This window comes from Vigna unguiculata, chromosome 5, assembly GCF_004118075.2.
Source record: "Vigna unguiculata cultivar IT97K-499-35 chromosome 5, ASM411807v1, whole genome shotgun sequence".
Lineage (NCBI taxonomy): Eukaryota > Viridiplantae > Streptophyta > Magnoliopsida > Fabales > Fabaceae > Vigna > Vigna unguiculata.
The window spans coordinates 6,748,586-6,820,674 of NC_040283.1; the positions used below are offsets into that span (position 1 = coordinate 6,748,586).

Consider the following 72,089-nt stretch of genomic DNA (forward strand, 5'->3'; position numbering starts at 1 on the left):
CCTTGAGTGATGTGCTACATGTGCTCTCTATCAGAGTTAATCTAATCTTTGTAGCACTACTGGGAAAAGTTGGGGTTAAAGTGTCATTCGAATCTGACAAGATTGTAATGACAAAAAATAATGTTTTTGTGGGAAAGGGATATTGTGATCAAGGTCTCTTTGTACTCAATATTTCAGAAATTATAAATGAATCATGTTCTTCTGCTTATATCGTTGACTCATATGATATGTGGCATGCTAGATTAGGACATGTGAATTCCTCATATGTTATGAAATTGCAACGACTAAGATTAATTAATATGCATGATAAACAAAGTGGTAAATGTGATGTATGTGTAGAATCCAAAATAACTAAGAAAACATGTTATCTTGTAGAACGTTAAACAGAATTGTTAGGGTTAATTCATACTGATCTAGCTGATTTAAAACAAACCATGTCTAGAGGTGATAAAAATTATTTTGTGATCTTTATAGATGATTATTCTAGATACACCAAAGTGTACTTAATCAAATGTAAGAATTTTAGTTTAAACAAAGTTTTAATGATTTTCATATCCCTTATGGGTAGTGTATGATTTGCAGCATACACTTGATGAAATCACCTATATGAGTGTCAAGTGGGGCCGCTTGAATGAGATCTTGGCATGATCTCTAGAGCACTCATGAATACCGGGCATGCTCATGGCCTAGTAAGCACAACACAGCGTTAACAACAAGGATTGTGGGGGTGTATTGTGATTGATAAACCACTAACCCACATCAAGTGTATTTGGTTTATATAGCTTGCTATATCAACTACATTGTGTGTTAAGTTTATTTGTCTAGGACTGGTTCATATAGCTTGCTATACCAGCTCCGACACATTACATCTTATATGAGACCCAATTTTTTTCCTTCTTACTTTTCCTTATCTTTTGCAATATGTGGGGAATTGTTGTAATACTACCAGTTATTGAAAAAGTTTTGAACGTTGCCTCCAACAATTTTTCCGTTGCTGCATTTTTTGTTTGTGGTGCAAAGATTCTTCAGTTTTGATTCCATAATTATTTCAATGATTATGATTAATATTACCCATGTACGTTGCAAATATGCTTTTGAACATTAGGTGAGCAATATGGAATTTCAGCCCATTCCATTCACTCCTTCACACCTATAAATAGGTGGCTTTGGTGATCTCCAAAACACACCATCTCTCAATCTTCTCCTTCATTCTTCAAGCTCTCTTCTCTCTCATATTTCTCTCTTCTTTTATCTGGGTTAAATACTCTTTCAAGAGTACTTGCTTGCTAGTTCTGAGATCCTCGGAAGATCCGAGAAGTTTCTGTTGTATCCTGGGGGGCTTGCGCAACACACCGCGGATAAGTCCTTAAGGGCAGTGAATTTACACACATCAGGAAGTACCATTTGTTCGTGATTTATCAATAATTTACAACATAAAGTAGACACAAAATTTTGAAGCACAAATAATGTCTCTAGCCCTAATTGAGTATTTTACCTTTGTATGAATAAAACAGAACCCAATTGCATAAAATGACTAAGAGTACCATTCCACAATGTTAACCTCAAAGCCACAACTCAAAGAACAAATTGACAATTTTAAAACCCCAATTTACTCATTTAACAATTTTTTCCCAAATCAACCAATGGAATACACCAATTCAACAATCAATATACAATGTATGAAGCAATCAATTAAGACAATAGAATAAAAAATGCAAAAATTATTATTAGCTCTCTTTTCCTTAATTAAATTGTCCTTTCATTCACTTGCTCTTTAAAACTCTATTTCTCATAAAATGACTTAACTGGACAAAGAAAATTCTGGTTACAAATCTAAACAAATTACCATGATCAAAGAGAAACAAATATTCACTTTGAGCACATTTAATCTAGAGGAATTACACTAGAACACATATACAAGCTCAAATAGCACAACCACCTCCAAAAGGATAAAAAGGAAAATTAATATATGTTTTTTAATCTAATAAGTAAATGTTGTGTAAAGATCTTCGCTAAGATACTATGATTCTTGATCTTCAAAAGGAACAAGATTGGGTCATGAATTTTATAAAGAGGGTAGAGAAAAAATTTAGAAAGTAAGTTTAGAGGCTTGTGATTTTTATAAAATGAATTTCAATTAATAGAAAATCTAATTATAGTTTAAACTTTTATTATTAAAATATTAGACCAATTTTTAAAAATTACCACCAGTTTAAGACCATTTTCTTTTCGTCCTCACATTTTAATATAAGACTTATTTATTTATACAATTTTCTTAAAATATTTTAGTATTGATAATTTTGGTAAAGAAGTTAAAAAAAATTAAACAAATTTTTGGTCCCTTAACTTTTTATGAAAATTGAAATTAATCTATTTTCAAAATTTTGACCAAATTTAGTCTATTAACTTTAAAAATTCGTAAATTTAGTTATAAATAAATATTGTTAAATTTATTTGATTTTAAGATGCGTCTCATAATAGATTTTTAGCTAATATTAAAATGGAGATGTATAATAGTGTCAAGAACTTGAATATTATTATGAAAAATGTTTGAACCTCAAATAGATTTAACAAAATTCGATTAAAAAATTAAAATCTCATAATTTTAGAATTAAAAACATTCTGTTAAAAAGCTAAAATCTCGTAATTTTAGAATTAAAAACTAAGTGAGATTAAAATTTCAAATAAACTAATTCTAATTTTTATTAAAAGTAAAAAATATATATATATTTAATGAAAAATTACCATCGAGAAAAAAGTCGGTCATAAAGTTTCTTCAGATCACGTGCTCAAAATAAATAAAAAGTTAAAGAAAAGCCGACAGCATTTATGTCCTACCTACTATTTTAAAATTTGAACCGGAGGATTAACTTCTGTACTAAAAAGAACATAATTTTGGTATGCAATTAAATTTTCATCTGTCCATATTAATCTATCAAACAGGAAATGTGTTCTGCAAGAACACACTTCACTTTTTATTACTTAGGTACCCAGACTTTTTTTTTTTTTTAAATTAAAACTTAAAAAACATTAAAACTAACATGATAAATTATTTTAATTGTGCTTGATTTTTGTAAAAGTATATTTTAGTGTATGTGTATTTTTTACGGTTTAATAATGACTTAGAAAAATTAAATTATATTTGTTTAATAGATATTTTGGTGTGATGAGTTTTAAAAGTTAAATTAAATTATAAGATGAATATAGGTGAAATTATTTGAAAAGAAATGAAGTTAAAAATTAGAAATATAATTTTATATAGTATTTTTTTTAAATAAAGAATACGAAATTGATTTGGTAGAAAAATTAAGTTTTTTGAGAAATGCTATTTTTTAATAATATTAATTTATCTAAAAATAAGTATTATAATTTAGAAAATATTTTTGTTTGTGGTAGATTGTAATTTTAGAATTTATTCTATTTTAATATTTTAATGTAAAGAGAAGACCAAAAAAAAAATACTAAATCCTTAAAAATTATATCTTTACATTTAAATATTAAAATAAAAAGCAAAATAATCAAATCTGTTTTAAATTTATTATTTATAATAAATAAAACTAATTATCTTATTCCTCATTAAATTATTACAACATAAGATTATTCTTCATAAATTATTTAACTATAAACATATGCATTTGTAAAATTTAATTCAAATCAGATCTCTTAAATAATCTTATTCTTTATTCTTATTTTATCATACATATATTACTAACTTTAAAAAAAAAATTATGGCTAAATAATTTACTTTTTTAATTATTAATTTTAATTTAAATAACGTATAAATTCAAATACTTTTTTATACAATTTTAACTACAAACAAGTATTTATTTATTCCTAAGTTTTGGAATCATACAAAATTTAGAAAATTCATTAATTATATTATTATAAAATGATTTAAAATTAAAAGATAAGTTTATATAAAAGTTGTAAAAAAATATAAAACCTATAAACTTTAGAATAGAGAAAAAGTAAAGAATAGGAAAAGAAAAAGAATTCATGTAAAAGAGTGCGAATTCTAAAAGCTAAAATGAAAAATATATAAAATTATATAGAAAAAAGTAGACAAAAAAAATGAAAAAGTGAAGAAATAGCTGGCACGGAGTATGAGTTCTATGAAAAATAAAGAATTAAAAATAAAACATTAAAGAAAAACCAACAGCATTTATGTGCTACCTACTACCGTAGAATTTGTACAGTAGAATTAACTTCTGTACTAAAAATAACTTAATTTTGGTATGCAAATAAATTTTCATCTGTCCATCAACATTGATTTTGATGTGACTTTAATGTGTTGGCTCTTTAAAGGCTTACATGTTTTAATTTAGATTACGTATTCGTGTTCGACATGTATCTGTATATGATATTTTAAGATATTTTATCAATATTTATTAGTAAAGTATTTAATTTACAAAGTTGTAGTCTAGTACAAATTTTTTTTTGAATAATAATAAATTTTAATAACAAAAATAATTAGTCACTATATAGTGATCAATTTAAGTATTAATTTAAAAACTAAAATTTATTGGCAACTAAAATAGTTTTATTAAATTATAATTAGTCTCTAAATTGATAATTATAATAATTGTTATAATGAATTGATTTTGGTCACTAACATTAGTTACCAAGATCTCGACTGCCAAAATAATTGGTCACTAACATTAGCTACCAAGGTTTGACTACCAAAATAATTAGTCTATAAATTGGTCTCTAATTAGAAAATTGGTCTCTATCATATTTTTGGTTACTAAAATTGATCATTATTTAAGAGTTTTCCTACCGTTGTACTTTTGTGTTGATAACTTTAGTACATAATTTGGATTAACACAATAATAATCATATATTTATTAACTTTTTAAGAATTATTCATATATCGCGTATCTATCACAATCGTGTCATATTATTTTCAAAATAAACATATCGACGTATCAGATACGTGTCGTATCCGATACACGTATCGTATCTGTACATTATAGATTAAGATAGATCTGGATATTAGTAAGGAGAATGCTAACTAGTGCTATCAGAACATTCGTTAAAAATTATTAATGTGCATTGAAATTGTTATTTTTATATTAAAAGTTGAAATAATTAAGTACAGTAATTAAAATAGTATAAATTTGCATAATAAATTTTATAAAGACAAAAATAACTTTTTAAATTTGTAGACAATAACTTTCTAATACAAAAAAAAAGAGTTTAAAATTTTTAAAGTCTCTACTAAAAAAAAATCAATGAAGTCTCAAATTGACACTTTAATTTTATTTTATTGTTTTGTAAAAATTTTAGATGTTTAACACTATTTTTTTTGTTGGTTTTTCTGTTAAATTAAATTTTCTTATGTTTAATTATATTTAACTTTTAGCAATATTAAAATATAGTTATTTTATTATTTAATTTTTTTTAACTTTTATTTGTGAACATTAAATAAAATATTAAGTATACTTGTACAATATTTATGGACATTTTTATCCTTTAAATAAAATAAATTGTATTAATGGTTATCAGACAAATTTTATTTAATATCACATTTATCTATGTAATTTTATAGAATTTAATATATATTAATTATTCTTAATAAGTATCTTTAGGACACTAGTTAGCAAGACTCCATTAATTATCTTATAATATATGAATCTTATAGAATTTTTTTTATCGAAAATAATACATTTTAAGAAAAAAAATCTAAATGAATGAATTTATTTACAAGGACCATACATTTAGGATATAAAGCAATCAGACAATTCAAGATAAGCAACAAATACAAAATGTTATTATAGTGTGCTTCCTACTCCTCCTTCCTCAAAATCAACTTTGGTTTGGAATAACAACAAAATATAAATATGAGCACCGTGGTGAGAAAGAAACGGATACTTTGTTTAGCACAATGGAAGAACAAACTCTGTTAGAAAGTCATGAACTACTACATATATTACTCTGAAAAAAAAAAAACAACAACAAGAGAACAAAGAACACTTCAACCACTTAAAATGACATATCATCATTGCAAAAAAAAGGAAAAAGAAAACACCACTGCTTATGATGCATGAATCAAGAATAAACTCACATTTAAAAGGTTGAGCACCAAACTGTAACCCCACCGCCTCATCCTCTATCGAAAACCTCCTCACCAACATCCATTTTAAGCTTTGACTTCACCTACAAATGCAAAAAAAAAAAAAACAAAATACAATTTGGAATATTTTCTTTAAGGATTTTGTATTACTTCATCACAGTCACCACAAAAATTACATCAGAAATTTTAGAAACATGACATGTGTGCCCTGTTAGGGAATCTTTGAACGTTGAGGACAAAGGGAAAACAAACCTTGCTTTTTAATTTACTTATAAGTTAATTTAAATTTGTGAAGAAATTCATTTAATTTCTTTTTTCATTTTAAAATTCTTGTGAAGAAAATATTTTTGAATTTTCTTTTATAAGTTCTTACGTTACCAAAGAAACTTCTTCAAAACGATGCTAAATGATGCTAAATAGAAATAAATTCTGATGTCCCTTACAGGAAAAAAAACATTTATTATTAGAAAGACTTACTAACATCATATTTATACTTCAAGCCATAAAAGTGGTTTCATATGAAGTGACAACATATATATAGTGAATAATTGTCAAGTAAAAACCATTAATTTATTTGTTTTTACCAAGCAAAATAAATATTTTTTTATATATTTATCCATGAAAAAAACCTACTGCTAAATGATATAGTATTCTAATTGATTTTAGGTCAGAGAAAAGAGTATTTGGTAACACAAAACGAAAAGTAATAATGTAATATATCCCTCCAGAAGAAGATCATGTCTACCTTTTATCTAATATTTTTAATAATATTAAACATTTTTGTAAATAACGAGACCTTTTTAACGTCTGACGTAGAGCGGACAGACATTACTTAACGTCTGTTAAAAGATACCCCGACGTCACTTAATAAAAGACGTCGGCCCCCAGTTCGACAGACGTCCCTTGACGTTGGACCAGCGCGCGCCAGACGTCCCTTGACGTCGGCCCCTCCCACCCCCAATGTCACTTAACGTCGAATATAACACCCCTGACGTTAAGTTTTGATTTATCTCTGCGCGAAACGCAGAAACCCTCGCGTTGTTCATCGTTTCCGCGAGAGTTCCCGCCAGCGACGCCATTTCCGACCCCGTCCAGGTGAGTTTCAAAAGGTTTTCGCCATCAAACTTGTTAGGGTTTGATTATGGGTTGATTTTACGCATTTTGAACCAATTATTTTCCGTTTTCATCCCCATTTGCAGCGTTTTGAGATTCGTCCTACTTACTCTTTGTTCCCATTTGGCCAGCAGTGTGCGGAGACCCTAGACTTCCTCTCAAAGTTCGTCTCTCAATTAGAAGAGGTTAGTTTTTCATTATATGTATATATTTGTTCATTGTATGTATAGAATTAGTTGTATTAATTTATAAATGTCATTATAGTTTTAGTATTAGACTATTTTTTGTTAATTTTTTTGGCGTATTTTTTTTATTTAAAATTTTATAATAATATTTGTAAAATTAGGAAATAAAATTATATTTATTATTAGATATATGCATGTTTAAATAATTCTCATTGCATTTTATTTTTGAATATTATTGTTGCAGTGTTATTTTATATATGTAGATTTATTATACTTATAGTATACAGTGAGCGAAACTTAGTTCCCGTTTGAGATTTAGTACAAATGATTAAATTTTTAATCGTTTGTATTAAATCTTGAATTGTCCGATTGGACAGTTTGAAAAAATTATTTTTCATAATTTGTTACAATGTGTACATTGAGGTTTACGCATAAATTTCATAAAATTTCGATTGAGGCTAATTTGTGTTGTTCTCTGGATGCATACTTGATTGTGATCATGATTAATCACTTTCATTTCGTGTACTTTAGAGTCCAATGCGAAATACTGTCGAAATTTTGTGAAATTTATGATGTTTGACTTATTTGTACATGTGTTAGCAAATTATGAAAAATAATTTTTTCGAATGGGTAGGGCCTCACCTTGTGAGAGTTAAAAGTTTGAGATTGATTGAGTTTTTTACGAACATAGTATGGATCGAAGCTGGATGAATGAGCGTCGCATAAGTGAAAAGTATGATTTGAAAGTGTTTTTGCTAATAATATTTTGTGAAGTATTATTAATTATTTTGGCTAAGTACTTGTGATTGATGGTAGGTATCATTGGCAACTTTGTCTCATCATTCCAAGACAATGCCTAGTTGTATGGTTTTGTTCATGCCATAGGAAGATTCCACCAGCTTTTAAAAACATGTTACAAGAGTAGGTATTTTTTTTTCAATCCTAACTTATGTATCTACTTAGTTATAAAAACTTACATATGTTTTATGTTTCCAAAATTTCATTAGAATTGTGGGTAAGCCTAGAGGCCAACAACTTAAAGTCATATATCCAAAGGTTAGAACTCATTCATTTTAAAGTTATTAATTTCTGTATGTCAACTTATGACTTTGATGTGTTTATTTTATTTGTAATGTTCAGTGTAACAAGCAAGAAGATTCATGGGAATGTGGATATTATGTCATGTCTTGGATAAGAACAATCATTCGAGCTGCAGTTAAAGATGAATGGATAGAGGTAATTATATATATCTTTCACATATTATAAATCATATCAAACTTTAAAGAATGATATTCATACATAATGAAATTGTATTACTTTTTCAGCGATTCAAGAATCCATCACCTCTGCCAGATGACATTATCCACACACTAAGACAGGAATGAGCAGCATATCTATTGGAGAGATGGAGTTGATACCACATGAATTAGAACTCCTTTCAAAAACTTTATTGTACAAGAATTTCATGTTGAAATTTTTAGTTTGTTGTTATTTATATTAGTTTAGAATATATGTTGAAACTTAAGTTCTATTATATATAACTGTAACTCCAGAATTGTGCTGAAAGTATTATGAAATTGTTCTGGGAATTTTCTGATTTTCAGGTGTATGGATGTTGTAAAAACAGTCAAATTTTTTTTTAAAAAATGGAGCAGTTTGACGTCTGGTGTGCCCTGACAGACGTTATTTAACGTCTGACCGTACCAGGGCCGACGTTATTTAACGTCTGACAGGCTCTGACAGACGTTAAACTGCTCAGGTTTTTCTCTCATTTCAGCGCGAAAATTGACGTCTGTTGTTACTGATCTCGACGTTGGATAACGTTGGACTCTTAAAAGACCGACGTCAAGTGACGTCTGCTATTTTTTCGACGATATTTTAACATCACCCGATACGACGTCGATGTTTAGACATACGTCAAAGATCAACAATATCGGACGTTAAAAGAATTTTTTTGTGTTAGTGTAACATCATATTTATACTTGAAGCCAAAAGTGGTTTCATATGAAGTGACAACATATATATAGTGAATAATTGTCAAGTAAAAACCATTAATTCATTTGTTTTTACCAAGCAAAATAAATATTTTTTTATATATTTATCCATGAAACAAAACCTACTGCCAAATGATACAGTATTCTAATTGATTTTAGGTCAGAGAAAAGAGTATTTGGTAACACAAAACGAAAAGTAATAATGTAATATATCCCTCCAGAAGAAGATCATGTCTACCTTTTATCTAATATTTTTAATAATATTAAAAACATTATTAAAAGTATTTGTAATAAAATATGACATCATTTTATAAACCTTCTTATAAAAAAAAAGGGTTAAATATGTTTTTGATCCCCGATCTTTTAGTAAATTTTAAAATTAGTCTATTTCGAAACTTTGAACCAATTTAGTCCTTCATCTTTCGAAATACATGAATTTAGTCTTTTTAATCAAATTTTATTAAGTTTATTTGACATTAAAAGCGTATTTCATAATAATATTTGACTTAACATTAAAGTAAAAATGTGTCAAACCATATAAACAACTCAAATATAATCCTGAAATGCATACGAAACGTCAAATAAACCTAACAAAATTTGATTAAAAGGAATAAATCCACATATTTCGAAAGATGAAGGACTAAATTGGTCCAAAGTTTCAAAATGGACTAATTTCAAAATTCACTAAAAGTTAAGGGACCAAAAACATATTTAACCCAAAAAAAAATATAGTTTTGACATCAACAACTCATAGAGATGGCAAATAAACCCGTCCCCGTGGGTATTGCCCGAACCCGTCCCTGTTTTGACGGGGAATCCCCGCATTGACTGGGTATGGGTATGGGTATGGGGAATCCCCGACTTTTTCAGTTGGGTATGGGGATGGGTATGGGGATGTACATATACCCGCCATAATACCCGTTCCCGCCATATCTCCATTCTCGTTTAAATTATTAAAATATTCACAATTAATCAAGTAACCCCTATATATATATATATATATTTTTTTTTTCTATTTTTTTTTTCTTTTAATTATTTCATTTGTCATGAAACTCATTCTCATCTCCAATATATTTTTTATCTTATCATAACCTTTATGTAATTATGTTAAAATGATGTATGTTAATTAAAAAAAAATTATGCCTCACATTTGAATATTTATATTATTTTTTAATATTTTTATTTATTATAAATTTTTCTTTCACATGAGAATGTTTATACTCTCAATTTAAGATAATATAAAAAAAATTCTTTACTTATTATTATTATTATTAATTTTTGTTTAATTTGAAGAACTCTTTTGTTTCATTAAAATAATTTTCGTTATTTTTCAACCATTAATTATATGTTAATATTTGAAAAGTTTTCTTAATTCTCTAAGATATTTTTCGTCTTATCATACCTTAGTTATACATTTGATTTCCTTTGTGTGATTTTTTTCGATAGTCTCTCAAATTATTTCTAAAACACACATTTGTTAGTTTTTTAATATTTTTATTTATTTTTTTTATTTTCATCATGTAGAATAATATTTCGATATATTCTATCTAATTATTTTTTATTTTATAACTCATTATTAATCATAATGTAATTTTTTCACTTTAAATTCTGTTTGAAGTGGTTAAAATTATATATATATATATATATATATATATATATATATAATGATATTTAGGAATAGTATATGATAATTCACTACAAGAAAAACATGAAATGGTGACTGATTTAGTCAGTAACCCATATCAGTCACTATTTTTCGTCATTGGTGGTAGTAGTTGATTTATTGTCTGAATCAATGACTAAATTAGTGACCGATTCAATGATCGAATCTGTACTTGATTTAGTGACCAATTTAATTACTAATTTATATGTAATTTAATGACAAATTTTTTGGTCACTAATGATATTTCTATTTAATTTTAACCACTTCAAACATAATTTAATAATTAGTTCTGTAAGGTATTTTTCATTTTATCATACCTTAATTATACATTTGATTTCCTTTGTGCGATTTCTTTCGATAGTCTCTCAAATTATTTCTAAAACACACATTTGTTAGTCTTTTAATATTTTTATTTATTGTTTATTTTCATCATGTAGAATAATATTTCGATATATTCTATCTAATTATTTGTTATTTTATAACTCACTATTAATCATACTGTAATTTTTTCCACTTTAATTGTATAAATAACTTTTATTTACTACAATATAAAAATTTAATGTAATTGCTATGAATATTTTTTTGTCACTATCCAACATATATTGAAGTTCAAAAGATACAAAATCTATGTCAAAATTTTATTATTATGTTTATTATTTGTTCTTTGTGTCATTTTGATCAAGTGATGTATTATAACTTTTATTAGTGTATAAAAAAGAGATTCATTATAATTTAAAAAATTGAAGTAAACAAATATTTAAAATATATTTTAATTTGAATATTTGTTTTCCTTTTATTATTATGTTTATTATTTATTCTTTGTGTCATTTTGATCAAGTGATATATTATAACTTTTATTAGTGTATAAAAAAGATATTCATTAGAATTTAAAAAATTGAAGTAAACAAACATTTAAAATATATTTTAATTTAAATATTTGTTTTCCTTTTATATTTTTTTGAAATATTTTTTAATTTTATCAACTAAGTTCATCAATGTTGTAGTTTGCAAATTTAACAAATGTTTTGGTTCACATGAAATTTTATTTGGTATTCTAATATAAAATGTAAACAATTATAATTTATTTTAAGGTATTTGGCATCGAAGAAAATCCTCCTAATATTGAATATTTCATAATATTATGTTTTCTTTACCGTAATTTTTTTTCTTTTATAAAAATTAATATTGAAGTAGTTAGAACACGGGTACGGGTATGGGTACGAGATTATACCCGTTACCCGGTGGGGATGGGGATGGGAAAAAAGTTTGATACCCGTTGGGTTTGGGTATGGGGATGGGGATGAATTTTTTATGCGGGGATGGGTATGGGATAGCGAAACCCGTCCCCGCCCCGCCCCGTTGCCATCCCTAACAACTCACACCAATACGATGTTAAAAAACAGATAAGAACTGAATAATAATAGTAAATTCTTACCTGCTGGTGAAATAATCTCTTGACTGTTGCGTTGAGATTCTCGTAGAAGATTAAATCGAATCTTTCCATGTTTGAATCCCTAAAAACAATGGAACTTTTATCTCTCCTTTGGAGAAAGTTTTCATATTGAGACATTTAACTACCATCACGTTTTTCAAATATGAGCATTGCAAAGTGGCAGTTAGTTCCTGAATAAAAGCTTTCTAGTCTTGGTAAGCAGTTCAACTTAATTGATCTCAGTCGTTCAAATACCATCTCATCACAACCTTCTTCATCTTTTACAATTTCTTTTATTGATTCACAGTTCTTTAATACTAGGATCTCAAGTTTCATCCAACTTTTCACTATTGCAGATGTGAATAAATATTCCATTCTTTCACAGTTCTTCACGTGCAACTCTTTAAGGTCGATGAAAGACATTCCAGAAACCACCTTTTGTAACCGAGTGCAGTTTTCAAGCTTTAACACTTGAAGCTTTTCAAAGTATGGTTGTACCCATGAATGCTCTAAACCTACCCTCTCCAAATGTATTAGATCTGCCAAGACTAATTGTTTCAGCCGCGCAAGTAGTGTTTTGTTAACTTGAAGTTTTTGAGATGGAAATATCTCCTTCAGACCAAGGCAAATTTGTACTTTAAGACATTCTAAATTCGGGGCCTTATGAAATAAATCAAACGGCAAGCTATCTTTGTTATTGTAATCCTCAAAAAACAACCAACGAAAATTGAGGTTGCAAAGAGGCTCTTCTAAATGTGCATCTTTGAATAACATAATGTTTTCCTCATTAAGTATCAAATTCTTCAGTTTGGGACAAGTCTGTCAATTGAGGCCATACAAATTCAAAAGAAAAAGCATAGGTGTTGTTAGTTTATAGAATGAAAAAAATGAAAAGAAAATGAAGTTCAAATTGTCTAAATGTTCATGTTTTGTTACCTTTTCAATTGAGAACAATGAAAAGAAAATGAAGTTCAAACCGATCAGTTTATTTGAAAATGGTTACTGATTTAGTGTTTGATCTTTCAGAATCACAACTCAATCTCCAATTGAATTGTTCTAATAATATTTATCAGAATTCGGGCCTTCTCAAAAGTATACATGTAAATTAATGCACAATAATCCATGCAATGAAGAAATATGAAAAGAGAAGTTTTGGAATGACTTAACCTCTCATTCATAATTGAGGATGTTAGAAATAATTATCTCACATTAATTTTCTGTATAAGATATAAAGCATTAAGATCTTTTTGATTGGTTGAATTGTATGTGAATTTGGTTGGATATGGAAGCTGTCAAATACGTCAAATTTGGTATTACTATACCCTTTGTTATGGAACTATCCTCTATGATATTGGAAGAACTTTTTGGTTTCTCAACTTTATTTAGAGTGATCATGAATTAGATTTTGAAAAATATAATCCAGATTATTTTATTTTAGACCCAAGTAATTGGATCATATTTTGGATTCAAAACCATCTTTATATTATTCTTCATCCATTGTTCATGTGTTTCCATTGCCATCTTTATCAAAAACACAAAAGAAACAAAAATACAAATTTATTATTCTCGAGATTCTCATCGAAATCCAAATAAAAAAAGAATTCGGTAAGTGTGTGAATGAACCTTTCCATCAAGTTAATCCTTTTCATTGACACCGAAGGTTAAAAACACCTTAATTACATTGAAAAACGAGTGTTTGATAATCCAGTAAGAAAGAACTCGTATCGAGTCGTTTTATCAAAAATCATAAATTCAAAACTTTAACTAAAAGACTCTTATTCACAGATCCTAAATTATTAACTCCGTGGTTGAATAATCCTACTTCAAAATACAAAACAGCACAAACTCAGCAAAATAATTGGACAAATACTCTTGTCCATACAAATAAGTATACACCAATCCCAACATCATACAAGAAAACATCGTTCCACAAAGGACACTAAAAAATGAAATGAAATTACTGATATAGGTCCAATGCGAATATATTCCTCTTGTTAAAATACGAGACACCTATCTTTTTCTCGTGAAAATAAAATAGCTTAAAATATTATGGAACTCTAAAAGTCATTTTTTTTTTTTTTATGTTTTTGCTTTCATGTTTCAAAGATATCCATGAACAGGAGATTAAAATACTATCAAGCATTTTTCAGTGAAAGCCTAATAAAGAAACAAAAATATTTAATAACCCATACACAAAGTAATAAAGTAATATACAGAAAGAAAAATAAAAGCCAGCAAACATTCAATCAAATCCAAAATCAAATTTTATTGGATTAGGTTAATCTTTCTTTTCATTTTTTGAACATACGGTTTCTAGCACAAAAGAATCTAAACAAACCACAGAAACCTATGAAATTGTAGTTTTACTAAGAGAAAGTGTGAATGCCACAAACTTTTCCCCCATATTTTGTTATTCGAAACCTGTATGTAGCTGATGTAAATTTGCTCATCCCTTTAGCATTCCTACATGGTTAACAGATAACATGGAGTAATCTGCCCAAAGCTTAGTCTCTTCAGATTTTATTTTTTTTTATTCAGAAAAAATAAATATATTAAATAAGAACAATAGATTTGTCCCAATCAATTTATAAACTAATATGTACAGCTTATCCCTTATCTTGTTTCCTACGATTTCCTTATGCCCTACAAGTCTATTCTAACAAACATTTCTATCTCTGGCTCAATAAACATTCCAAAATTCATAGCAGCTGTAGTTATCGAACAAATTCAATTACTATGCATTACAGGTCTGATTTATACCTCAATGCGTATGATCTTCCTCCCCTTTCCTTTAGATTCTTACTTAGTCTTCTTAACAAGCCACAAGGATATGAGATAAGTACATTAACACCAAATTCTATTCAGAGCCTGAAGTTACTTCAACCTCTGGTGGTTCTCACCACCTTCAATAATTCATGACCTTTCTGCAACTTTATAACTATATAACTATACTACATTCCTCTTCCTAACATTTTACTCGCAGTCACCCTCACCCAGGTCTATTTGAAACCTCATAGAGCCATGTTTCATAAAGCCATGCCCCCAAAATATACCAAGAATATAAAACTTTAAAATAACATGGTGGCAAAACTTAAGAAATTAAAAATAAAGGACTAACTTCTTAAAGTCTGAATTCAAACACATTTTTCTTAAGGGTGGCAGAGATGACAGTGTTACGAAGTTCAGTCTTCAAAGTATTTTAAGTTCAGGACTAACATGCATACAAAATATAACAAACTTAATCCCATACAATAGATGGGCGTGTAGGTCCACGTTATTAGTATTTGAAGCACTCCAAAACAACAAGAAAAGAGACTTAGAATAAAGTTTTGTTGATGATACTTGTACGCAATAGTTATCATCATTGTTCCCTCCGCCTCTCATATTGTAATGCGGAAATCACAGCTAACCTAAAAAAATAAAATAAAAACACAATTATATGTACAGAAGTTTAAGTAATTTGTTTCAAATAAAGTAATGAAATTGATGCAATCAAAAGAAATTAGAATTATATTAAACTATTGTGAAGGGGCATACAGCCTCCACCAAAATTAATGTCCTCTGATAATGCGAGAAGCAGTTCTCTGAATCCCGCACATGTAATCCTAACAAAATTGGTAGGTCTTGTTTGTTGTTGTCAAATTAATTGGGACAAACTTAAAACCTACTATGCTATTATGTCTCCAACAGTACGATTTTTCTTGTCGTTCTTAAGGAATCAACATATAAAACCCTATTCTATCCTCAATTATTACATCACAAAATCCTTCATCCACTTAAGTTTTATCTGATTCCTCTTAGCTCTTGTCTACTGAAATAATGAGCTCCTATACTCATTCTCACCCAAGTCATCATTTTCCTCATTGGGCTCGTCCTCTTCTATCACACTTTCAACGACACAAAACAAGATTAGCTGAAAAAGCTATCATCAAATACCAGGTTTGGATTTTAATGAAACTTCTAGTCCTGTGAAGCATTCTACTATTAGAGTTGTTCTCACTTATATGCTGTTTCAGCCAAATGGTCCATTCATCAACTTGACATGAACAATGCTTTTATTCATGATGTTTCCAAGAAGATCTTTACATGCAACAACTGCCTGGTTTTATTTCTCATGATCCTAAGCTTGTTTATAAACTTCATCAAGCTATCTATGGATTAAAACAGCCCCAAGATCATGGTTTAATAAACTCAGTCAAACTTTAACTGCCTTTGGTTTTCAATCCACTAAAAGTGACTCATTTCTTTTTATCAAATTCTGGGACAATTCTACTCTTTTTATACTTGCTTACGTAGACGATATCTCCTAGTTTCAAATCCAGTGATGCACCCCAAGTCCGAACATCTTGAAATTGACCTTCACTTTGTTTGCGATCACAATTCTTGATAGGTTATATATATATTTTATGTCATATGTGATTTATGGTCATGGTTATGGCATTGAGAGATTGTGGTTCTATATGGTTATATGACATTAGTCTTACACATATAAGACCTTAGACACCACTTTTACACCAAAATCTTAAGCCAATGTTGTTATGGGCTTTTATTCTTATATAGTGTTTAACTTTGTCTTTACTATCCAATGTGAGACTTTGACTCACACTTGGACTATTTCCAACAATTCTCAACATCACATTTAGTTGATTCACATTCCAGCCATGTATCAAGATGTCGATATCTTCACCAAACCAATTTCAGGATCTTCCTTTGCTGCTACATATACTACAAATAAACTTATTGTTGTTCATAATCCCACAATAAGTTTAAGGGGGTGTTACCTAATGTAATCTGTATAATTTAACTGATAATTGTTTTATCAGTTATATTCTTCTTTATATAACTCTTATGCTCTTTGTTTTTAATCAATAGAATAATACTTTTCCTCCTGTTGTACTCTTTTCTTTCTTTCTCCTTGTAAGCATTTCTAATTAAGCTCATCGAACAATGGAATACTTATCATGTTTTTGAGACGCAAATAATTTAACAGTATAATGAATATGACTTTTGAAGATATACATATGCAAAGGTTTCAAAGAGCACGTAGAAACATATAAGTTTTTAATTTTGGGTAAAATATGGTCTTGTAATTAATGAATTTTCACTACAAAATAATTTTAAAAAATTAATATTTTTGATGATGTTGAAATAAAAAGAAAGAGAGAAGTTTTTTTCTTTTTTTATCAAAAAAGAATAAATAAATTATAGGAGAACATTTAAGGATGTTCTAACCCTTTTACAAAAAATACACAACTAGTTGAAAGAGAAGAGAAACGTAACAACATGATCATACAAAATAGGATAGTCACCAAAACAAATATAAGTTATTGCAACAAAGGACAAACCTCTTCTACTAGTAAACCCAATCAATTTTATTGTATTAGTTTTAATATATAACTGCAATTAAATTTTAACGAAAATAAATAAATCTCACACTATCATAATAAAAGAAGAATTAAGAGCATAATTATACTTAAAGAAATCTAACTACTCTTTTAAAATTTATGTACACAACGAAAGAAAGTATATAATTTTGGGTGTGGCATTAATCGGAAAGTGTTATCCAATGTAAAATGCAATAGTATCTTTTCAAGTATCGTGAAAAATATAACATTGTCAAAATTTGTGAATGTTCGATGTGATCGTTTTTATTCTGTTCTATTTAGTCATTAATTTAAATTTCTAGTCTTCTATATAAATATATAAAAAAAGAAGAAGAGAAATTACGCTGAAACAAAATATCAAGCAGTGTTAAGATTTATATGCTAAAAGGGAAATGAATTTGCAGTAAGCATGAGATGCAGGGATATATATCCTGTACTTACCAAATGCCTAGAGGAAGAACTCCATAGTCCCATTTGTGAGTATGAGTGATGTATTACCTGAACGTCGGAAAAAAAAAAAAATGGGTACATAAGAAAAACTATCAATCAAAATTTCAAAATTTATATTCTAAAGGGAAGTGAAATTTGTTGTATGCATGACATGCACGAATACATATCTAGTAGTACTTACCAAATGCTACAGGAAGAAGAACTCCAAATTGAGTGCATAGGAAATATATATATATATATATATATATATATATATATATATATATATATATATATATATATATATATATATATATATATATATATATATATATATATATATATATATATCAAAGATTCAGGTTCTTCTATAAGTTAAAAGATTTTACAAATGTAACTTGTATATAAGAAATGGTGAAGCTTAACCTCAAAATTTTCACTTGGGGGTCACCAAATTCATTGGATCCCACAAGGGTTCTAGAACAACCAAAAGAGGTGAAGGACAGTTTCTGCCGGAACCAAAACGTGCTACTCGAGACTTTATAAAAGGAGTGCAAAAGGGTGCAAATGAGAGTAGAAAAAAAAGCCTGCAGCCGAAAACCACAGAGCAAGGATTGTGCGTTCAAGAGTGTGGGTTTTCAGTAGTGTGTGTTTCTCAGAAGTGTGGTTTTTTGTTGGTGGCTAAGGCCACCTCATTCTCTACTCAGTATATATCTAGAAGTATTATTCTCAATAAAGAGGTTTATTTGTCAACAAAAATATGAATACATGTATATATGCAGTGTAAAATGCTATCTCAATCATGTAATCATGGCCTCAGAATCAGGGTTTGAAGTTGCAAGCCACACCTAAAGTGAGTTTAAACAACATGAATAGCTGCAACGTAACCAATACAAGCCTAACGAAAATGAAACTCACGTCTTCATTTAAAGTTGCTGACGGGGCTTGAACTCGTGCAAATTAGGTACATAGGAATATTTCATGTGGGGGCATTCCGTTAAAGTGACTTCATCCAGGGATGGGAATTTCAACTTCAAAGCCCCTGAGCAGATTCCTACTATGCTTGGCAATGATGCAAGTGACATATCTCTGAGTTGCTCAAATGTTATTATCTCTTCATCACTGGATTCGTTATCTTCCTCATCATTCCACACTATTTTCTGTATTGCTTGGCAATCCCGCACGGACATGTCCCTCAGTTGATTTAGACTTTTGGCTGTTGAGGATGTGAACAAATACAGCAATCCATCACATTCAGCAACGTTCAAAGATGTAAGATTTGAAAAACACACTGTGGCTGGCGCAACACTTTTGAGCATAGGGCAGCAAAACACTTCCAATGTTTCTAGTGTTTTAAGTAAGGGTTCTACCCATGACTGCTCTAATCCTATGGAAATCAACTTTTGGAGACTCTTCAAATGCAATCTTTTCAGCTTTGAAAGTACTTTGGTACAATCAGATCTAGGTCTTTGAGAGGAGAATATTTCAGTGAAGGAACTGCAGACCACTTCAAGATTTTGTATGGTGGGTATCTCTTCAAATAATCCACTGGACAATATATCTGACTCCTCATCCTCGTGATAGCACATCAATTTCAGAACTTCTAAATTATGCAGGAGGTGTGCAGCTTTTGTTCCAAACTCTCCTGGTCCAATTGCTCCATGTTCCTAACAAAATTAGAAGCTTTTGTAAGAGTATAAAAAAATACAAGAAAAAGATCATTGAGAAAGAAATAGAACAAAAGTAAAAGAAAAAAAGAGTTATGAAAGGACTACACTCTGAGAAATTGCCCTTGCCTGAAATTGTCCCTGCGCAATTGCCATGGCCTCTTCCTTTTTGAGTGATAATTGCACCAACTTTGGAAAAACCTACCAATTGTTCAAAACATATGATAAATTTCGCACTAATTTATTCATATTGGAGACATGCATGCACAACTGCAGAGGAAATATTTTGGTACCTTTTCAACTGAGAAAGCCGCTTGCTGATCTATTGAAATACAGAGTTGATCCTCTGTATCTGCAAATTCATCACCACCATGCTCAGTTTTAAACAATTTCAACTGATCACAATGATATATATCTAGATGTGTTAGCATTGGCCATTCCAGAGTGTGTTTTCCAGGGTACAAGTACTTGAGCTCTGGCAATTCCCATAGTGTCAATGAGGTTAGACAATGGAAATTGAACTGCTTAGTTTCTCCATTGATGGCTGCATCCGCCTCTGCAAAGATTTCCATCAATGTTGCACAAGCTCTCACATCAAGCTTTACAAGATGATTTGCCATTGATGCTGGAAACAAACTTTTAAGGCTTTGACAGTTAGAAACTGACACTTCTTGCAAGTATTGAAGGCTCAAAATTTCACGAGGATTCAGATTCCAGATGTGCTCCAGATTTGGCAACTGATTTAGAATGAGTTTCTTCAAAGGAAGAGAAATCGGTTTCATATCTGCTGCTGCACCTTTCACATCAAATATTGCCTTCACAGATTCACAGTTGCTTACCTCAATCTTTTTCAGGTTACGAAGGAAACGTAGTAAATAAAAAGGAATGACATTGGAGAGAGATTCACATTTCACCACAGCTAAAGATTTCAAATTGTTGAAACAATTGTTTGTTGGGATTGGAACTACACCAAGCCAAATCTCTTCTAGCTGTGAATAATGATCACCAAATTTTAAATGCTCTACATCGCAAGCAGATTTTTCCACCTGTACGTGCAAAACAATCATTAATTTAGAGACCTTAACATATAAATGGATCAAGAGCGAGCCTGTAATATTCTTACTGAAAGCAATTTTTCACATATTATAGATAATGCATATGCATAATTTTTCAGCTCATAGTAATAATTTTGCACTGTACGGTTCCTTAAAAGAACCAATCAAGCTTGTTGAAACATTAAGCATTCAATTTAGAATTCAAGTAATACAAAATCGTTCACATAACTTTAGCTAACTGCTTAAATTTTTATGATTATTGGTTCTTATTAGAGTATTTGTTAATAGAGCTATATTTCCACCGGCTTATATATAAATATTTTTGTGAGAGAAAAATGAAAAGAGAAATTAAAATTAATTTTTTTTCATCAACTAAATTTAGTTTATGTTAGAATTAGTGGAGAATCATATTATTTCCACTAGCTTAATATATAGGAAATGAAATGTGAGATTATATATATTTACGTTATATATAAATACTTTGCACAAAAATTTATTAGGCGATTTCAATAACTAGAAAACAAAAAGAGAGATAAAAAAGAAAAAGAAGAAATTTTTTATTTTTATTTTGATAGATTTATTTGGTTTATGATTTGAGTGTTTTATAAACACTTGGTTTATAATTTTGTCTTTCAAATAAAAGGTCTGTAGTAATTTGAAAAATATAATTTATTAACTCTGTAGTCAATTCTGTTTATTCTACATTTATATTATTTCTATAAATCTGATTATAGGAAATATTATGTCCTAATAGTTTATGTATAAGATTTTTCTTATATAACTTTCGTATTTTTTTAATTTATTTATAAGCTAATTTTAATATAGGAAGAAACTAGGAAAATTATTTATCTTTTAGTTTTCATTTAGAAATCCTTAAAAGAAGTTTATTTGAACATAGTTAAATAAATAGAAATTAATTGTTCCTATTTTTATAGAAAAAAGAAGTTACATTTTAGTACAAGCAAGGACAGGACTTAACTACATACTTACACTTTAAGCCAAAACTGTTTTTGTACGAAGGGGCAACATTGTGGACAATTATGAAGTCAAGAACTTAGCTTTATCTAGCAACTTAATGTTTTATGCTCTGTTGTTGTGCTCCTTTATGCTGATACAACTAGTCAAATAAATTTGAAGGCACAAATACTTTTACGAAGTCATGTTTGTTTCAAAAGATCAATGACAAAAAATGTTTGTTTCAAAAGATCAATGACAAAAAATGCAGATGGATTTGCAAAACAATCAGATAATTCAATCTCGCCTCAAATAGAAAGATTTGCGTTTATTCATTCCCTTTTTACCATTTTATCCAAAATTTTGTTGCACATATTAACATAGATTATATATATATATATATATATATATATATATATATATATATATATATTATTATATTATTTATTATATATTATTTATATATAATAATATTAATAATATATAAAAATTAAAATATCTATAACTATTTGTAATAATTAAAATATTATTAAAAATATAATAATTAATATATTAAATTATAATAATTAACGATGCATGTAAAATAAATATTATTAATAATTAATATGTTTATAATAATTAATAATAACTGAAATATTGTTAAAAAATAATATATATATATATATATATATAATAATTAATAATAATAAAAATATATAAATATGTATAATAATTAAAATATTGTTAAATTTTAATGTTTTTATCTCATTTAATAATTATTTAATTTTTTTTATCATCAAGGATATTTTGGTAATTTTCAAATTATATCTACTAAAACATTCTTTTAATATATCACTTCACTCAAATCACTCATTAACTTCCATAAAACTTATCTCCAAATTCATTCACTTTATCCTCTAAATTCATTAATGTTGTGTTCGTTTTAAGGAGAGATGAAATGCGAGGAAAGAAATCAGAATTTCTATGATGTTCGCTTAAGGGTATGTGCGCAGATGGTAGAGCGAGTATGCCATCACATTTTTAATCGCGGGTTATATGTGAAGATTTGGTGGGAATGGGTTGGGGTATTACATATTTACCCTTGTCATCTCTCTCACGTGTCATACATGGTATGGATCGGATACGTGGTCAACTGGATCAGATACGTGATGAGGCTGGATCGAATACAGGCAACCTAGATCGAATACCATTTGCGTGGATTGGATACGAGTGCGTGGTGTGGATTGGATACCTTCTATGGGATCGAATACGGTGTGTTTTGTGTCCTTTTCAGATCCGATCTTCCTCCCTCTCGCCATGGCTGCTTGGTTTCATGATGTTTGATTTTTTTTTTTGTGCAGGAGGTGGTCGAACACAACAATGCAGGGGATTCAAGAGGTGTTCTTGCACGAGTTTAAAGGCTTAGGACGTCTTATAACTGTGGTGGCTGACCTATTGTTGTGTTTAAAAAAATTAAGAAATTAATTTACAATACTAATTTAACTAAGGGCTAAATGGTAATTTGATTATTATTTCTAATAGAACATATTTTTTAATCTATCACAAACTTTCAAATCTTTCTCAAACTTTCACAAAAATTACTTCTAAATTTACTCACCATCACTTCTAAATCCCTTAAAAAAAACAACACAAATTTCACTCTTAAATCAACTCAAACCCATCCACTCACTCTCTCTCAATCACTCTCCTCCAAGTGAACACAGCCTAAAGAAAATACACATATTCATCCACTCAAATCCACACAAATCCATCTTTCCACACTCTCCCAAATTCATCTTATGAAGTGAACACAACCTTAAGGTTTACTTATAACAATAAAAATAATTAACCTTCAATATTTTATTGTCAAAGACGAATTAGCCATATTAACTTATAAATTCTTAAAACTAATTATATGTTATAGTCAATGAATATAACTTTTATAAATTCTTAAAACTAATTATATGTTATAGTCGATGAATATAACTTTAAATTTTTTTGAACAACTACATGAAGTGTTTCTCTAAATAAACCGCAGTAAAGGAGGGATACCCTTTACCTATTTAGACTTACAACTAGGGGGTAATCATAGGAAGAGAGCTTTTGGAAAAGGTATGTTACAAGAGATTAGAAAGAAATTATATATGTGGAGAGGAAAGTTTTGTCATTTAAGAGGCATTTTATATGGGGTTGGGTACATGATCATAGGAAGATAGCATGAGTAAATTGAGATAAATTATGTAAGCCAAATCATGAGGATGATTCAGGAGCTAGAGACTTAGAAACTTTCAAAATGGCCTTATATTTCATAACACATAAATGGGAAAACAATAATAATGCAATATATCCCTAAAAAAAGAAAATATTACCTTTCCTTTATTATTTTTAATGTAATATTGGAAGCATTATTAATAATATTTTTTTACTTAGATATCGTATGATTGTAATGGAAAACTTCGTAAATTGACCAGTTAATGCTACAAAATATGATAAATTTTGGTATCCACAAGCCACACCACTGAAATTAGTTAGATATAAAAGAATAGCAATCGAATTGTCAGAATCCTTAGATGTTTTAATGGAAAACTTTGGAACTTTCATGACTCCTTCAGAAAAAGTTTTCATATTGGGACATTTAACTACCTTGACCATTTTTAAACATGGGCATTGCAGAGTGGCGTTCCCCGAATAAAAGCTTACAAGTCTTGGCAATGATTTCAGCTTGATTGATTTGAGTCGTTCAAATACCATCTCAGCACAACCATCTTCATTTTCATGTTTAATAATTTCTTTCATTGATTCACAACTCTTTATGATTAGGGTCTCAAGTTTCACCAAACTTTTGACGGTTGCAGATGTGAATAAATACTCCATCCTTTCACACTGTTAGGGATATATATGTATGCATGGACTTCTGTTATGCAGTCTGTTACGTCTGCATATTTCTGTTATCCATGTATTACTATATATAAACCTTTGTATCCTTCTCCTATGAAACAACATTCATTCTAACAGTTTCTCTTTCATGCTTTCTTCTTCCATCACTTTGCCTAAACCTTACATGGTATCAAAGCTATTTTTTTTTCTTTCCTCATGTCTTCCGCTACTGTTAATTCTGGTGTTTCCCACTCTTCCCCATCTATGGCTTCTTCCCTCAGCCCACACACGTTCAATTCTCCTATTAGCCTCAAACTTGACGAAGATAATTTCTTGATATGGAAACATCAAGTCTTGGCTACTATTGATGGTCTTCAGCTGATGCGGTTTCTTGACGGATCTCCCTCCCCACCAAAATATGTTGATCCTGAGGCGGAAACAAGTGCTACTGTCAACTCGGTTTACCTTCATCATCATCAACAAGATCGTCTCATTGTGGCATGGCTTCTGGCCTCCATGTCAAACACTATGCTCACAAAAATGGTTGGTTTAAACACCTCTCATCAAATCTGGCAAAAGCTCAATGTGTATTACACTAGTCAGTCACGTGCAAGAATCAAGAAATTGAAAACTCAACTCAAAAGCACCAAGAAGGATAAGTCCATTTCCGTGTACGTTCTTGACATCAAGAAACTCGTCGACGCTCTTGCAGCTATTGGTTCACCTATCACAGAAGATGATCACATTGAATACATTCTTGATGGTCTTCCTGAAGATTATGATGGGTTTGTCACCTCTATTTTATCTCGCCATGAACCCTACACCGTAGAAGAAATTGAAGCTTTGCTTCTCGCTCAAGAAGAGTGGTTCGAAAAACATAGGAGCACTGACATTCTTCCACAAGCAAATGTTTCTACATCATCTTGGACCAGTTCATCGCAAGGAAGGGTGTCCGAACGTGGTGGCCGCTCTCGTTCAAGATCCTCGTCTAACCGTGGCGGGCGTTCTTTCCCTTCAAGACAACAATCTCGCCAGCCATGGCAACCCCAACAATCCTCCTCGCAAACTAACAATAGAGTTCAATGCCAACTTTGCTCCAAGTTTGGTCATCTTGTTGCTGAATGTTGGCACAGATTCAATCGTGATTTTCAACCACAGATACAAATGCATAATTCCCAGGTTTCATCTACCAATTCTGACATTTATGATCAACTTTCTAATGTCTCTTGCTTCTCTGATCCTCTATGGTACCCCGATAGTGGGGCCTCACACCATATTACCAATGATACAAATAATTACAACACTAAAACTTCTTACACTGGTTCTGAACAAATCAAATTAGGCAATGGTGCAGGTTTGCAAATCGCTCACATTGGTTCTACAAATCTTTCTACCACTTCGCGTTCTTCTTGCTTTGTTTTAAACAAACTTTTACATGTTCCCACTGTTACGAAAAACTTGTTAAGCGTATCTCAATTTGCTAGAGACAACAAAGTTTTCTTTGAGTTCTTTCCTGACTATTGTTTTGTCAAAAATCAGGAAACCAAGGAGGTTCTTCTCAAAGGAGTTCTTAAAGAAGGCATCTATGTGTTTCCCACCTTGTAACACGCATCAAAGTCTTCTCCAACGTTGTATCATTCCTCTGTCTCTGCGAAGACTAACTCTGTTAAGCTTTGGCACGCTCGCATGGGTCACGCTTCATTCCAAACCATCAAACGCATACTGCATCACTGTAACATCTTTGCCAATACTACTTCTAGTTTTTGCGATTCTTGTGCTGTTTCTAAAATTCATCAATTACCTTATGTTCCATCTCAAACTCAGTATATGCATCCCCTTGAATCAATGTATATGGATATTTGGGGACCTTCCCATGTTTGTTCTATAAATGGTGATCGATACTATCTTTCGTTTGTTGATGCATATTCTAAATATACTTGGATTTACCTTTTGCATGCTAAATCTCAAGTTTTAGATGTCTTTCGAAAATACAAATTATTTGTAGAAAATCAGTTTGACTGTAAAATCAAAGCCTTATAAAGTGATAATGCTCGTGAGTTCTTGCATTTCGACAACTTTCTTGCTTCCTTTGGCATCCACCATCGTTATATTTGTGCACACACACATCAATAAAATGGTAATGTGGAAAGGAAGCATCGCCATATCGTTGAAACTGGTTTAAGTATTCTTGCTCACGCAGGCTTGCCTTTAAAATACTGGAATTACGCTTTTCAAACTGTTGTCTTCATTATTAATAATCCTCCTACATCCACCTTGAACTATAAAACACCTCATGCTATTCTTTATAAGCGTGATTCAAATTACAATATGTTTCGTATCTTTGGTTGTATATGCTACCCCTTGCTTAGACCATATAATAGGAATAAGTTTGACTTCAAATCGCATGTTTGTCTGTTTCTGGGTTACTCTATAAATAAAAAAGGTTTATTTGTTTGCATCCTAGTGGCAAGATATACATTTCTCGTGATGTTCTATTTGATGAATATAAATTTCCATATAAAAGTACAACTAATATTTTTGAAAATTCCTCATTACCATCTCCTGTTTCACCTCACGCACATTCATCCCTTTTACTGCTTCCTACACCCCCGTCTCACTCTCATGAACCCAATGATCACCACCCATCCATTATATCTCAAACTCCTCACCCACTCATTTCTTCTCCTAATACCATCAATACTCCAAATAGTCACTCCTCCTCCCCTCTTAATGATAACTCAAGTGATAATTCTTCTGTACCCGTTATAACCTCTTCTACAAATCATGCTTCCACTCTCAATGTACATCCCATGACAACAAGAGCAAAGTCTGGCATATCAAAGCCCAAGGTCTGGACTGTAACTACTACAGACACTGTGCCTCGTACTCCTCAGGTTGCCATTGATGATCCAGAATGGAAACATGCTATGGAGCTTGAATACAACGCTCTCATCAAAAACAACACATGGACCCTTGTTGATCCTCCTCTAGGAGTTCACATTATTAGTTGCAAGTGGATTTTTAAAAATAAATATAATTCAGATGGGTCTCTGCAACGACGAAAAGCCCGATTGTTAGCTCGTGGTTTCAATCAGATAGAAGGAATTGATTATTTCGATACGTTTAGTCCCGTGGTTAAACTTGTGACAATCAGGGTCGTTCTCTCGCTTGCCATATCTCATGCTTGGCCTATTCATCAACTGGACGTAAACAACGCCTTCCTCAATGGTGAACTTAATGAAATTGTATATATGGATCAATCCTTTGGTTTTTCCTCCAACTCACATCAAGTTTGTCGCCTACACAAAGCCATCTATGGGTTGAAACAGGCTCCTCAACCCTGGTATCAAAAATTAAGCAACACTCTGGTGCAACTGGGTTTTAAACCCACTATATCTGACCCCTCTCTCTTCACTCTTACTAATTCCAAATTTGTTCTACATATATTAATTTACGTTGATGACATTCTCATTACAGGTTCCTCATCACAAGCTATTAAGAATCTCATCACTACTTTAAACAATTCATTCTCGCTCAAAGATCTGGGACGCCTTCACTACTTTCTTGGTATTGAGGCTCATTGGACACCTGATGGCTCATTACTTCTCAGTCAAACCAAATATATCCACCAACTTCTCCAAAAGCCAACATGGTCAACGCAAATTCCCAACCTTCACCTATGGTCTCATCGCCTAAACTCACCGCAGATGGATCCACAGTTTTTCAAGATCCAACTCTCTTTCGGCAAGTTGTTGGTGCTCTCCAGTACTTGACGTTCACTCGCCCTGATATCACGTTTGCTGTTAATAAAGTCTCACAGTATATGCACAACCCTCAACTTCATCATTGGAAGGCTGTCAAGCGGATCCTTCGGTACGTTGCCGGTACTCACTCCCATGGTCTTCGTTTCACATCCTGCAAAAGCTTCTCTGTCCACGCCTTTGCTGATGCCGATTGGGGGTCAGACACTGATGACCGCAAATCAACCACTAGGTTCTGTATATACTTAGGTTCTAATCTTATCACTTGGTCATCGAAGAAACAACACGTTGTCTCTCGCAGCAGCACAAAAGCTGAGTCACGAAGTATCGCCGCTGTCGCTACTGATGTTTCCTGACTTTGTAACCTTCTTTGTGAACTCAATCTTCAACCAACCACTCCCACAATTTATTCTAACAACCTTGGTGCCGTTCTGCTCACCGCCAACCCTGTTATGCATTCTAAAACCAAACACTTCGCTCTCGATGTCCACTATGTTCGCGATCTCGTCCACAAACAACAACTATGTATTCGTCATATACCTGCTCGTTATCAGATCGCCGATGTTTTCACCAAAGCTCTATCCGGTTCCTCGTTTCTAGCTTTTCGTGATAAACTTCGTGTGTCTGCTTTACAACCTCCACCCTAAGTTTAAGGAGGGCGTGTTAGGGATATATATGTATGCATGGGCTTCTGTTATGCAGTCTGTTATGCACTCTGTTACGTCTGCATATTTCTGTTATCCATGTGTTACTATATATAAACCTTTGTATCCTTCTCCTATGAAACAACATTCATTCTAACAGTTTTTCTTTCATGCTTTCTTCTTCCATCACTTTGCCTAAACCTTACACACAAAGTTTCACATCCAGATCTCTAAGATTGATGAAAGGCGCTGCACAAGAAACTATTTTTTGTAAGAGAGGGCACTTCTCAAGCTTTAACCGTTCAAGCTTTTCGGAGTATGATTGTACCCAAGGGTGTTCTAAACCCACACACTCCAACTTTTTTAGATCAATCAACAATAAGTCTTTCAAGCCCACAAGTCCTCTCTCGTGAACTTGAGGTTTTTGAGAGGGGAATATCTCCTTCAGACCAAAGCATTTCTGTACTATAAGACTAAATAACTTGGGTACCTTGTGAAAGAAGTCAAAAGGCAAACTATTCTTCTTATTCTTATCATCCTCAAAGCACAACCAAAGAAAAACTATATTGGAAAGAATGTCTTGTAGCAAATGTAGTTCTCTATATAACATAATGTGTTCTTCATTGAGTGCCAAAAACCTTATTGAGGGAGAAACCTAACAATTGAGGCCAAAAAAATTCAAAAGAAAATGTGTAATTGTTGTTAGTTAGAAGCTTTAAAAGGAAAATGAAAAGAAAAGAAGCTCAAAAAAGTGTAAATGTTTATGTTTCGTTACCTTTTCAACTGAGAATAAAAATTGTTGCAGCGGGCTAATTTGAGCCTCTATAACTTCTTTCATTGTCATCAAAGTCTGATGCGAATGGCTTCAATTTAGGACAATAGCACAGAATTAAGGTTTGTAACAAAGGACAATCCAAATGATGCTTTTCAGGATAGAAGCAACTCAAGAGTGGCATGTTTTCAAGATGGAGATAGTACAAAAAAGGGAATTCAAACATTATTTTCTTCCCATGTTCTATTCCATCTTCCTTTCTAACTATTGCTACCAATTTTCCACACTCGGTTATTCGAAGTTTATGAAGCTTCTTGAGATTTCTTGCAAGGGATGAAGAGAACAATGTTATCAAATTTCCACAACCATTAACAACCACTTCTTGCAAGTTGTGAAAGCTGATAATTCCTGTGGAATTTTCCTTCCATACATATTTCAAATTTGACAAGTTTTCTAAAGTAAGTTTTTTCAAACCAAAGACTGTTCCATTCATCTTGACTTCACTCTCATCAATGTTAAATATTACCTGTAGTGCATCAGAACTATGAACATTCAATTCTTCCAGGTTCTTCAAGTAAGGCAATACATGAGATGGAATTAAAATAGGTCTATTGCATGCTGCATCAAACTCCAATTTCTTGAATCTGCCAAAAAAATTGTCTGAAACAATAGGTTTTCTGTGGTGAACTCTAGACATCCCAAGATAATCTTCAAGAATCGTACGCTCTGAATATTCCACAAATTCCTTCCAAGTCAACAAACTCAACGTCAGAGTAATCGATGGGTTTTATATACTTCATAATTAATTAAGATCACTTAAATTTTCTTTTGGTTGTAAAAAACTATACATGTGCATCATTAATTGAGATATATGACATTATTTTTTCTTCTGATCAAATTACGAACTTAATTTTGGTATATATAATGTTTACTATATATTGTGAATATTTCGATTACGAATACTTTGAATATTAAATATGTATTAAACATATTACTTTTAATTTTTAGCATTATTAAATTTTGATATTATACTTTTAATGTAATTTTGCATATTCTTGAATTATTAGGATTATTTTACTAATACCGATTCCATGAGTAATCAACCTTCGTATGTGTTTGACATGCCTGCTGTTCGAAACATACGAAAGAGTAGATATAACATAATTGTAATATAAACTGGGTATAAAATACTAATCAATTATTGCTGCCAAAAATATGCTACAGTTTTACTAAATTCGGATAATGAATTCTTACCTGATGGTGAAGCAACATCTCGATTGTTGTGTTGAGATTGACGTGGAATATTAAATCAGAATCTTTTGATGTTTTAATCCCCGAAAGTACTGGCACATTTATTACTCCTTCCGAGAAAGTTATCAAATTGGGACAATTAGCTACTATCACAGTTTGCTAACACAGGCATTTTAAAGTGGCATTTCCTGAATAAAAGCTTTCTAGCTTTGGTAAATAATTTAACTCAATTGATCTGAGCCGTCCAAGTATAATCTCACCACAATCATTTTCATCTTCCTTTTTTGCAATTCTTTTGATTGATTTACAATTCTCTACGATTAAGGTTTCAAGTTTCACCAAACTTTTGAGTGTACCAGATGTGAATAAATAGTTCATCCCATTACAAAGTGTCACATGCAACTCTTTAAGATTGATGAATGACATTGCACAAGAAACTATGTTTACTAGTCGATAGCAACCGTGGAGATTTAGCAGTTGAAGCTTTCTGGAGATTGGTTGTACCCACGTGTGCTCTAAACCTATTGACTCTAACTCACTTGTGAACTTGAAGCTTTTGAGAGGGAAATATCTCCTTTAGACCAAAATAGTTTTGCAAATGAAGATGTTCTAAACAGGGTAGCTTGTGAAAGAAATCAAAAGGCAGAGTATCATTCTCATTTTTATAGTCCTCAAAGCAAAACAAAAGATTCCTTAGCTTGCAAAGGAGGTCATGTGGCAAACATCCATCTCTCAACAGCATAAAGCTTTTCTCATTCAGTGATAATTGTTTCAGTTTGGGAGAAACCTAGTAATTGAAATCAAACAAATTCATAAGAAAATGTGTAGTTGTAGTTAGTTCGCAACTATAGAAGAAAAATATATAATGAAAAGAAAATGAAGCACAAAGTTGATGTTTTGTTACCTTTTCCAGCAAGAACAAAGGTTGTTGTAACGGGGTAATTGGAGCCTTTATAACTTCATCTTTATCACTGTCATCAAAATCTGATGTGAATAGCTTTAACTTAGGACAATAGGCCACCCATAATGTATCTAATACAGGGCATTCCAGATAATGTTTCCCAGGATAAAAGGAACTCAACAGTCGCATATTCCAAAGATATAACAAGGTCAAACAAGGAAACTCAAACGTTAATGTCATTCCCTGTCCCCTTTCATCTTCCTCTCCAACTATTTCTACCAAATTTTCACACTCCGCCATATGAAGTGTCTTAAGCTTTTCAAGACTTTTGGCAAGGGATGAAGACAACAGTGTTACCAAGCTTCCACAACCATTGACAACCACTTCTTCCAAATTGGGAAAGCTAACAATTCTTCCCAGATTTTTCTTCCATACACATTTCAAATTTGGCAAGTTGTTTAAAGTAAGTTTTTTTAAATTAGAGACCATTCCCTTTGTCTTGATCTCACTCTCATCAATGTCAAATATTACCCTTGCTGCATCAGAACTATGGACATTCAACTTTTCCAAGTTCTTCAAGTAAGGGAGTACATGAAATGGAATTACGATAGCTCTTTTGCATGCTGCATCAAATTCCAATTCCTTGAAACTACCAAAGAAGCTGTCCGAGATAGCAGGTTTTCTATGCTGAACTCCCGTTTTCTCAAGATAATCATCAAGAGTCATATGCTTTGAATGGTTCAAAAATTCCTAAAAGATCAACAAATTCAATATCAGAGAATCGTATTTAATTAATAAGATCACTCAGATTCTCCTTTCACTGTAGAAAACTATATACTTGAATTTGAATGAGTTATATATTTAAGTCACATTTGGTAATTAATAAGCCTATAGCTCAATTATTTATTATTATTATTATTATTATTATTATTATTTAGTTTTATAATGAGTACCCACTATCTAAGACATTGTACAATCTGTCCTAGTAATATACGGTCGGTAACCAATAACTGGTACATACTTTCAAGGAATTTAATGGTTGCGGTCTCACAGTAGCTTACATTTTGAATGTTTTAACTAGAAATGACACAACACTTTTAGTAAAATATTCGTTCAAAGACTTGGAAAGCATAACAAAACCAATTTAAAGTTACAGTTTTATCCACAAGATCCGGTTGTGTTTTTTTTTTAATATTTTGTAAATTTTATTTTTGTTTTTTCTCTGAAAGTAAAAAACGTAAAAAAGTATTTGTCATTTTTTCAAGAAACTTGTTACTTTTAAAGAATATTATTAGGCATTTTCAAACTTGAAAACAAAATACTACGAAATATTTTATGTACATTTAATGTTAAAAGTTCTACATTTTTTTTATAACTTTTTGTTGTATTAAAATTTTAATGTTATTGTGAATATTTTTTAATTATTTGTAACCAATTTCGGTCACGGTTCAACTATGACAAATTCTACCAATGAACCTTGTGATGTCTTGAATGGTTTGCATGTCTAAACATATAGAATGATCACGTAATAGATTTAACCCTTGCAAAACAAACGACTCTAATTTTTTTATGGAGTTTTTTTTATCATTTTCTGCTGAACATTAAAAACACATTGTTTTAATATTTTTAAGATAATTTTAATATATTTTAAAATTAATGGTCATTAATGTATTTTGAAAATACAACAGAAAAATAAAATACCATAGAATCAATAGAGAATCCAAACTCAATACAAACACGTAAGAAGTTAGATGGTAATTCTCAATTCAATTCTTTTTATGACTATGTGTAGAGATGTCAACGGGGTGGGTAGGGTACGAGTAGTAGCTCCCCCGTACCCTACCCCGCTGGATAAATATCTGTCCCGTACCCGTATCCATATTTTTCGGGTATCCATTGTGCGGGTATTCGCCTATTTTTTTCATATCCACGGGTATCCACAGGTACCCGCGAGTATTTGCAAAATTATTTTAAAAAAAAAATATTTAATCATAAATTCAAATAAAATAAAATAAAATACATCACTGTTATAAATTTTAAATAAAGTTCAAATAAACTCAAGTTGATACAAGTCCAAATAATTGTAAAAGTAAATATAAAATGACTGTCACATGCCAAGTATTCTTATTATGATTCCATAATTTGACAACAAGCATACCATAAACATCATTGTCTATATAAGGTTTGATGTATATGCCCAATTTCAAAGAAAGAAAAGAGAAGAATGTCAAGGGGTATAAGTTTAGCAGGTACGGGTATCCAAGGGTACAGATACTATGATACCCGTACCCCGTCCCGTTAACATGCGGGTATTAAAAATACTCGTACCCGCGGGTAGCGGGTATCCATTTTTAATATCCGTTTTTTACCCGTTGCGGGTTTTATCTACGGATACCCACGGGTATGAATTTTTTTGACATCCCACTATGTGTGATGTTTTGTTTCGTATTTATGTAAGAATCCACTTAAAATTTCTTTTGCATTATATTTTCCACTAAAATGATTTTAGTAGTTAATTTTCACTTAAATACTTAGTATAATAATGAAAACATTATTAAAAGCATTTTGTCGATCGTAAGATATATGAAATAATTGTAATAGAAAATTAGTTAGATGAAAAAAAAATAACAATTGAATTCAAATAATAAGTTCTTACCTGTTCGTGAAACAATGTCTCGATTGTTGTGTTGAGATCGTGGTCAAAGGTTAAATCAGAATCCTCGGATGATACATTAACCCCGGAAAACACTGGCACATTTATTATTCCAAGAGAGAAATTTACCATATTGGGGCATTTAACTACCGTCACAGTTTGCAAACACGAGAATTGCAAAGTGGCATTCCCCGAATAAAACCTCAGTAGTCTTGGTAAGGAATTCAGCTCAATCGATCTGAGTTGTGCACATACAATTTCATCACAATCATCTTCATCTTCATGTTTTGCAATTTCTTGATTGATTCACAGTTCGTTACAATGAGGGTCTCAAGTTTCACTAAACTTTTGGCCGTTGTAAATGTGAATAAATACTCCATCTGGTCACAATACATAACTTCCAACTCTTTAAGATTGATGAGAGACGGTGCACAAGAAACTAAGTTTTGTAACCGAGGGCAGAAGTGAAGCCTTAATGATTCAAGCTTTTGAGAGTATGGTTGTACCCATGTGTGCTCTAAACCTATTGACTCTAATTCTTTTAGGTTCAACAAGAATAATTGTTTCAATGTTGCAAGTACTTTGTCGTGAACTTGAAGTTTTTGAGAGGGAAATATCTCCCTCAGACCAAAGCAATTTTGTACTACGAGACATTCTAAACTGGGTAGCTTGTGAAACAAATCAAAAGGCAAACTATATATCTTTCTCATTGTCATCCTCAAAGTGCAACCAAAGAAGATTTAGCTTGCAAAAAAGGTCTTTTGGCAAATCTGCATCTCTCAGCAACATAATATTTTCCTCATTGAGTAACAATTTCACTAGTTTGGGAGAAGCCTGCCAATTGAGGCCAAAATTATTAAAAAGAAAACACATAGTTATAGAAAGAAAACATATAATGAAAAGGGTCAAAATATACATTACCAATATTTCAACCGAAAACAAAGGTTGTAGCAGGATAGTTTTGGCAAATGTTGCTCTCTGATTATCATCAAATTCTGATGTGAATAGCTTTAGTTTAGGACAATTGCCCACAAATAGGCCTTGTAATAAGGGACATTTTAGATGATGCTTTCCAGGGTAAAAACAACTCAATAGTGGCACATTATCAACACATAGCACTAAAAAACAAGGGAATTCAAAGATTATTCTCGTTCCATCTTCCGTTCCATCTTCCTTCCCAACTATTTCTACCAATTTCTCACACTTGGTTATTGTAAGTGTCTCGAGCTTCTTAATATTTTTAGCAAGGGATGAAGAGAACAATGTTACCAAGGTTCCACAACCATTAACATCAACTCTATGCAAATTGGGAAAACTCACAATTCCTCCAGAGTTTTCCTTCCATACACATTTCAAATTTGACAAGTTCTTTAAATTAAGCTTTTTCAAACGAAAGATCATTCCCATCATCTTGAGCTCACTCTCATCCATGTCAAATATTACTTGTGTTGCTTTACAGTTCTCTACATTCAATTCTTCTAAATTCCTCAAGTAAGGTAGTAGATAAGAGGGAATCAAAATATTTCTTCTACATGCTTCACCAAATTCCAATTTCTTTAAGCAACCAAAAAAATTGTCTGGAAAAGCAGATTTTCCAAGTCCAACATCTTTCCTCTCAGGATAATCAACAAGTCTTGCATGCTTTGAATATTCAAAAGAAACCTTCAACAGTCAAGAAACTAAATGTCACAAACACAGAACAATCAATGATTGGACGAAGATATAAAAAGCTTTTATAATAATCCTTATGGTATATATAACCCCCTTTAGTACCTTAATTAGTTATAAAATAAATTTCGAATATGAGAAAAGTGAAAATTATTTCAAATCATTTAAAGAGTATGATATAACCCTTTGTACATATTTGATTACGAAATTACGCTAAACACCTGGATATCAAATTAACCTTGGTAATATAAACCATAAACCTTGGCCTATGAAATTAGAACACAAATCTACTTAAATCTATACAAAATGACATAATGAGCATGCTTCATATTACTTATGTTGTTTCTCACAATAATAGACTTATCAGTTATGAACAATTCCAATGAAATGAAAATTAAATTATTTTTGGAGGTATGGTACACCAATACTTTCATGCATACCTGGTCTGAGAAATGTGTTTGTAGAGTGGCATTCAAATCTCCTTCCCAATACCATTTGTCTTTTTCTCCAGCTTCAACAAGTACCTTTTGTAGGTTTGGAGCACTTTGAACTTCGGCGAATTTTGTCATCAGAGGACATTCACTCACTACTAATTTTTCCAATAGTGGGAACTTTAACTCACATTTCGTGATAGTTGAGAAACTTGTGAGATTTTGTAGAGACACCAGTTCTAATGATTTTAATTGTTTAAATTCAATCTCTTGTACTTTTTCCACTTTATTTTCTGCAACGATTTCCATAATCATTGGACAGGAGCATACCTTCATCGTTGTGAGTTGAACCAAGGTTTTCGCAACTGAGCATGTCATTAAATTCCTCATCAGTTTACAATTCATCACTTCTAGATATGTTAAGTAACTAAAAGTTACCGAAGATGACACTAAAGTTTTCAGTTTTGTACAACGTTGAATGCTTAAGCGTTCCACCCTTTGAAGAAGCACCTCATGCTCAAAGCCAATCTCCTCTAGAGACCACATGCTTTCTAGTTTCAACTCTTTAAGTTGCACAACACCACCAATTTTTCCATGTGAAATAAGACTTTGAAGAGCCCAAATCCTTTTCAAGTGACAAAGTCCCAATGTTAACCTTTTCAAATTGGGAAGTCTATGAAGAAACCAAAATAGAATTTCATTATCCTTTAACCCATACAAAGTAAGTTCTTCTAGTTTGTGCATTCTGTGGACATTAACAATGTATATTTGCAACCACTCTGCTTCCTTCAAGCTCATTGACATATATTCCATGTTGTATATTACCTAAATAAATAAAAATATTTATCAATATCAAAGCGTACAAGTTAAACCATAATGTATTATTTTTCTTCAAGAAAGTAGAAGACATAATCTCCCTTATCATTGTGAGGGGTCGAAACAAGGCATGTTCTATATTTCCAATAGAAAAGCTCTAAAAACAACTTATGACTTGTATATAAACAAACTTTATGTACCTTTTTTATAGCTAAAGCAATCGTTTGCTCTTGTATATTTGTGATTTCTGAAGTAAACCCTTCGAGCATGCTACAATTGGCTATATCCAATTTCTTCAATGATGGCCACTCTAAAGTGTGAGTTTCTGAGAAGAAACTTCTCAAATCATACAAGTTTATCAATGATAGAGTGTTTAAATGAGGGAACCTAAAGTTGATATCACTTCCACTTGAATGTTTGTTGCAAGCAACAATCTCTTTCATTACCCAACAATTCCATACCTCAAGGATTTCTAGTTTTTCCAGGTCATTGGCAATAGACAGTGGAAAGAGGCATTTTAAATTTGGACTATCAACAATTTTTATGCGTTGCAAATTTTTATATTTAGGTATTTCACCGATGTCATCCTTCCAAACATTCACCAAATTTGGGAGCTTTTCTAGAAGTATATTATCAAAGTTTGTTTCAGTTATGTCAGAAGTTTGTGGAATATTTGTAAAATCAAATATATTTTCCACCAACTTGCAATTTATAATTGTCAAGCTTTGAAGGCTCCGAAATCTTTGCATCATATAACCAGGAATTATCATAATAAGTTTGTGACACTCTTTTATTATCAAGGAGTCTAAACTACAAAAGGAATGTAAACCAAAATGGGATTTCCAAATGGTATTGAGCTTATCCATGTTGATGATCTCCATTTTCTTCAACTTAGGAAAAATGTCAATATGCTGTTACAGCAAAAATCGTTGATAGGTGAGCAAGTGAAAGACCTATAAAGTTATATAATATAAAAATAAATGATAGCATTAATCAAACTCAATACTAAATGAATCAACGCACCTCTTCATCTTCTGGACGAAATATATCCTCCATCGTTTCACATTCACTTACAAAAAGACTTTGAAGATTAACCAAACTTCCAACCATGGAGAATGACAGTAAATACTTTAAATTACCACAATCTGTCACATTCAACGTAAGCAAATTTTGAAAACAATGGTTACATTGGTCACTCCATATCTTATGGATGTTGATGGAGGATAACTCCAACCATTCTAATTTGGGAGTTGAAACCTGTAAGAGCACATAAAATGTCACAACAATAGGACTTGATTTCAAAAGAACTTTTCCTCAAGAGGAATGACAAACAATTAGATTTTTTATATTTCTAATAAAGGAATAACAACATACAAATTAAACATTACACATGTAATTAGGATAAGGTTTTCACGTACCTTTTCATTGAAGAGTGGAAGACAATAATTGGTGACCATGTCCTCAACATCAACAACAATATCTTTGTTCCTTTGTTGGAATACTTGGTCTTGCAACGAGTGTGCACTACCAGGAATCTTATCAACATTATATAAACAAATAAATGTTGGTAAATACTTCAATGTTAAAAGTCGTAATTGGGGAAACTCAATATTACCATCACTGATAGTATGAGTTTTCCTTTCTTTCGAAACTATCTCCTTCAAAGAATCACAATCACACACTTCAATTGTTTCAAGTGCAGTGAGGAGTCTAACCATGGAAAATACGAAAAGGTTTACCAATTTCATGCATGTTTTAATCTTGATGACCTTTAAATTGCAGAAAGAGGTCTCTACAAGCTGATTGTAACATATGATTTCCAACTTATCCAATTTGTAAAGCCATATGGACTCTAATTTGGGAAAAGCAGATAATGAGTGAAACCGCTCCCTTGGATTGATAATATAATTAATGTCAAAATTGTTTACAATGGATAAATGTTTCAAATTTGGAAATCCTTCCACATTTAATTCATAGAAAATATCTTGAACATCATTGAGTTCTCCCAGCAGCAAATATTCAACGCTTTTGAACGACATTTTAGCCCATTTTTCAAAATGAATATCAATACCTCTTTTTAGGTTTAATGCCAAAAATTTCACTTCTTCATACTTGTCAGGGATTTTGAATTCTTCCACTTTAAGCATGTTAAACCAGTTGAATTCACCAATGACAATCTTGTAACTATTCAACCTGTCAAAAAACAAGTTTTGGGAAAAATGGGAAGAACTATGAATGTGTATGTCCAGATTTTGCAACTTATTCAAGTACCTCAACTCAGAGAGACTAGCATTTTCATTTTTCATATTGTCTTCAGCCTCCCATAGAATCAAGTTGTCTCTGATATAAAACTCCTCTAAAATGGTCATCCTTGGTATGATATTGGAAGTTATTTGTCTTAGTTTTGAGCAATTGCTTATGTCAAAAAATTGAAGCTTATCCAGTTGCCCAAATTCAAGAGGCAAACTTTCAATATTAGATCCTGAAAAAGTAAGAATTCTTAAATTCTTCAGCTCACCAATGATTGATAAGTTCTCTTCCAAAGTGCATCCCTCCAAGCAAAGCATTCTCAATTTTTTAAGGCATTTAATTGATGAAGGTAAGCAAGATAAATTAATACCAGTCAGTACCAACACTCTAAGTCGAATCATAGATTTAAAAAAATCATCTGGTATTTCAAAAGATTCACTTTTATTGTAAATTTGTAAGACTTCAAGTCTAGGACATTGTATACTCTCAGGAAGCTTGTCATTGATGTCACAGTAGTGTACAAAAATGGCAGAGTACCTTTCGAAGTCATTTTCATGAGGCCACTCATCAAGTATTGCATTTTTCATGTAAAGCACATCTTTTTCCTTGGATGATATTGAAAGAGCAACATCTCGCACAATGTCATGCATGTTGAAGCGGTCTATAGAATAACTTTTCACCAACAAACTCGATTCTTCTAGCTCTTGTATCATCTCCTTTACTCTTTTCCTCGCACCCGTAATTGTGTGGACTCCTGGAAGCAAATTTAGACCAACGCAGAATTTCACCAAGTCCATAATCAAAGCATCGTTTCCCATTCTTGCACAATGTAAAAAAATACACTTAAGCTCCTCATTTTTTAGATGATCATAGCTCAACTTTATAGAGAAGTCAGTAAATCCCCATTCTGATGTAAAATTTTGTCTTTTAATTTGTTGGCAGACATCTTCCCATGTAGATAAGCTTTTATTCTTTAGTGTCCTTCCTATGGAAACTAAGGCTATTGGAAACCCAGCACTCCATTTGGCAATTTCAGTAGCATTCCTATCAAACTCAGAATTTTTCACACCAGCAACTTTCTTGAGCAGAGTCTCTGCTTCCTTTTCATCAAGGACTCCTACCGAAAAAATTGAGCTTTGTTGCACATCCATTTCATTACATAGGACTTGTTTATTTCTAGATGTTAGAAGGATTTTGCCTCCTTTATAATGGCTAGACAACATTTCCTTTTTCATCTTATCCAAATCAACTTTTGGCAACTCTTTTATTTCTAGTCTATTATAACCAAAATCAGATATGTCATTGTTGGAAGCAAAATCAGACATGTCATTGACTTCTTGTTGGCTTGCATCATCATTACAAGGAATCCCAATTTTGTTAAAGTCCAATCCACCCCAAAGATCATCAAGGATAATAGGGTATTCTCCTTTTCATTCTTTAACCTATTTCGAATACGATCTACTCTTGCAATCTCACTTTCTTCTTCCAATTTCATTCCTAGCATGCCAGCAATTTGCTCTTGAATTTTTTTGAAGTCAGGATTTCCTGTAATATTTGCTATAATGACTATCTTGAACAACTTCATTTCTAGAGCTTTGTTAGCAATTTCTTTGACTAAAGTGGTCTTTCCCACACCACCAGGCCCATAAACTCCAATCATACCAACTGTAGAGTCTTGCAGTGCTTTCATGATCATCTCCATAGTTTTAGTTCTTGATGCAAAGCTTTCATCACCAGTGTTTGAAAGAGAAGCATCAATGGATGGACATTCCTGGTACGAAACATTGTCAAAAGAAGTTTTCCAAAGCTCATCTCCTACGATTTCCTCTACCATCTTTGTAGCTTTCCTACCTAATTGATACCTTAGCTGGAAATTCTTTGGAAAGAAACCAATTGAGCAAATGGTCTTTGCATGAAATTCATCATTAATATAACTTTTATAGTTTTTTATCTTCTCATCCATGAGAATTAAGCAATGTTGAACATCATTTTCAATTTTTTCTCCACTCCTTAGTGCAATATCAACTTGATGTTGGAGTCTCTCCCTATTATGTTCCAATTTGTCAATGTAAGATTCCAACTCTTTAAATTTGTCTTTGTAATTAAAAAAGTAACCCACTTGTCGTTTGACCACACTTTGTACAATATTGAGTGCATTTTCAGTAGTTGTAGAGACAACTGTCTCCATAGTCTCTTGATAATTGACGTTTTCGTCTAGATTTTTTGCTTCTTACTATGATTAGCACCTTTTTTTTCCTAAATAATACAAATGAACATTTTCAAATTTTATTAAAAAAAAACAAATAGATAAAACATTCAATAAAGAGAACAGAAGAACCCAAACATATATTTATCAATATTAGAATAATTTATAAGTAATACAACATTAAAAAGAACAGCATAAGGTTCTTAATGGAAACAAAGGCACGAGTTACATTTATTGTCGGTGAAGTGGTACCCATTATTGCCAATTAAGATTTTTTAGCTGTCTTTTGAGTTTTATTTATGTGGTTTTTACTTTTGCTTATAAGTCTCGTTAAAATAAAAATGAAAATAAAAAGTATGGCTCTTATCTTCTTTTTAGTTTATACATAGGTCATCCATGGCATAGTACAAAGGGAGATTTAAATTTACTCTTTTACTCTTTGTTATGCGAGAATGTTAGTTTGCTTAATGCAAACACGTTGGTGAGAATCAATGTCTCGAAAAAGTCGAAAGGCGTAATAGATGAACAACAAATAAATATTTATGTACTACTCTTTATTGGTTCGAAGGAACGGAAGAGATTAAGTTAACCGAAAGATGTTTATCGGTATAAAGACGTATGATATCACTACTGTTTCAAGATAATTCAAGATAATAAGGAATAGAAAAAATTGCTTTCAATAGCAGAGTCATAATTTGTTATTTATTATGGTTAAAAGGGAGCTTCATAGTCAGTGGCAGATCTTGACTAAAAATGTAGGAGGGGCCAAAGTAATATAATTTTGAAATCATTAAATTCGATCATTAATATAATGTTTCAAATAATGACTTCTTTAACTGAACATTTTTTATCATTAGTATAATGCTTTAAAATATGTGAAGAGGTAGAATCTATCTTGTTTTAGTTAATAATTTTCTTTTCATAACTCTTAAACGATTAATTTATTCTTTCATTCTTTATCAACATACTTTTTTAAAATAATAAAAAAATAATTGATCATAATCTAATAAAAAATTGAGACATGTAATTATTAAAAGAAAAATATATTCATTATTCTTAATACATAATACACTATTATTTTTTTCAATATTCATAAAAAAAAGAATATACAAAAAGCTCATTAGATAAAAAATAATAATGTTTTCATTATAAAATAAGACAAAAGACAAAAAAGGAAGAAGATAAATGAGAAATATAATGAGTTTATGTCTAACTTTTTTTTCTTTAAAAACAAAAAGAAGACATATGAGAGTGAGAGATTATTACAATTAGTGAAAAACTAAAAAAACAATGAAAAGGAAAATAAAAATTAGGTTAATAAATATTTGGTTTAATTACTCTTTTGATTCATGCTTTCGTTTAAAAATGTTAAGTTGGTCCTCCAATTTTTTTTAGTTTTAATTTGGTTCCAATTTTTGAAAAACTGATCGTCTTGTATGATAAATTTCGTTAAATTCTTCAAAACATATCAATGATCTTTTCATTAAAATTGAAACTCTTAATATTGATGATTTGTTTTGTTGGTATAATTAACCTAATCCTACTATCAATTTTTAAATAAAATCAGGGTTCTAAAGAAAAACTAAACCTAAATATTTTTATTTTTTATTATATTTAATTTTATGTTTTATTATGTATTTACATTAAATAAAAGAAATAAAAAATAAAAAATTTAATTTTTATTAATTTTTAATATATTATCTATAATTTAAAAAAATTAATAAATTTTAAATATATTTATATATATATATATATATATATATATATAAATAAAAAATCAAATCTTGGGGGCGAGGGCCTCTCCCTGCCCCATGTAGCTCCGCCACTGTTCATAGTCTCTATATTTATATTTTTATTATAAGACTACAAAGTATGTAAAATTTGAGTGTAAATATTAGTATATTAAGAAATCAATTTTGATCTCTTATACGCTGGCTCTATGTTTTGCCCTATTTTTAACTTGTTATTAGGAGTTAATTAGATTTTTTGAATAATCGAATTAATGAATGAGTATAACGTGACATTCACTATTAAAAATTCGGGCCCAATCTATTGGTCCAATAACAGAAACTGGGCCTTTGCTTTCTTCACTCTCACTATTTATTCTTGTACTTTCATTTATTTTTCAAAATATTAGTTTATCCTTTATATTTTATATCACCATGAAGAGCCAGTCATAAAAGTTCACCGTTGTTATTAAATAGAAAAAGACAAACACATTATTTTGAAAGAATGAGAATACATGAAGAAATAATGGGAGTACGTAAAAGCCCGAAAACTACTACAATAAAGTTATAAAGGGACCAAGAAAGAACTCTCACAATAATTAATATATATATATATATATATATATATATATATATATATTGCTAAAGTTTTTTTCTAGTTAATTATATATTATTTAATGATTTGATATAAACCCTTTTGCAGTAAATTAATAGAATCAATAATTAAAATGGATGTCGCTAAAACCGTAGTCTTCCATAATAAATAAATAATTAAATAATTATCAGTAATAACCTTTTCATTGTTGTTCAGAAGTCATTTGAAATTTTGGTAATAATCAAACATAAAGAAGATCTGAAATGGATATGAGTGACAAATATGTCGTCATAATGTCTGTACAGAAAAAAAAAAATCCAATAAGGACAGTCACTTTCTATAACATTTAAGTAATTTATTTATGATTTCAACAACATATTCATATTCCAGAATAAGCACCTCAAACAAATGAAAAGAGCACACAAATATAATAATAGTATTTTTATTCCTACCTTCGACATATTTATTCTTAAACAAGAGATGATACTACTCATGAAAAATAAATATTAATGATAGCTTAAACTAAGAAAACCATAATGAACATATAACTAGTAAAAAATAGAAAGATGAAAGAAAAAAGTGCATTAGCCAAGTCTGTAACTGAACTTACATAAATATGTATCCATATATAAAGGTTGTCGTGGGATCCGGAGATAGAACATTCTGGGACTTTCGTCAAACACTTTCCAAACCCTATTAATTAAGAAAGTTGAAGTTAAATAATGAAAAAAGAAGGAAGAGAGATAGGAGAACTCAGAACTCAAAGTGTGTTGAGTACATACTGTGTGAATAGAAGAAGACTTGTGTTGCAGTGAGGAGATCGAAGAAAATGAGTTTTTGCAGAAGATGAGATTGAGGGAGAGTTGGTAGCTTCAAGACTATAGGGTTCTTTCTAACTCACACATTTCAACAAGCACTAGAGAGTGTGAGTGAGTGTTGTTACTGTGGGGAATAAAGAAATGAGGATGAATTTAGGGCTAGCTGTACACTGTGGGTCCCTCTGAATTCTGCTGATATAAAAAATTCACCATGGACAGAGAAGAAGGAACCATGGAAAAGAGAGGGTTATGAAATTATGTACACTAATTACTTTATAATTATTATAAATAAAAGGTAAATAGAACAAAAGAATAACTGAAACACATATTAGAACGTTACATTAAGGAGGAGATGATTTTGGCATGCATTTAAATTTGCACATATGTGTATGTTAATTTCTGAACATTGATTCTGAACGTTGACTATGCAAAGAGCTTGCTGTGGGTATATATATGTTCTGTTCATGGATAGGAATCAAATCACATGTTCCCGTTTGATAGTAAATACTTGTCGGTTTTTTCTTTCATAAAAAGACATTTGTACTGGTCATATGTTCTGTCGTCAGTTATGCGATAAAAGAAAAAAAAAAAGGAGCAATGGTACCTTTTAAATGAGAATTCCCTTTATATGGACCGACCAGCGAATACGGTGTGTGGCATGTTCGTATTTTTTAATTTTTAAAAATTTTGAGTTATGATTAATAATAAATATATAATTAATTTTTAAAATAATTATTAAATATAAAATTAAAATATTAAGATATGTACAACTTTTTTTAAAATAATAGTATAAAATAAAAAAGTTTTTAAAATAACAATTAAAAATAAATTATTTATAAAATAATTAATTTTAAAATAATTAAAGATAAAATTGATATTATAAAATATGGAGATAAAAGAGAGAATCTCTTTATATATTGTTATAGATTTAATATTATCTCTCATTTTGTCAAAAAATAGTTAAATAATGTCAAATATTTTTTTTCTAAGAAAAAATAGTCACGAGTATGTAAGTTTGAACTCATTCTTCTTTTTTTTTTCAGCAAAGAATTAAATTAAATTAAAGAGAGCACTTAAGGGGTGCTCTAACCCTTATACAAACAATCATGAACAAAATGATGCTCTTACATATCTTTACATTCCAACAAAACAAAATTTTTAGCCTGAACCAAACTCACATGTACCATCTTTATGACTCTCAATCATAGATTTGCATCTCCAGCAGATAGAATTTCCAACCAGGACTTGATTTACAATCATAAGGGAAGAGCAATATGTAAGCATCCCTTTATTTAAGCTTAATACTTCCTACAAAACCAGCTCAACCACGTTTTAATTGTTGTCATAGTAACCTTGCGCTGCATCAAGTCACTAATTCTGGCCTTTTTATGATTACAATCAGCCCCCTCACACTGTGCTTATGTGCGTTGCTCCATTGCAGAGAACATGATAGCCATATAACAGAATATGAGATTGCAACAATGAAAAGAGGTCTTTCTTACAGAAGGAAGAAGTATTTGCCATTGATAGTGGCTCCACTGTGAGCCTCCTCCTCGAACAATTGGCTCATATATTGTAATTCATTCCTGATGACCAGCCTCCCGGCCATGCATACCGCAACCACTGGTAGCTTCCAATCTACCTTCTGCAGTTCCAGCCTTGATACTGGTTTATATTACCTTCATTCACAGCACTGCCTCTTTAAAAAGTCCTTGTATCATATATATGGATCTCCTTCAACCCTGCACTTTCTTTCCTATTACACATAGGCACACAAAATTATCATGTCACATAGATTTTAAGCAAGTTATAGGCGATATGTACCATTCACTATAAGAGAACTTCACAGCTGGAATCTTGTGTTTCATCCATACCCAAGCTGCCACTTGAGCATAACTAAAGATTTCTATAGGATCAACTTTTCTATGCTTGAAAATTACCCCATTCCTATGATTCCAGATTTCCCCTATAATAGCTAGCCACATTCCTCGCCAAGCTAAATTTTGTCTACTATTGAGGTCAAAGAGATGAAAGTGTTGAAAGTTGACCCTAGCTTTTACATGGTGCACATTACTCACCCCCAACCAACTATCACACATATTCCATACCTTTTGGGACACCTTACATGAGAAAAATAAATGGTCAGCGATCTCCTCGTGCTCACTACACAAATCACAAAGGCTATGTTGTAATTGGACCCCCCTTACTTGTAAATTAGTCTTAGTTGGTAGTCTATCCAGAAATACCCTCCAACCTAGTATTTGAGCCTTTGGAGTTACCCTTGTGCTCCACAACATTTTGAACTCTTCATTCTCTTCTTCTTCATTAGTTCTTTGCAATGTGTTATAGGCTGACTTGACCGAAAATACCCCATCGTCACTTTCTTTCCATTTCCAAGTATCCGGATAACCCTTATAGAATCGAGGAGCATTAATAACAAGGAGGAGTTGTTCCTCCATAGTTGACTCCCAATTAAATCTAGGTCTCCTCCAAGTTAGGTCCCAAGTCCATACGTTATCCTCCTAGTGTCCAACATCCCCGATAACCATATCTCTACACTCTGATAACGAGTATAGCCTATGGAACCTACATTTAAGTGTTGCTTCCCCTATCCAATTATCTTCCCAAAACTTCACTTTTCTCCCTTCTCCTACCACCCATTCAAAGCTTTTGTCAAACCAAAGTCCTTGTGTCGTACTCCCGCACACTTTATTAATGTCTTTCCACCACCTTGAGGCAAACCTTGATATGTTAGGGTCATTGAGGTTCCTCCATGATCCATACTTTGACTCTATAACCTTTTTCCATAAGCCATTATCCTCTGTTCCTAATCTCCATTTCCATTTGGCTAAAAGTGCAGTGTTAAAATTCTGAATGTCTCTTATTCCCAAGCCCCCTACCTCCTTTGTTTTGCATATAATTTCCCATTTAACCCATGCTATTTTCCTAACTTCCGATCCCCAACCCCAAAGGGAATTTCTTTGAATGTTTAGGAGTTTATTACTTACACACTTTGGCAATTTGTAGAAAGACATGTAGTATAGTGGCAAAGCAGATAGAACAAATTTGATTAGACATACTCGGCCTGCCATGCTTAATAGATTGCCTTTCCACCTGGATAATCGACTGTTAACCTTCTCGATCATAGGTTGCCAGAATTGTTTGAGCCTTGGATTCCCACCTATTTGCATTCCTAGGTATTCAAACGGAATTTTCATATGTTTACAATTTAAAGTGCTTGAAAACTCGTTTATCATAGTCGCATCCAAGCCCAACCCCCCAACTTTAGTTTTGGAAAAATTAACCCTTAGTCCGGATACCAGCTCAAAACATCTTAATATAGCTTTTAAGATCTGAGCGTTTTGGGCATTTGCTTCGCACAAGAAAAGGGTGTCATCTGCAAATTGCAATAAACCCACATTGATCCCATCAGTGCCCACTTTTATCCCACTATACAGATTTTTCTTAATAGCTTGTCTAACTAACCCTACCAGGCCCTCTGCTACAATAAGGAATAGGAAGGGGGCCATAGGATCACCCTGTCTAAGGCCTCTAGTAGGAACAAACTCCTTAGTGGGACTCCCATTGACCAGAACTGACACCGACGAAGAACCTAGACATTCTTGAATCCATCCAATCCACCTATCACAAAACCCCATTCTATTCAGCATGTAGTATAGAAAATCCCAATTGATTGAGTCGTATGCTTTTTCGTAGTCAACTTTTACAATTACCAACCTCTTTTTTTTAAGCCTACATTCCTCCACTGTCTCATTTGCTACCAATATACTATCCATGAGCCCTCTTCCTTTGATAAACGCTGATTGAGAACTGTCTATAACCTTAGGCAACACATTCTTAAGCCTATTTGCTAGAATCTTAGAAATTATCTTGTACACACATCCAACTAAAGAAATTGGTCTGTAATCATCTAGGCTAAGAGGAGCTTGTTTTTTTGGTACTAATGCTATGAAGGATGCATTACAACCTTTTGGAATTTTCCCTTCTTTCCAAAACCATTTGACCGCTTGATTGACTTCATTCTTCAACGTTCCCCAATTGTGTTTTAAAAACAAGAAGTTAAAACCATCCGGACCTGGGCTTTTAGTTTCCCCACATTGGTTTATCGTCTCCTCTATTTCCTTCGTTAGTAGCGAGTTATCTTCCTCGGATATTTTTTGAAATTCAATGTTTTTTAGATTAATGTTGAAAGTTTTAGGTGTAGAGAACCTTTTTTGGAAGGCTTGTCTTACCTCCTGTTTTACCTTTTCTGGGTCCTCACACCACAACCCATTCAAATCCACCCCTTTGAATTCATTAGTAATCCTTCTCCATCTTATTCTAGAATGAAAGTACTTTGAGTTAGTGTCACCTTGTTCAATCCATTTAAGCCTTGCCTTTTGATTCAATAGTGCACTTTCCTTATGTAAAAGCAACCTCAATTCGCTTAGAAGATTCGTGCGTCTGACCATGTCATCTTCTCCTAGATTGCTTTCATCATCCTTCATGTCTAGAATGTGGAGTTCTTGGAGAAGATTTTGTTTCTTAAGACCTATGTTGCCAAACACCTTTTTGTTCCATAATTTTAGATCAAACTTTAACTTTTTCAACTTCTCCTTTAATTCTATCATTGGATTACACTTCCCAATATAAGAATGCCACGATTGTTTTACGACATTTTTCAAAGTTGGGTCAGATTCCCAGATATCAAGGGTTTTGAAAGGTTTGGGTCCCCAGTCGATTGTGACCTGTTTAATTAATAATGCGCAGTGATCAGATACTTGTCTGTCCAAAATAAATTGTTTACTGTCTGACCAATGCTCCATCCATTCCATAGAAACCAAAACCCTATCTATTCTACTCTTACCCGTTCCATTTTCCTTGTACCAAGTATATTTCCCTCCAATCAATGGTACATTTATCAACTCCATAGATTCTATGAACTTATTAAAACCTTGCACTTCTCTTAATGCAGTATTGCCACTCGGGTTTAGACCCCTTCTCTCACTAACTTTTCTTACCGCATTAAAATCCCCCAAGACGCACCATTGCCTACACGCTTCCCCCGATTTTATGGTTATTAGTTCCTCCCACAATTGAATTTTTTCATTAAAATTGCAAGAGGAGTATACATTAAATATAGCAACTGGAATTGGGTTGTTGTTAACTGATTTACAATACTCACCTATGACCCCTACATATGACTCCCCAATAATGTGCTTTACTCTCTTGAATTTGTCTTTGTGCCACATTGTTAAAATCCCTCCTGAGTTTCCCATTGCCAGTTTATTCACCCACTCAATCTTGTTATCGCCCCACAACTTATAACAACTAGATGGTTGCAAATCATGAAGCTTAGTCTCCTGGATACATATCATGTCTACTCCTTCACTTACTATGATCCCTTTTAAGTATTTCCATTTATGCCCCCCTCCTAGACCTCTTATGTTTATACTAATGATTTTCATTAACAACTATGTTCTTCCCTACTTTTCTTTTCCCCCGATTCCTATCCCTCTTTTCCATACTTTCTAATTCCTTCAAGATTTGTTCCTCTTCCCCTGAAGAGGTGACACCTAATTCTTTTGCTAAGCTCCAGATTTTTACAGATTCGAAATCACCCAATGGGCTCTCTGTGGACCAGAACAATCTATTGCAATTTAAAATATTCTCATTAGATAACGAATTGCATATAGATTGGACCACTGACCTGATAAGTTTCCTCTTGGTAGCCCTGCCGTTTTCCTTCACACTGCGTTTCTTGATCGTTGGTTGTTTCTTGCTTGATTCACCTATCCAAAATTGTCGCCTGTCCTGGAAGTCTCTTGGATCCATAATTGATTCATTAATTAGGGTCATTTGTTTCGTCATATGATTCCCGCAGCGGACCTGGTCTCCTGACGGTGATGGTCCAGCACTAGACATCACAATGGCGTTTGAAAACGAACTTCTTTTAAGTGGTGTGACGTTAGGCTCGATGGAATGCTGTCAAATTTCGGAGGTGTAGTGGCCGCCTTGCTCTTGATTGTGATCTGCTAGCCTTGTGCTTTGGTTCTCAATCTCTAACCATTCATGTTCTGGATGGCATTCGTTTTGTGACAACTTGTTTTGGCTATTAATTAAAACCATGGGGAGCGTGGCAGTGCAGACGTTAGCAGGGCTTACATTCATATTAGGACCCAACATTGTCTCCTTCACAATAGACACAGTGCACCCCTCCTCAACAGATTGGGCTTCTTTAGATTTTGGCCCATTGTTAGAAAGTAGCATGGTTACTGCTAATAAATTTCCTATCAGAGGGGTTGGTTCCTTTTAAACTATTTTTGTTAACAAGCTCTGTAACTGGCTGCGCAACATCCATCTTAGGCGCAGACGTCCTATTTTCAGCTTTCGTGCCACAACGGTCAAGAATAGAGACGTTACCAATACCACTTGACATCTCCGATGTAGCTCGGAAGCTCCGATTACCACGTGCTACCGGTGATTGGATCGTACGGTCCTCTTCCATCACTTCCTTCTCCCAGTCTGAAAAAATATCATTTTCGCATCGCTCTGAAACAGAGCTAAAATCATCCAATCCATTGCAGCTGATATTGTTATCTGAGGAGAAGTTGTTGTCGTTTGCACAACAACAAAATGATAGTGTTTCATGAGTTGTTTCTTCTTCTAAAACCACACTGTAGATTTGCCCATTTATTTTCATGCCTTTCTGGACCCAAATTTTCGATCCGAACGGAGCCTTAACTTTTAATCTCGCGAATTCTAAACGCTCCCAGGTAAGTGTTTTTTCGTCTACAGAAACGAGAGCTCCGAATGGAGCCACAATTTTGCTGAAGCATTGTTGTGACCATAGGTTAAAGGGCAATCCCATGCATCTAACCCACACCAATTTGTTTTGTACTATCTGAGATGGGTTCCATGGGACAATAGATTCGAAATTATCCTCCCACCATTCTTTGTTCTCACCCATGAGATTACCGAGCTCAGCGCCTTCAATTCCTTGAATCAGTAATGCATTCTCTCCCAGATATTTTGCGTTTAATCGACCTCGTCCGTGTTGAATTGCTTCCTCCATAACCATGTGAACATTGGAATAATTACTTACCCTGCCAATATAGCTACCTTCCAACCATTTTGTGTCAGCTTCTTCCGTATCAAAAGATATACCTTTCCATTTAAGTTGGGAGGTGTTGCTAGAAGCTTTTACAGCTTGAGCATATGATTGTTGATGCCTAACCTCTCTCCAAACCTTCCTAATTCGAGGGCCCCTGTTACCGACCAAGTTGTTGGTTTGTTTATCCATTTTCTTCCAATCTTCCCTTTCATATCTAGGTTTATTAACGTGCAGTTTAGTTGACCCAATTCTTATTGAGTCCAGTTCTTGCTGAAGATTTTGTTCGTTCTTCACCTCCAGAAACCGAACAAAACCATACTTGTGCCCCCATTTGTCTAATCTTCTTGAAATAAAAACTTCTGTGACTCTTCCCCAACATCAAAACACTTTCCACATATCATACTCACCGTAGCTGTAAGGAAAGTGGGAGAAAAAGAAAGTGGTGATCTTCCGCCCCTGGATATGCGTTGCCCCCTTTTGCGAATATTAAGAGTATCTTTATTTTTTTTTTTTAGTGAATAGGGATATTCATATATATTGGTAAGCTTGAAATTATTTATATTAGTTGCAAGTGTTTGTTTAAATTATGCATATTTATCCGTAAAGTACTTTACTTACGTATATTCGAGTATAAACTTTTTTTTATTTATATTCAGGAGCATTCAACACTAAACCTCCACGAGTAACATCCTCCCCCAAATATTTACTCATATTTTCAAGGCCTGCCCGAAGACCCAAATTCCAAAGCCTTATTTTATGCATTTAAAATGTCGGAATTCAGTCTGAGATTTGAATATGTTATCAGAAATAGAGAGTTATAGCCATCTCAAATGAGGCACAAAGGAAAAGGAATCTTACTTTAGAAAGAAAGAAGGAAAGGGAAATCTTAGTTTAAAAAGAAAGGTTTGAACGGAGCTAAAGTCATCACTACTTTCAAGGTTTTCGTAAGTTGTCTTATTAGATGTTTAAAGGGTCATTTAAAATGTCTTATTTAAAAGTTCTTCGTTCACGTAAGTTGAGTTTCTGCTATCTTTCTGGTTTATTTTTGTTTTTGTTGCATGTGAGCTATCTTCCTCGCTTGCATCATGCATAATTTTAATCATCAGTATGAGTCTCTATTGATCAATGATCATAACGGTATGTCTTGATCGTTCTTGTGATATTTTTATGTGTAGATAAAGCATCCTGTAAAGTTAGAGGTGTTTGGCGTTCATAAAGTTGGTTAAGCAAGATATCAGGTAAGGGAAGTTAATTGCACTGTTTTAGGTTATATACATGTTAGAATTACTAATTATATTGTTGTACTATGATTTGTTTACCTGCTTGAGTTGTATGATGAATTTTACCTATTGATGTTTGGGATTGTATCTGAGTTATGCTATGATATATGGGTTGAATTCTATTTATCTGGAATTGTTGATGTTTGGTATTGCAATTGAGATCAAGTGGTATTGATGTTTGTACTATACTTGATTTTTATTTGTGTTTGACATTTGTAAATGTTTTTGGGTTGTCTAGACTGCCTCGAGTAGGTATAATTATGCCGAAATCAAATTTTGTGTAATTTTAGAGACTCGTTGGGTGAGTATTACTCGTTGGGCGAATGAGATGATCTGCAAAATTGTACAGAATATTGAACTGCAGAATTATGCAAATTCGCGAACTCATTGGGCGATTATTACTCGCTGGACGATTGAGATGATCTACAAAATTATGCAGAATACTGATATACAGAATTATATAGATTCGCGAACTCGATAGGCTAGTAATTCTCGTTGGGCGAATTTCTAAGTCAGGAACTTTCAGACCTAGGTCAGTAGTTGGGCGAGTATTACTAGCTAGGCGAGCATGGGTCAGTCGCTGGATGAGTAATTCTCGTTAGGCGAATTTCCAAATCAAGAACTTTCAGACCTGGAGCAGTAACTAGGTGAGTATTACTAGCTGGGCGAGCAATTTAAAACCTAAATTATTCCTTATGTGGTCAATTAAGCATGATTTGAATTGTTGTGGATGTTATTTAAATTATTGACTGAGGAATGAATTTAGGAGCATACTAATTCGAGGAAAATTAGTGGTGGTAATTATAGTGTAAGCATTGATGTGGGAGTTTAGTTGGAAAGTTATTTTGACGCTCAAATGACCATCAATTTCTCAAGTACAGAAGATGGGGCATGTGGTGAGAGGAGCAGAAGGTCCCAACTGTAAGACCCGAGAAAATTAAATAGTTAATTAAATAATTATTTAATAATTGCGGGTAATAGAAGCATTTAAAGTATTTAATGTGGATTGATATGACTTGGAAAAGTACCAGCTCAAATGGTTGAGAGTACTTTTTTTGTGTGTGAGGACTTGGGTTCGAGTTCTATGTATGCCATTTGTATGTTATTTAATTTATGAATTTTTATGTTATATATTTGAATGCATGACGTGATCACATAACCTTAGAATTGAAGGAATTATCAAAATTGTAAATTGGTTGAATTGGTTGTGCACTTGCTTTGTGATTGAAGGGTTGTGAATTCAAACCTTGTTGAGAACTAACCAATTCGCCAATAGAGAAGTAACCTAAAGGCAATTCCTTTTAAGGCATTAAGGGGTAATTAGGAGAGAGTGATTGTGAGAGAGAAAAGGAATTAGAGAAAAGAGGCTGGGATTTGCGTGGATTTGCGTGTGAGGGTTTGACAGAAGTTTTTCCAGAAGCAATTCGCACTGTGTGGGGCAAGGAGTTGGAGTGCAAACCATTGTTAGAGTGCAAGCAAAGGACAAGGGTGATTTTGGGTTAGAGGCACGTTCGATTCGAATTTGGAGCGAGGATCAGAGGTAAGAGGAGTTGTTTTAATGTTTTTGATTCGTGCATAATGTACTGTGTTGATATGAATTGGATTGCATGAATTTCCATGTTGCATTGTGCTGTTTTCGTGAGTTTTGGGAATCTGCCAAGAAACCGCTTGGCAGGCATGCATGTGCTGGCACATCAGCGTTAACTCAGTTCTGTGTGGTTGTGTTTGAGTTGCTTGGCGGCAAGTTCAACCCGCCAGGCGGTGCAGGTTGTATGACGTTGTTTTGACGTCTTTTCGTGAATTTTGTGGTGTGTTGTTATTTCCTTCCGAACAATATGTCTATTGGATTGTAGTAAGTGATGATATGCTTGGTATTATGTGCTTGTGATTATATATGGTGGGTTGAACATGGGGAATCCCTAATAGAATGGGTAATTTCATTAATTGTTGGATTCGTAAGTGACGTGGATTTGGAAATCTGGAAATGCGTTAGTGCGAGACCATAGTGCAGGAGATGACTGAATCTGTGAGTGTGGGAAAGGGTTCACGAGTGCAGGAAATTTGGGTTTTTACCCTTATTTTGGTATGCCGCCTGGCGGCATCTCATTGGCCGCCAGCCGATAGCGGCGTTGCAGGTCTGTAATGGTGGTTTTGGTTAATCTGCCTTGGGGAAAAAGGAAAACTGACGGGCGGATGAGTGAGGAATGAAATTGGCAGGAAAAGAGGATAATAATGAATGAGGAGGGAGTGCAGTGAAATAGAGACAATATAGAAGACATAAGGATGCACTTAGGATGATGAAGTCTAGAAATTCATGGACTCTAGGAATGGATTTTAATTTGCATAATGGAGCTGTGAGAAAGAAACAACATTGGTGTTCTCTGTGAAATTGAGGGTTGAGGTCAAATTAATTGAGAAATATTAGATGTTGAGTGATGTATCAAATTAGTTAAGTATAGGGGTTGAAAGGGTATAGAAGTAGGTGACGGTGGAGTTAACAAAATAAGTTGATATGAGTTGTGTAGCCTAAAGTGGTGCAGGAATTGAATTACTCAGAATTGAGTAAGTACAATGGAATGGATTAGGTAATTTGCTTACGTTAGGTTGAACAACTATGAGTGAAGGGAGATTTTGGTGAAACAAATGGTGAGAATAAAAGAGTATATGAATGAGGTATAGGGAACTAAAGTGATGGTGGGATGATAACATAACTAGCTGGTCTTGAAAACCCATGTGATAGGTACCACAGAGTAAATCTGGGTTGTAGAGCCAACTGCATCGAGTGCCAAACCAGTAGAAGATTGTCTCTGGTTGGCGCCTGGCGGTCTACTAATAACCGCCAGGCGATAGAAACAACTACAGAGGTCCCTGTACTGCGTGGCGCCTGGCAGCAAGGTGTGCTCCACCAGGCGGTGACTGAAAAACAGTGATGCTGGAAGGGCACTGGCGCTTGGCGGTGAGCTGGTACCGCCAAGCAGCCTGGAACAATTTGCCTAGCGGCGTGTGGGCTGAGCCAGGCGGAAATGCTGCTGTCCTTTGATTGTTTTGTCTGTTGTTTGAGCAATGATGCTACACTTGGATCGGGAGATGTTGTGTCATGAGCGGGTAGGTTCATGGATGGTGGTTAACATGTGAGATATGAGCGGAGAGGTTCATATCCAGTTACTCTCACGTGGGGATACGAGCGAGGTAGATTCGTATGTTCCGTGCTCACGTTTGAGAGATGTCACGTGCGGGGAGGTACGGGGCTAGTGGATCACATGTATTGGACTACGGGCGGGTAGGTCCATAGAGCAAGACTACGAGCGAGGAGGTCCGTAGAGCAGGACTACGAGCGGAGAGGTTTGTAGAGCATGACTACGAGCGGGGAGGTTCGTAGAGACAGGACCACGAGCGGGTATGTTCTTGTGAGCATCATATTCTCGAGTCCAAGGCTAACCTTTTGTGTGAATTGAAGGCTATACAGTCTTGGGGTTAAGGTCTTGGTCAAGAACTAAGTAGATTGACTAAGATGGGTGTATGACTTATCTTGCCTATGTTATATTGTTATTTAATTTTTCTCAGCTTACCCTTTCTGTTTGTGTATGGCGATGATCGTGTGATTCGTTACACGGAAGCAGATGTTGATACAGGTGATGCTGAGATCGCTCAGGCGACGGAGTGAGGGCTAGCTTGGGGATTTGAGCTAGGAGATTTTCATATGTATTTTATCCTGTTTTTAGTCTATGAATAAGAATTTTGAAACTTGTAACATGTTTTTATTTATGTTATAAGTTTTGGCGCGAGTTTTCATATTTGAATTTTTCTCGCGTTTGGGAATAATAATATTGCGACCTTTGATATTCTATAATTATCTTTTATTATTTATTTTAAGTAATATTCCTTAGGGATGTTACACCAACCTAGGGGTTTTACCTTGACCAAAGGTTTTAATGGACTTACCTAGTGTGTGGTAATGTCTATAGCTCTACAAAGCATTGGATGCCACCATAAGTGCATAACTTATCAGAAATCGACATCAATGCTTGTATCCAGATAATTGAGTTTAATATTAACTGCTTGAGTGATTATAGATCAAAGATATGTTTTATAACATGTATGCAAGTATTTTTCATGATTTAAATATATATATATATATATATATATATATATATATATGTATGAATATCTCTATTATAAATTAGCTTACTCTTCTTTTGTGTTTCTGTCTTGTGTTGTTCATATTTCCTTTTGCAATGATCACCTATTCGGTAGGAGTAGTTGTAGATGTGGTTGCAGTTTCTAAGGCACCTCCGAAGGATGAGGAACCATCTTTTAGGTTGAGAAGGTTTAAACGGAAGTTTTAGCAGTAGTCAGTTTTAAGTATAGATCTTATTAGTTTAGGTTAAGCGTATAAGTGATATACTTTTATAGTCATATTTTTTGTAACACTGTATTAATATATTTTGTACACTGGATTATCTGTTTTGAAACTATGATGAAACACCTTATTTTATTAGTTTTAAGCGGCTAAAATTGGGATATTACATATTTTATACAGAAATCTTAAAACGGTCTCTTTTAGTTGTGAAAAATCTCAATTTAGTCTCTATATTTATATTTTACATTGAACTTTATTTAAATTTTGTTTCAAATATTTATATATAAATAATTATTAGAAAAAATTTTGAGTTGGTTTAAAAATAACAACTTCATAAATTAAAATGTAAAATTTTAAAATAGTTTTAAACAATTTTAAAATTGTTAAATAAATTTATTTTGAAACAGTTTTATAACAATTTAAAAAATGTTATAAATTTTTGAATAAAATTTAAAATAAATATATTTATCTTAAATTGTTATAAAACTATTTATATTTGAATTTATAAAGTTGTTATTTTTAAACCAATTCTAACATTTGTCTATAAATTATAGATATATAAATATTTAAAATAAAATTTAAATAAAGTTCAATGTAAAATATAAATTTAAATAAACTTAATTTGGCTAAAAATATCATTGTAACATTTATATAAAAATTAAACTTTGTTTCAATTTGGAAAGGAAGAAATTGCTCAATTCTTAAAAAAAAAATTAGGATCAATTTGAGACAAAACAACAACAATAAGTACTAAATTCAGATTTTTCATATCAACAATGACACTTGACATTGTCATTGTCATGTCACACCGTCTCTGTCACGTGGTACAACGTAGCTTGACACGCAGTGACAGAACTTAGATAAAAAATTTAGGGGTGTCAAATTAGATTTTTTATATATAATTTTTTTTAGTTAAAAAAAATCTTCATTTTCTCTCTTCATTTCTTCTACTTAAAATAAATACACATAATAGTAGAATTCAAAAAATATGACTATCATTCGCTATTATATCATGATATCATACCATAAATATCATTTTAGATAAGTCCTTTGTATTTCATCAATTTGATTTTGTGGGTATTGTGAAATTTGAGAACGTTTTTTCCAGGGATTACATTCTAATGAATTTTGAACTCTAGGAACTTTAGAGATTTGTTTTTCATTGTCTTGAATTCTTTGTTTTCATGAGATTTCTCAAATTTAGTTAACGTAGATGCATTTTTTTCATCTTTATAACAAATCTTCCTCCTTCAAAAATAGAATAAACTTTCTTACTCCTTATCATAATTTTTCTAATATAAATTTACATTGCAAAACATAACAAAACTCGTACCACTTTAATTAAATAAGCAACACTGTAAATTCAAAACTTAAAAAAATTTACCATAGATAGGAAAACACAAAATCCCTAAATTTCATAATTAAGGATTATACTAATTTGGAAAAAATTATAATTAGGGTTTATACCAATTTCATAAAAGAATCCCTAAAATCATAGTTAGGTTTACACTAATTTAGGATAAACATCCTAAGAAGAATAATAAATCTAACATACACAAATCATTATAAGATATTAATTTTGATATGTGAGAGATCATGCAAAAATTAATATTTCAATATCAATTTATTTATGTGTTCTCCAACCTCTGTATTTCCGTCTATCTTTTTGTATTTTTTTTTCTTCTCACACATTTTCATAATAACTTATATGGTAGAAAGATCTTTTATAAAAAACAAAACACTAATATCTTTTATAATATCGACTTAAATGAATTTATTAAATAGATAAACATAAATAGTTAAAAATATTTAATTATTCGTGTGCAGATATCTTATTATAAATCATAAATATTCATTAACCGCTAATAGTTATTAATTATTAAGTGATCAAAATAAATCAGTAAAATATAATAATATAAATTCAGAAACTATATAAAATTTAACTTCATATATTTTTATTTTTTTATTTAAACTTATGGAATTAAAATTATTTTCAAAAATTTAACTTTTTAAAATTTATACTTTGATGTAGCTCATCTAAATTTTCTCTTTTAAAAGAACACATTTATTTGAATTATATTTTAAATGCGTGTTAGCAGTCATGTTAATTGTATCAATCACAATCAAATAAGTACATAATATTTAGAAATAAGTTTACTAAAATAAAAATTACATTTTACGTCGATTAATTTTGACCTATTACTTCGTTCAATGACGGATGTAGATTTCAATAATATAGAATGTCCAAAACATATTATTTTGATAATTAATGTGAAATATATCTTTATTACATCACTTGAAAAGACAAACCGACGTGAAATTGCTGAAAAATATATATCAAAAATTGATCTCATGCTACATTGATTAAATCCTCACCGATGTAATATCGAGTGTAATTGACATATAACATTGATTTTCAGTAATAAATATAATAATGTTGTGGCAGTTCGGTGACGAGAGCGGTGCGGTCGACGAAGAGGGGAGTGCAGTGAAGTAATATGTGATAGTGAGAAGTGTTTCTTCTTTTATTTACAAATAAATATTTATATATATAATGAAATATTTAGAATGTTCCAAACCCATATATAGAAAATATATACATAAATTTCCTTCTTAGATCTCATATTTCTCATGGTACCTATATCATTTAGTTAAGAAAAAGCCTCTCTATCGTGTACCTTGAAATTTAACACTTTACATGATATATTTTAAATAAATAAATCATTAAGTAGCAAAATATATCTTTCGAATTGTGACACGACTTTATTAAATTTGTATGTTTTCTCCCATGACAACGGTCTCAATGATCAAGTGATTGTGAGAAGTGTAGATAGTCAAAATGCTTTTTACATTTTAAATCATCTTTCATTTCATTTTACAACAAAATAAATACTAATTTATTCAAAAAATAATATAAGAATGAAGTGTAGACATTAAAAGAAAGTTACAACGATGAAAACGTGACAAATATTATAATAAAGTTAGTCAACAATGACAAATTTATATGTGGTCAATATATGATCTATGGAGAAAATAAGTAAAATATATGGATGACGAAAATAATTTTACTTTGATCATATTTTTTGTTATAAATTAGACATACTGTTTAGTTCTCAACTTGGTTGATATTACATCGTTGAGGTCAATTATGACATCCAAAGTATTATTTATTTTGGAGTTCAAAGGGAATAATATATATTTAAATTACTAGTAATCTTAATTTCTAAATGTGAAACTATCGTAACAATTTATAAATCTTCTCTCCTCTTATTAATGACCATATATGTTATACACGTGCAAAACACTTAATTCAGTACTGGTTGTCTCTTAAAGGTGGAACAAAATAAGAAAAATTTAATATTGTAAATTAGAACTGCTAGAATAACTATAAATGGGATATTCTATATAACGGATTTGTTTGCCCACAGTTATCTTAGATAAGGTGTTTGTGTAAGAAGGCAATTCCTTTTATTTCTCATTTCATTATATGAAATTTTGTAATTGCTAATGAAATTTTATTGACAAAAGAAGATATTGGTAAAGTAAATTTTATTAACGGATTTTACAAATACATTTTATAATTTCTATTATTAATAGATATTTTTTGTCAATAATAAAACCGTTGGTAATTAGATTATTAAATATCGACATGCTTTCTTATCGAATATTTTTTTTATTTAAAAACTTTTTCAAAAAATATATTAGCTTTTGATATATGAATAAATTCTTCTACTTCCGGTCCTAAAATTTCTTCAATTAAAAAAAAATGGGACATATTCACCAAATAATTAATCCGGTTCTAGATGTAGTCTTCTTTCAAAAAAGATACTTAATATTTATAATACTTTGATAGATAAGAGTCGAGACACGGTTGATCAACAAATTAATGTGATTTATGAAGTATAATAAAAAATAATCTAGTTAGGGTTATAGCTAAATTATAATTATTAGTAACTATTGACGGATTTCGATCATGAATAAAATTTAATTACACGTTTTAGTGACATTTTCTGCCATTAGAATGGATGACTATGTGTGGATAATTATTAAAGAAAAGGAAATAATGTGCAGTGGCACGTGTTGGTGTTGTGGAATTCAAGAAAAGTAATCCATGAAAAAAATGTGTATGCGCATTATCCGAGTCTTATTTAAACAAAACAAAACATAAAAAGACCTTTCGAGAAAAGTGAATGGTTCCAGCGTGGTGTGCAAGACCTGCATAGTTTGTTTTTTTTCATGTGTTTGTGAGAGAAAAAGAACTTCACTGTATACAAGTAAAAGCATCCTAGGTACCCAAACTATAGTAGACACCTAAGTAGGAAAATTAATCTTTGCACTCCATTATGATCCAAGACCAAGCTCTCTTTTGTGCTGCTAAGCCAAAAGTTTCCCCACAATCAACCTTTTCATTTTTTATAATGATATTAAACTTTCATTTTTTGACTTTTATCTTTTACTTACTTTTACTTACTAATATAACATAGTGTAAATTAGTAATTAATATGTCATTATCTTTTCTTTTCTTAAGAATTAATGGTTCACACTAGATCATATCAGAAAGTAGTGATGGAAGTAAAAAAATAATAGTTAAAATATAATTTTCAAAATATAAATCACAATGTGTCACTATTAGAAAAGGACGCACTTGTAATGCAAAAAAAAATATGAATTTTGAAAGAAAATGAGAAATAAAATTAAAAGAAGTGCGAGACAAACAAAAAGGAAAAATATTAACATGATGTTTTTTATTGTGAAAATAGTTTTTTTTTCATTCAACAACATAAGAAATTTTATTTTCATAAGATGTTTCAACAATTCAATATTTGCTAATCAACTAAAATTGATTGTACGGATTCCAATTCTCGAATGGAAAACTAATAAATGGATAATATTTTACCTTTGTGTTGACTTAGTTTTTGTTTATCTTAAAGAAGTAAACTTATGATATTCAAGGACTACAAGTATTGGAATAATGAAAATCAGAAGAGGAGGTGGACTAATAATGTTTTTATGTTGAGAAATTTCGATGCTTATAGAAGAATTAGTAGAAGTGGCAATTAGCAATAACATTAATAGGAGTTAGTTGGTAAAAAGGTCACCAGTAAGAATTAATTACTTGTAAACATTGTAAAGTACTTAGTGATAATTAATTGTGAATTTAATGGACGTTATTTTGGGTATCAAAATTGAAATGTCCACTTAATGTGAGAAAGATACATGTAAGGATGGTAATACGGCTCGACCCATATAGTCCGTTTCATATACCCCGTTTCCTGTTTGACTCGCAAAATGCAGGTTGAATTAATCCATCTTGATTTAAAAATTTGAATTCAAAAGTTTGATTTTCTCCGCATAGGTTCTGGCTTGCAGGCCCGTTAACCGATCCATTTTATTCAATTTTAGTTTCTCACGATATAAAATTTTTAATGTTCAACAAATTTAGAAAATTTTAACAAATTTACAAAATTAAGCAAACATTTTAAAAAGTTAAATGATAAATTGATAATTCAATATTTTTATCATATTCATATTTTTACTTTGATATACACAATAAGTTTGAGTTCAAACAAATTCAAATCTTAATTTGATCGTTGTAACTTTGTGATTAACATCTTAACTTATCACTTACATTCTCATTTTTCTTTTTAATTTAATGAGATAAGAATGTTTTCTCCAAATTGAAATTCAAAACAATCTCATCTCCATTTTCATATCATTGACTTTCGGTTTGATTAATTTAAAACAAAAATTGGACTTATAGCAGGTTCATATGTTTAAGTTGTTGTTCAACTCAATTCCAGTCACGTGTAATTTTAAAATTTGGTTGCACAAATAAAGAAAGTTAAAAGAGAATTTTGCAGAGAGGAGAAGGAGATAAAATAGGGAAAATATATATAGAGATAAAATAAAATGATTAAAGAGAGAGAGCCAAAAGTAAAAAGAAATAGAGTTAGTTGAAAAGAAAATTAAAGAAGATAAGGAAATAACAAAAAATAAATTGAGAGAAAAAGGAAAAAAGAAAAGGAATTGAAAGAAAAATAAATAAATAAATTAAGAGAAAAATAAATAAAAGAAAGGGTATGGCAAAATTTATGAGAGAAGGTGGTCATGAAAAAAGAAATTTGAGAAAAAAGATATAAGAAATCAAAAATTGAGAAATAAAACTAAAAGAAATGAGGGTCAAAGAAAAAGGAAAATATTAATGAAGATATTTTTTTTATTGTGAAAATATTGTTTTTTTTTCAACAATGAGAGAAAGATTTTTTAAGATGTCTCAACAATTCACCATTTGTTTATCAACCAATAATGATTGTAGGGATTCCAATTCTGGGATTGAAAACTAATGAATGGATGATATTTTATTTTTTGTTTATCTTAAAGGAAATATACTCATGATATTGAAGAATGAATGCTCTTAAAGGAGGAAATGACATGATCGATAGGTGATTAATATAATTCTGGGTTTTTCTTTGTAATTTTCATTTATTTTCTAATTAAGAAAATTAAAGTACCACAGGTATGGAAATTTGAAAATCAAAAGAGAAGGTGGGCTAGTCATGCTTTTGTGGGGAGAAATATTGATATTTATATTGAGAATTAGTAGAATTGATAATTAGCACAAACATTAAAAGGAGTTAATTGGTAAAAACAACGCCTAGTTAGAATTAATTACTTTTGAACATTGCAAAGTACTTAGTGAGAATTAATTGGAAACTTGATGGAAATGTTTGAGAAAGATATACAAATTTTGAAAGAAGAATTTATGAAGTTGAGTTAAGAATTTAAATTTTGATATTATTAGAGTAATATGTGATAGTCTTGACATATCATTTACTTTATCATTTACTTTCTCATATTTCTTGACGGTGACGTCAATACTATTTCAGACTGAATATATAAATTTTTTTTATGAAGTTGAGTTAAGAATCTAAATTTTGATATTATTAAAGTAATGTGTGATAGTCAACTCCTTGACATATTATTTATTTTTTCATATTTCTTGACGGTGACGTCAATACTTGTTCATACTGAATATAAAAATAATTTTTTTTCTTTTCTTTTCTTTTTCATCAATCCTCTCTCTTGGTGTAAACCCTTTAATATGTTTAGAAAATTGAATTTAAGTATAATTTGGTGTCATTAGTATCACATCTATCATTGCTTATTCTAGCAAAATTTCATTACAAGAAAAGAAAACACGCACTCAACGTGTAATGTCCCATCTAATAGAGAAAAATAAATTCTATAAATGAAACATCACATATAATCTAATACTATATATAATTGTGAACTAACAAAGGGTAACTTTTTCAATATTTTAATCTTTCTGAATCATTTGCATTCAAATTTTTCTTTCTACAATAGGAAAAAATGACTACGTGTCATCTTCTCAGAATTTTCAAGATAAAAAAATAAATCAAAAACAAAACAATCTCACACATTTTGTTCTCACTCTCGTATCCCACACAAAATATCATCTCTTTCAAACTTCTCTCTCTTTCTCAAACCTCTTTAGCTTCTTCTCTGTCTTCCTCAAACCTTTTCATTGTCTTCTCTCTCTCTTTCTCAAACCTCTTTAGCTTCTTCCTCTGATTATGGATCACTCACACACAACACCATGGCGTACACCAAATCTTCAGCTTCTTCTCAACCTTTCTCTTTTCTCTGTTTTTCTCACGCGCAAACAACACCTCTTCATCTTCCTCTTTTCCGCTCTTTCAAATGAGAAGATATGAATATATCATTTTTTTAAGCAGATCTGAAGATGTTGTATCTCTTTTTTCGCAAGTGTTATCACCTTTCTCAAGCAAGCATCTCATTTTCTTCTTATATTTTGTCAGATCTAACTTTTTCATGCGTTTTTTTACAGGTAAGAACCCAGAAGTCGATTTTATTTTGAGTTTCTCAAGCGAACAACTCATTTTCTTCTTATATTTTGTCAGATCTAACTTTTTCATACGTTTTTTTACAGGTAAGAACCCAAAAGTCGATTTTATTTTGAGTTTTCTAAAGCGAACAATTTATTTTCTTCTTATTTTTTGTCAGATCTATCTTTTTCATGCGTTTTTTTACAGGTTTAAACCCAGAAGTCGTTTTTATTTTGAGTTTTCTCAAGCGAACATCTATTTTTCTTCTTATATTTTGTCAGATCTAACTTTTTCATGTGTTTTTTTACAGGTTTAAACCCTGAAGTTGATTTTATTTTGAGTTTTCTTAACCGAACAACTCATTTTCTTCTTATATTTTGTCAGATCTAACTATTTGTTTCGTTTTTGTACAGGACTAATATGGTTCACTACGACATATGGTTTTATTACGCAGATTTCGTTTTCATTTTGACCTTTCTCAAGCGAATAACTCATATTCTTCTTTTATTTTCTCAGATCTAACTATTTTTTTCCGATGATGGTATTTTCTAGGGTTGCTACATGTCTAATATGGTTCACTGCGACAGATTTAACATCAGGTTTATAAAAACTTTTTATCTAACTATTTTTGGCATTTATGTACTTTGATCTAACTGTTTCTTATATTTTTCTTCTGTTTACAGGCTTCAAATCAAGATTTCAAACTGATTCAAGAGTCTTTTTCGCTGTACAACTTAACTGGTAAGTAATTTGTATCAAAATCTACCTTTTTATTTACCAATTTATTTGTATTTTTCCACCTTTTGCAAGCAACCTGTTCATCTTCTTCATTTTTCTACCTTCAACTCTCTTGATGTCATTTTTTTTCGTTCATGGTATTTTTTAATAATGCATTCTATCAGCAGATCTCTTTATTGTTACTCGATTTACGTTTTTATTTGGACATTTTTCAAAGAGTTCATCATACACTATATTTTTTCAAAGTTCTACACCAAAAAGAGTTAATCTAACTATTTTTTCCATTTATCTACTTTGATCTAACTGTTTTTCTTCTGGATACAGGCTTCAAATCAAGATTTCAAAGTCATGCACGAGTCTTTTTCGCTGTACAACTTAACTGGTAAGTAATTTGTATCAAAATACCTTTTTCTTTACCAATTTATCTGTATTTTTCCACCTTTTACAAGCAAACCCTTCATCTTCTTCATTTTTCTACCTTAAACTCTGTTTGTGTCATTTTTTTTCCGTTAATGGTATTTTTTAATAATGCATTGTATCACCAAATATCTTTATTTTTACCCAATTTTTGTTTTTATTTGGACATTTTTCAAAGAGTTCTTCACATTTTTCCAATCACCGTTTACTCCATCAAAACCATTTCGTTTACAAAACGTTTTGTATTCCAACCCCTTCAAATACTGCTTCGAATTTTTTCCAAATCAACCTGTCAATCAGTATTCAAACGCATTAAATTTCGCACTGCTCGAGATAATGATGAATAAACTGCTCCATCATCTGCCACTGCTCCATCATATGCCACACGTTATATATATATATTCCCTATGTTTACCAATTCAAAGTCAGACATCTGATTTTTCTACTGTTACCCATTTTCTTCTCTTACAATTTTACTTCATCACCAACCTATTCTCCTGCAATGTAATCCATGCCCACACCACAATCCATACTTTCTTCAAAAATGGTTGGCGGATTCATTTCTATGTTTTGAAAGACCATGTATATTTTTTGATTCAAACTCATTTATTTTTGTTATTTATATTTATTTATTTCTTTATTCTTAACTTGCTAATCTTTTAAGGACTTTGGACACGTCGACCGAGTGTTCATAATACGCTATTGGAAGGACCTTGCTGCTAAATGGATTGTTGTTGATTACCAAAGTAATGTTCACCATGTTACTTACAACATGAATATTCACACTCCAATGATTACCCAAGGTTGGAACCAACTAAGATCTTTCTATGGAGATCATCAACTGTTTGCAGAGGATCACCCTGAATTGTTTTTTGAAGTTGAAAGTGAAAGAACAAGTAGAGATATCAAAGTTCTTTATCCATTTTTTTGGTATTAAAGTTGAAAATTTTGTATGTAATTTTGTTTGAACTTCTTATATATATATATATCAATATATAAGAAGATTTCAATTGGACTCTTATTTTGTATGTAGTTATTATATATCTCAATATAAAAGTTATATTTTATTCTCTTTTATTATATGTATTTTCCTTCTTTGTATTAGATTTTGTTCGACTTCATTTTAGTCAATATAAATTATTTTTAATTAGAAATTGAACTAATTAACATTAATTACCATTCCATATAAATTGGAAATTTAAACGTCAGTGAAATACAATAACTATTACTTATTAATTATTATTATTATTAAAATAATATAAGTTATAAAATAATTAAAATATTTTTCACCATTTTCATACTCAGGAGAATTTAAGATCAATTTTTATGAAAAAATAAATTTAAAATGACCGTTTAAAAAACTTTTTGTATTCCAACTAGAGATGGCAAATAAACCCGTCCCCGTGAGTATTGCCCGAACCCGTTCCCGTTTTGACGGGGAATCCCCGCATTGACTGGGTATGGGTATGGGTATGGGGAATCCCCGACTTTTTCAGTTGGGTATGGGGATGGGTATGGGGATGTACATATACCCGCCATAATACCCGTCCCCGCCATATCTCCATTCTCGTTTAAATTATTAAAATATTCACAATTAATCAAGTAACCCCTATATATATATATATATTTTTTTTTCTATTTTTTATTTCTTTTAATTATTTCATTTGTCATGAAACTCATTCTCATCTCCAATATATTTTTTATCTTATCATAACCTTTATGTAATTATGTTAAAATGATGTATGTTAATTAAAAAAAATTATGCCTCACATTTGAATATTTATATTATTTTTTAATATTTTTATTTATTATAAATTTTTCTTTCACATGAGAATGTTTATACTCTCAATTTAAGATAATATAAAAAAATTCTTTACTTATTATTATTATTAATTTTTGTTTAATTTGAAGAACTCTTTTGTTTCATTAAAATAATTTTCGTTATTTTTCAACCATTAATTATATGTTAATATTTGAAAAGTTTTCTTAATTCTCTAAGATATTTTTCGTCTTATCATACCTTAGTTATACATTTGATTTCCTTTGTGTGATTTTTTTCGATAGTCTCTCAAATTATTTCTAAAACACACATTTGTTAGTTTTTTAATATATTTATTTATTTTTTTTATTTTCATCATGTAGAATAATATTTCGATATATTCTATCTAATTATTTTTTATTTTATAACTCATTATTAATCATAATGTAATTTTTTCACTTTAAATTCTGTTTGAAGTGGTTAAAATTTTATATATATATATATATATATATATATATATATATATATATATATATATAATGATATTTAGGAATAGTATATGATAATTCACTACAAGAAAAACATGAAATGGTGACTGATTTAGTCAGTAACCCATATCAGTCACTATTTTTCGTCATTGGTGGTAGTAGTTGATTTATTGTCTGAATCAATGACTAAATTAGTGACCGATTCAATGATCGAATCTGTACTTGATTTAGTGACCAATTTAATTACTAATTTATATGTAATTTAATGACAAATTTTTTGGTCACTAATGATATTTCTATTTAATTTTAACCACTTCAAACATAATTTAATAATTAGTTCTGTAAGGTATTTTTCATTTTATCATACCTTAATTATACATTTGATTTCCTTTGTGCGATTTCTTTCGATAGTCTCTCAAATTATTTCTAAAACACACATTTGTTAGTCTTTTAATATTTTTATTTATTGTTTATTTTCATCATGTAGAATAATATTTCGATATATTCTATCTAATTATTTGTTATTTTATAACTCACTATTAATCATACTGTAATTTTTTCCACTTTAATTGTATAAATAACTTTTATTTACTACAATATAAAAATTTAATGTAATTGCTATGAATATTTTTTTGTCACTATCCAACATATATTGAAGTTCAAAAGATACAAAATCTATGTCAAAATTTTATTATTATGTTTATTATTTGTTCTTTGTGTCATTTTGATCAAGTGATGTATTATAACTTTTATTAGTGTATAAAAAAGAGATTCATTATAATTTAAAAAATTGAAGTAAACAAACATTTAAAATATATTTTAATTTGAATATTTGTTTTCCTTTTATTATTATGTTTATTATTTATTCTTTGTGTCATTTTGATCAAGTGATATATTATAACTTTTATTAGTGTATAAAAAAGATATTCATTAGAATTTAAAAAATTGAAGTAAACAAACATTTAAAATATATTTTAATTTAAATATTTGTTTTCCTTTTATATTTTTTTGAAATATTTTTTAATTTTATCAACTAAGTTCATCAATGTTGTAGTTTGCAAATTTAACAAATGTTTTGGTTCACATGAAATTTTATTTGGTATTCTAATATAAAATGTAAACAATTATAATTTATTTTAAGGTATTTGGCATCGAAGAAAATCCTCCTAATATTGAATATTTCATAATATTATGTTTTCTTTACCGTAATTTTTTTTCTTTTATAAAAATTAATATTGAAGTAGTTAGAACACGGGTACGGGTATGGGTACGAGATTATACCCGTTACCCGGTGGGGATGGGGATGGGAAAAAAGTTTGATACCCGTTGGGTTTGGGTATGGGGATGGGGATGAATTTTTTATGCGGGGATGGGTATGGGATAGCGAAACCCGTCCCCGCCCCGCCCCGCCCCGTTGCCATCCCTAATTCCAACGCCTTCAAAAATTGGTTCGAATTATCTCCAAATCAACGTGTCAATTAGTATTCAAATGCATTAAATTTCGCACTGCTCGAGATAATGATGACTAAACTGGTCTATAATTTGCTACACGTTTTAAATGTTTTCATATTCCAATATTAAATACTAAATCGCCAACCAAGAAACGTTTCATTTTTTTAAATTTCTCTTCATTATGGTTTTCACTTCTCAAGATAAAATTAATTGCACTGTCCAGAGTTATCAACACTTCTCAAGACGATAATCATGATTGCTCTACGTAATATTATTATCACTAACACGCTTTGATTACCGGTACCTCTCTTCACACTCAAAGAATGCTAAGTCTACAATTTACAACTTATCTTCTTTCAAGGATACTCACATGGGTTCATCTGTGTAGATCAGATTTCCATACATGTATTGGAATATACAACATTCATTTATTATAGTAAGAGAGTGTCATGTCCCAAAAAAAATAATTTGTGATCTTCATAATTAATGTTTTGGAGCAGTAAGTATCATAAGATGACATTATAGGAACCTTTACAAAGTTTTTTAGAGAAAGTAACTAATGTTTTTAAAATAAATTAAACTAAAAATGGTAATACAATAAATTAATTAGGATTTGGTGTGGAATTTACAAAATATTACATGATATTTACTGAAATGTTTCGTAGTTTTGAGAGTGAATACTTTCAAATATAATTTTCATGTTATTTGATACAATAATATTTACTGTTTAAGAATTATAATAGTGAAGTAAATGGAAATCATAAGTTACAATTTATTTTTAAAATAAATGCAAATCGAGGTAAAATCTAAATTTTCTAAATTTTTCAACAAACAAAATTTAAATAAAGCTCATGCTTCAATAAATATTTATTAAAGTTTAATAAGTTAAATTCATGAATATTATTACCACCAAATATTTGTTAAAAGAATACATAATGATCACTACCAAATATTTTTATATAAATATTAATAGTTTCTCCTTTTTTATAGACAAAATTTGTTATTTTTTTAAATTTTGTTTTAAAAATAATATTACATATTACACTTTTTTTGAATCTGATTAATTAATAATTTCTTATTAATAAAAAATGCAAATAAAATTATTTACTTTAAATAAATTTATTTACCAAATTAAAAATTAAAACTTTTTTTTACTTGGCTTGCTAGATATGTTTTTAATACTTTTCAAAAAATACTTTTCATCTTCCAGAAATTAAAAGATGTTGAGGAGAATAAAAACAACTTTTCAGTTTCTTTCAACACTACTTTCAAGATAAAATTTTGTCTCTTCCAACACATCTTTATAATCAATTAG

The 72,089-nt window shown here is 31.1% G+C and overlaps 1 protein-coding gene and 1 long non-coding RNA gene across 2 annotated transcripts; both read right to left on the bottom strand.

The window, feature by feature from the left end:
- Positions 1-15,625: 15,625 nt before the first annotated feature.
- On the bottom strand, positions 15,626-19,912 carry LOC114185071. The gene is made up of 3 exons (XR_003604740.1): positions 19,192-19,912; positions 18,286-18,342; positions 15,626-15,870 (listed from the first exon to the last, which is right to left on the bottom strand). It is a non-coding gene; the product is annotated as an uncharacterized LOC114185071 (long non-coding RNA).
- An 8,111-nt stretch (positions 19,913-28,023) lies between these two features.
- On the bottom strand, positions 28,024-45,408 carry LOC114185067. The gene is given in 17 exon segments (XM_028072564.1): positions 28,024-29,865; positions 29,986-30,046; positions 30,048-30,727; positions 31,237-31,774; positions 31,776-32,020; positions 32,138-32,884; positions 34,791-35,089; positions 35,092-35,482; positions 35,484-35,621; positions 35,709-36,449; positions 36,896-37,711; positions 37,903-38,613; positions 38,726-38,959; positions 39,121-41,369; positions 41,372-42,208; positions 45,091-45,173; positions 45,263-45,408. Coding segments are annotated over 15 exon segments (9,072 nt in total). The 5' UTR covers positions 42,141-42,208; positions 45,091-45,173; positions 45,263-45,408; the 3' UTR covers positions 28,024-29,412.
- Positions 45,409-72,089: the final 26,681 nt, after the last annotated feature.